The 60,948-nt window shown below is 33.3% G+C and overlaps 9 protein-coding genes across 14 annotated transcripts in view; 7 read left to right on the plus strand and 2 right to left on the minus strand.

Moving 5' to 3' along the window:
- Positions 1-3,410, plus strand: part of LOC11405764 (MND1-interacting protein 1) — a 4,085-nt gene extending 675 nt beyond the window's left edge. Inside the window, exons 1-2 of the mRNA XM_003608578.4 lie at positions 1-1,197; positions 2,697-3,410. The exon at positions 1-1,197 is cut by the window's left edge and continues 675 nt beyond it. Coding sequence (XP_003608626.1) covers positions 1-1,197; positions 2,697-3,203 — 1,704 coding nt within the window. The 3' untranslated portion in view covers positions 3,204-3,410. The remainder of the gene's footprint in view (positions 1,198-2,696) is intronic.
- Positions 3,411-10,218: 6,808 nt separating this feature from the next.
- Positions 10,219-15,816, plus strand: LOC11407297 (aluminum-activated malate transporter 12). The gene is made up of 7 exons (XM_003608579.3): positions 10,219-10,650; positions 10,833-10,973; positions 11,338-11,610; positions 11,699-11,820; positions 12,079-12,222; positions 12,751-13,654; positions 14,899-15,816. Exons 1-6 carry the CDS (start codon positions 10,341-10,343, stop codon positions 13,363-13,365), a joined length of 1,605 nt encoding a protein of 534 aa, XP_003608627.1. The 5' UTR covers positions 10,219-10,340; the 3' UTR covers positions 13,366-13,654; positions 14,899-15,816.
- On the plus strand, positions 15,472-25,465 carry LOC11406891 (aluminum-activated malate transporter 12). 5 transcript variants are annotated; one of them, XM_039833033.1, is made up of 8 exons: positions 15,482-15,610; positions 21,559-21,848; positions 21,999-22,264; positions 22,526-22,666; positions 22,945-23,217; positions 23,299-23,420; positions 23,912-24,055; positions 24,714-25,465. In XM_039833033.1, the coding sequence occupies exons 3-8, from the start codon at positions 22,039-22,041 to the stop codon at positions 25,326-25,328; spliced, it is 1,521 nt and encodes a 506-aa protein (XP_039688967.1). In that variant the 5' UTR covers positions 15,482-15,610; positions 21,559-21,848; positions 21,999-22,038; the 3' UTR covers positions 25,329-25,465. The 5 variants fall into 5 exon arrangements, with proteins under 5 accessions (XP_039688966.1, XP_039688967.1, XP_039688965.1 ...); XM_039833032.1 differs by lacking the exon at positions 21,559-21,848 and having other exon boundaries at positions 15,472-15,610; XM_039833031.1 differs by having other exon boundaries at positions 21,559-22,264.
- Positions 16,140-18,061, plus strand: LOC120580157 (F-box/LRR-repeat protein 13-like). Its single transcript, XM_039833455.1, has 2 exons — positions 16,140-16,201; positions 17,035-18,061. The coding sequence occupies exons 1-2, from the start codon at positions 16,140-16,142 to the stop codon at positions 17,855-17,857; spliced, it is 885 nt and encodes a 294-aa protein (XP_039689389.1). The 3' UTR covers positions 17,858-18,061.
- A 413-nt stretch (positions 25,466-25,878) lies between the features above and the next one.
- Positions 25,879-27,340, plus strand: LOC11410461 (uncharacterized). The gene is made up of 2 exons (XM_003608584.3): positions 25,879-26,128; positions 26,489-27,340. The coding sequence occupies exons 1-2, from the start codon at positions 25,957-25,959 to the stop codon at positions 27,004-27,006; spliced, it is 690 nt and encodes a 229-aa protein (XP_003608632.1). The 5' UTR covers positions 25,879-25,956; the 3' UTR covers positions 27,007-27,340.
- Positions 27,341-27,949: 609 nt separating this feature from the next.
- Positions 27,950-30,153, minus strand: LOC11415472 (NAC domain-containing protein 71). The gene is made up of 4 exons (XM_003608585.3): positions 29,638-30,153; positions 29,162-29,448; positions 28,665-28,904; positions 27,950-28,552 (listed from the first exon to the last, which is right to left on the minus strand). Exons 1-4 carry the CDS (start codon positions 29,792-29,794, stop codon positions 28,280-28,282), a joined length of 957 nt encoding a protein of 318 aa, XP_003608633.1. The 5' UTR covers positions 29,795-30,153; the 3' UTR covers positions 27,950-28,279.
- A 4,065-nt stretch (positions 30,154-34,218) lies between these two features.
- Positions 34,219-38,926, plus strand: LOC11426210 (uncharacterized). Of its 2 annotated transcripts, none has more exons than XM_003608586.3 (7): positions 34,219-34,380; positions 34,566-34,698; positions 34,790-34,866; positions 34,944-35,022; positions 35,304-35,413; positions 35,970-36,034; positions 38,384-38,926. In XM_003608586.3, exons 1-7 carry the CDS (start codon positions 34,273-34,275, stop codon positions 38,475-38,477), a joined length of 666 nt encoding a protein of 221 aa, XP_003608634.1. In that variant the 5' UTR covers positions 34,219-34,272; the 3' UTR covers positions 38,478-38,926. The 2 variants fall into 2 exon arrangements, with proteins under 2 accessions (XP_003608634.1, XP_003608635.1); XM_003608587.4 differs by having other exon boundaries at positions 35,304-35,409.
- Positions 38,927-45,459: 6,533 nt separating this feature from the next.
- On the plus strand, positions 45,460-51,667 carry LOC11415473 (protein phosphatase 2C 29). The gene is made up of 4 exons (XM_003608588.4): positions 45,460-47,494; positions 48,025-48,138; positions 49,779-50,043; positions 50,998-51,667. The coding sequence occupies exons 1-4, from the start codon at positions 45,659-45,661 to the stop codon at positions 51,120-51,122; spliced, it is 2,340 nt and encodes a 779-aa protein (XP_003608636.2). The 5' UTR covers positions 45,460-45,658; the 3' UTR covers positions 51,123-51,667.
- Positions 51,668-53,914: 2,247 nt separating this feature from the next.
- Positions 53,915-56,649, minus strand: LOC11409834 (pentatricopeptide repeat-containing protein At5g46580, chloroplastic). The gene has a single exon (XM_003608589.4). It carries the CDS (start codon positions 56,505-56,507, stop codon positions 54,360-54,362), a length of 2,148 nt encoding a protein of 715 aa, XP_003608637.1. The 5' UTR covers positions 56,508-56,649; the 3' UTR covers positions 53,915-54,359.
- Between the last annotated feature and the right edge of the window lie 4,299 nt (positions 56,650-60,948).

Here is a 60,948-nt window from a genome sequence, read left to right on the forward strand (position 1 = left end):
GAGCTTGAACCGGTTTTCGCTGATTTGAAGCATTTGGAGGAGTATTCTTTGGCTGGGATGGTGTGTTTGTTGCAACAGGTTAGGCCGAATTTGAGTAAAGGTGATGCAATGTGGTGTTTGCTAATGAGTGATCTTCATGTTGGGAAAGCTAGTACTATAGAGATTCCTGTGCCGGGGAGTGCGGGTGCGAGGGGAGCTGCTGCTGTTGAATCTGGTGGTGGTGGTGGTGGTGGTAAGGCTCGTACTAAACCGGTTGCTCATAGGTCTTTTCCACCCTGTAAGTTTCATGAGGGGTGGGGATTTGGAAATGGGGATTACCCCACGAATGCGAATGGGATATTGTCTTGTGCTCCGGTTTTGCAGAGGGAGATTGAATTCCCGAAGAGGTTTGATCTTTCTCCGCCAATGAAGTGCTTGTTGAAGAGAAATGTTGCCATGTTTGCTGCTGGTTTTAGAGCAAACACCAAGCAATTGCAGGCGAAGGGGAAGGCCAATGTTCCTGGTCGTAGTGCTGTGTCAAATTTGGATTCTCCGGTTGTATCTGGGGCTGAAACCACGGTTGATCCGTGTGGACACTCTCGGGTTGTTGATAACCAAGAGGCTGTGAACTCGGTGCTGAGTAAATTTCGTGACTTGAATCTTGATGAAAATTTGGAGTTTGTGGCTGAGGATCAGAAGGATGAAGTGATAGTGAGTATATTTCATCAGATAAAGGATTTGGAAAAACAGGCCAAGGAGCGGAAAGAATGGGCTTATCAGAAAGCATTGCAGGCCGCGAAGAAGCTAAGCAGTGATTTGACCGAGCTCAAAACATTACGGATGGATAGAGAGGAGACCCAGAAATTGAAGAAAGGGAAACAGGCACTTGAGGATACAACCATGAAGAGACTCTCGGAGATGGAGAATGCTTTGAGAAAAGCTAGTGGTCAAGTGGACCGTGCAAATGGAGCTGTGAGAAGATTAGAGACTGAGAATGCTGAAATCAGAGCAGAGATGGAGGCCTCCAAATTAAGTGCATCAGAGTCAGTGACAGCTTGCTTGGAAGTTGCAAAAAAGGAGAAAAAATACTTGAAGAAACTTCTAGCTTGGGAAAAACAGAAAGCTAAGCTGCAAAAGGAGATTTCTGATTTGAAAGAGAAGATATTAGAGGATCGAGAAGTGTCAGCTCAGAATAAGCAGCGCCAAAAAGAAGCTGAGGTTCTCTCTTCACCCCTTATTTTATTTATATATATCTATTGACAATGCCACACTTACCACCACAAAGGAAAAGAAAATATGGTTTTGCCTCTGTTTGTATAGAAGAGTTTATTGATCGGAATTGCACGTTTCATGTCAGAATAAAAGTAACATGTTTCAACCGTAATGTGTGTGACTCATTTTGCACATTGAATTCCATTTGGTTGAATTTACGTCTAGTTTATGGCTTGAAACAAGTGGGAGTTTGTGTCCTTGGCCAAGCCAATTCCCAAACAGGAATTAGTTCCACAGTCTCACCCAAAGAAAATTACATGTTTCAAAATCAGATATCAACATGGCCTAGACTAGTGTGACACAGTTTGCTATTGTCACATTGAAATTGATCTTTTTGTCCAGTCATTGAATGCATATCTAACTGGGAGATTAATATCTTATAGTTCAGTGTAGCAGAATGACCATTACACCATAGATAGATGCAATGTGAATTTTTTTATAATTTGTAATACACACATAATTGGTATTTGATACTAAAAGTCTCCAGTACTCAAGAGTCAAGACACATTTATCATTAATAATCAAAATTTCAAGTACTTCTTGATTCTCAGCTTCTTCTTGGCGCTGTGTATTCTGAGCCTCTTCCATGCAATTGTAATCTTATGGCCTATTTGTTTTTGTATCCAACAGGTAGAGGTTATAATTCTTATCTTATTTTATGTTATAACAATGTTGTTAAATAGCAGCAATAAAGCGATATAGCAAAACATATTTTTGATGACTCTGCTATGAGAACTTCGACACTGTCCTAGTTTCCCTATTAGGGAAATAGTGGCCGCTATTCCAGCTCCGGCTAGCACATGTAGAGGCAATAGCAGAAATAAGAGAGTTTAAAATAGAACTGAACAGTCTGCATGTGTGCTATTTTTAAAATAGAAAATTTGAATAGTTATTGAATATTGCTACTATGTTCACCGTAGGACTTAAACCTTTAAATACTTAAGTTTTGCCCTGCCTCCCTTCTATTTTTTTTTTTGATATTCTGTACTATATCACTTTTTAGTGTATTTGGTTGCTGCATATTCATGGGTATTTATTTTAGTAGCCATGTGAAAAAACTCGTTTGCTTGCTTCAATTCTTGATGATCCTAACTTATATTCTACAGTTATTTTCTTATTAATAAAGGCGTAAGTGACTTTAAGAAAGTGGTAATCAATACCCTAATGGTACTGATTAATAAATCAAAGTTATGAAGTTTATCATATAACAATTCTTTAACCAATGCCCCTGGGCATTGGTTAGCAAGACTCTTGATATTATCACACCTGAATTTTCTTTTTGTTGACGGTATTTAATTCCTGTGATTTTATAGCAATGATCTGTCACTTCAACCAATACGTATCTTACAAATAAATCTGTGCTGAAAACTGCATTTCGTCACCAAAAAGAAAAACAATAATTTGTTATTTTTAAACCATTTATTTTGCATAATACTTAATTACAGGCTAAATGGAAGGAGGAGTTGAAGGCTCAAGAAGATGCCTTGGCACTAGTTGATGAGGAGCGCCGTTCCAAGGAAGCAGCTGAATCAGATAATAAGAGGGGATTTGAGGCTTTGCGTCTCAAGATAGAATTAGATTTCCAGCGCCACAAGGATGATCTAAGCAGACTTGAGAATGATCTTTCGCGCCTTAAAGCATCTGTTCGATCTGCTGCATTGCATCACCAAAATACTTCACCTATCAAAGACTTTGAGGGTACAAAGCCTCAAAGAGAGACAATTGCTAAGCTGCTTCTGGATTTGGATGATTTATCAGAAAGTGAAGCTAATAACAACAGAGAATGCATTATATGTATGAAGGATGAAGTCTCCGTTGTTTTCTTGCCGTGTGCTCACCAAGTCATGTGTGCTAAATGCAGTGATGAGTATGGGAAGAATGGTAAGGCTGCTTGTCCTTGCTGCCGAGTTCAAATCCAACAGAGAATCCGTGTATTTGGGGCATGCTCGTAGCTTAATTTATAGATATATTTCAGTGACTTGGGTAAGATATACCCCGTGAATTTTACATAAATTTGCACTTACTTATTGGGACAATTTGTCTCCCTGTTCTCCAGATTGCATAGGAGTTTTGTTGATAGGCAAGAATTGTTCCTATTTATTATTTACATTTACATACAGCATAAAATAAAATAAAAACAAAGTTCTTGCATTAGCTTATCCGTTGCCTTGTTTGAAAATAAGAAATGGGCAACAGAGTCATTTTTATTTTGACAGGTGGTGGACCTTCCTATTCCATGGCAAGTTTGGTCCATTTTCCCTTCAATCTAAGTTTGGTCTAACTCTAAGCCTTTCCCTTTGGTGATTTATATACGTAGCTGCTGATTAATAAAAGGTTTGTTTAGGAATTAAATAATTGAGATTTGACTCGTTTAACAGGCTGTCCCTGATGTGTGAGACTCGTACATGTCTTGCAGGTGCATGACTATTTTCACTCTGTAGAATAAACGATTTGTCTGTGATAATATGGTGCACCTGACAGCGTTGATAATTCCTATCTCAACCAAACGAAATTCTTACCTCTGATTTCATATCTTTCCTCAATATGAAACTATGAAAACACAGGGTACAATAATCTGTAGCTGACCTACCAGATCACTTCTACAGTTCTTTGCAATGTCCCTCATTTTCTCTCTCTCTCTCTCTCTCTCTTCAACTTCAACATCAACAAAACCCTCTTTTTAATGTTCATTTGTTTGTTGGTTTCGTAATAGTGTAAACATGTTGGGTTTTGAACATTACCAGTTATCCCACAACAAAGTAGAAGAGAAAAGCTTCATGCTTTATTTCAGAATCATACTTGTTTTGTGGAATCTTCTTCAACTATGAAATTCAGTGAAGAAAAAAAAAACAGTCAAAATTCTTAGCAGATTTTAAGAAAATTAGCTTGTCTTTTTAACCGGATCCATATTTCTATAACGTTATCTCATTTTCCATCAACCAGAGTTTCTACTAGTAAATTTCTTAACGCACAAATATCTCATATCTGTCCAACATCTCATATTTTCCCCACTTTTACAATCTCAAATAAAAAAAAAACTGTAATGCAACTTCTTTAACTCTTTTTAAATCAAACTTTAAATTCTTTTTTAAAAAAACACACAACTCTTAAGTTTGTGAAATTTACAATCAAATGAAACACATTAAAATAACAATTACAATCAAATGAAGCACATTAAAATAACAATTTACTGCTGGTATCCTTAGAATTCATTTGGTTAAAAGTTTGTTCTTCAACCTGGTGGAATTGGGTTCAACCTACGCCTACTGAAAGGGTAGAGAAAACGTCCTTTAGCTTAAATTGCATGTGAGAGAATATAGCGTACAGAGGCCACCAGTATTCCAGTTTCCCGTGAACCAAAGGGTACCTTAATGTGATAATCAAACTTTTTAGGGTATTGCTTGCTTGCACACTAGTCCACTGACTTTCTAATTGCGACTCTATAATGTAAAACTTTTTTCTTTTTACATGTAATGTGAAAATCAAACCTTTTTTTGACACTAGTCCACTGCTTGCACAACAAAGGGTGCCTTAATGTGATAATCACTCTTTTTTTACATGTATATTATAAAGCAAGCTTCATGTTTATATGTGTAGCTTTATGTTATTTACCGAATTTTTCAACAAAAAAAAAAAAAAGTTTCCATTTATTGAACTTCACCGAACTGTAGTTTTGTTTTCTTCATTTTTGTAATAAAAAATGTAGTAGTTTTGCATCAATGTGCTATGAAATTCGGATCCCTTGTAGGTAGGGATCAACGCAGTCACCACATGGATGATTATTGGATTGAAATTAGACGATTCATATTTAAAGATGATTTCTTTTAAAAAAATTAACATTTAAATTTGCACTAAATATGAAGTGCTTGCATGGAATTTTGACCACAGAGAATACAAATTTACGTAGTCGATCCAATGTATATTTAGATATAAAAATGAACTTCAAAATCTACCGTGATCAAGAATTCGGACCAAACTCTCATCGCTTTAAAAATGAATGAAAATTTACTGTGTTTGGATTGACTGTGAATTTGTCAAAATTAAGCTGATGTAATTTTGTTAAACTTATAAAGATGATGCACAATGACCCCGAAGTTTGCCAGGGTGTAGCTAGGTGTTTGACTACGCAGACTTTTTAAAGTTATATTAAAGAGTAATGATATTTGTACATCCAATTGATATGATAACTTTGGTGACAATCTTGCTTTTCTCTTTTCTTATTGGTAAATACAATGGAGAGAGAATAAGAATGTCACGTGAGTATGAGAGAGAAAGTTGTCCAAAGGTTATTACAAAATAGTTGTACAAATATCATTTCTCTATATTAAAAGGCCAAGCATGTATGTAAACCTATTGTTGTGATATCTGCATTATGATTAAAATTCCATTGTAAAATTTTGCATTTCGAAAGCTAGTCACTGTGGTGGCTTAGTATTATCGTCAATCCAAATATGCATAGCTAGAGAGACGGGCACATTCACGGTAAGAATTCTAAAAGTTGTTACTATGGTAATTTTGATTTGATAAAATAATTTCATTAAATAAAAAAAATCCAATGCCTTATCATATCACAGATTGCATTTTTTAACATCATTCATAAGCACTTGCTGAGCATATCAAATACAAATTTGATTTATTTTTGTTTTCTAAATCTAGGACAAGTAAGTCATACATAACCATAAATTGAAAGATAATATTGATATTAAGGATACAATTTAGGTGATGTTTTATAGATGTTTGTGTTGTTCATCACTTATAACATATTACGTGGATTAAACTTTTTAATAAATTCAAGAGAAAATGAGATAGGCATTGTCGGTGTAAACTAGTTCTAAACAGACAGACATTCAATAAGAATTGAATATTTGACGATTGTTTGAAGAAAGAGTTTAATCTCATTGATATATTTAGTTCACTAATTCATTTACACTTTGATCACATTACTTCTTTAAAATGTTCATATGAAATAGGCTTTTAAAAAGGCTAGCAAGCCGTATCAAGCTTTCAAAAGGTCAGACTAAAACCTACAAAGTAAGCCTATGACAGACCGCATGCCAGACTTAGGTCTTAAAATTTTCGACGGGACAGGCTCAGGCCACGCAAAGATTAGCTCGGTCTAGCCTTTTTCCACCCCTAGTTGAATTGTGACCGAAAAACGATAAAATCACCACAAAAATAATTGATCCTCACTTTTCTTATAAGAGTCAAAAGAGAAGGAATATAAGTTAGAGTACAAGTTGTAGTGAAGCCTAATTGTTGAGATATGATTCAAAAATGGATTGTGTGAAAGTGCCAAAACGTGACACGATTTGGGTAACGTTTACGATTTTGGCATGCCGTGAGCATGTTTTGTGAGTGTCCAATCGTGTCACGATTTTGGGAAAACGTGACACGATTTTCAGCTTGCTAGGCACATTTTCAGAATAAGGTTGGTCGTACCTTGGGTCATATGCACCAAACGTGTCACGATTTGGGAAATCGTGACACGATTTTGTCCGGATCTGAACATAATATATGCATTCTTTGACCCATTTGTTGGGTAAGCTTGGTGAATCTCATGGAAACCAAAGGATGAAACTTTTAGGGTTTTAGATACTAAAGGTTGAGGGTCTTTGGGTGAGGTTCAAAGCTTCAAGATGTGAATCTTGGAGAACCAAAAGAGGGAGCTTTTGTGAAAAGGGTTGGTGCCTTTTGGGGAAGATTCATGGGGTTGGGAAACACATGAGTGGAGAGTCTTTTGTGAGCAACTTGGGTGAGTCTTGTGAAACCAAAAGAGAAGATCCTTAGGCTTTGTTTGCGAGTTGGGTTTTGGAGGGGAGGGGAAGGGAAGGAAAGGCTTATGGAGTGTAAACCCTTGTTTGTAAGTTTTAAAAAAAACAAGGGAAAGGTTTTGGGGGGTTTTGAAGGGCTTCATTTGTCCAATTTTAAAGTTCCCCCAAATTGGGGGGTTTTGGGGGGTTAAACATACAAATTGACAATTTTGCCCTCTTAATAATTCAAAATTTCAATTTTAGACATTACTAAAATTATTACAATCTTTTTTAAAAACAACTTATTCATAGAAAACAGCTTATTACGACCTCATTTTCAAAAACCGCTTATTCAAAACAACGTATTTATACAAAACAGCTTATTACGACCTCATTTTCAAAAATAGCTTATTCAAAACAACTTATTTGTACAAAACAGCTTATTACGACCTCATTTTCAAAAACCGCTTATTCAAAACAACTTATTTATACAAAACAGCTTATTACGACCTCATTTTAAAAATTACCTTATTCAAAACAACTTATTTATACAAAACAGCTTAATACGATCTCTTTTTCAAAAACAGCTTATTTATACAAAACAGCTTATTACGACCTCATTTTCAAAAACAGCTTATTCAAAACAACTTATTTATGCAAAACAGCTTAATACGATCTCTTTTTCAAAAACAGCTTATTCAAAACAGCTTATTTATACAAAACAGCTTAATACGACCTCATTTTCTAAAAGCGCTTATTCAAAACAGCTTATTTATACAAAACAGCTTATTACAACCTCTTTTTCAAAAACAGCTTATTCAAAAAAGCTTATTTATACAAAACAGCTTAATACGACCTCATTTTCTAAAAGCGCTTATTCAAAACAGCTTATTTATACAAAACAGCTTATTACAACCTCTTTTTCAAAAAGAGCATATTTATGCAAAACAGCTTAATCCAATCTCTTTTTCAAAAACAACTTATTCAAAACAACTTATTTATACAAAACAGCTTAATACGTCCTCATTTTCAAAAACAGCTTATTTATACGAAACAGCTTAATACGACCTCATTTTCTAAAACCGCTTTTTTAAACCAGCTTATTTTTACAAAACAGCTTATTACGACCTCTTTTTCAAAAACAGCTTATTCAAAACAGCTTATTTATATAAAACAGCTTATTATGACCTCATTTTCAGAAACCGTTTATTCAAAACAACTTATTTATACAAAACAGCTTATTACGACCTCATTTTCCAAAATCGTTAATTCAAAACAGCTTATTTATACAAAACAACATAATATGACCTCATTATCAAAAACAGCTTATTCAAAACAACTTATTTATGCAAAACAGCTTAATACGATCTCTTTTTAAAAAACAGCTTATTCAAAACAGATTATTTATACAAAACAGCTTATTACGACCTCTTTTTCAGAAATAGCTTATTTAAAACAGCTTATTTATGCAAAGCAGCTTAATACGATCTCTTTGAAAATACAAGGTTTGTATAAATAAGTTGTTTTGAATAAGTTGTTTTTGTAAAAGAGATCGTATCAAGCTGTTTTACATAAATAAGCTGTTTTGAATAAGCTGTTTTTGAAAAAGAGGTCGTAATAAGCTGTTTTGTAAAAATAAGCTGTTTTGAATAAGCGGTTTTAGAAAATGAGGTCGTATTAAGCTGTTTTGTATAAATAAGCTGTTTTTGATAATGAGGTCATATTAAACTGTTTTGTATAAATAAGTTGTTTTGAATAAACGATTTCTGAAAATGAGGTCATAATAAGCTGTTTTTTATGAATAAGCTGTTTTTGAAAAAGAGATTGGATTAAGCTGTTTTGCATAAATAAGCTGTTTTGAATAAGCTCTTTTTGAAAAAGAGGTTGTAATAAGCTGTTTTGTATAAATAAGTTGTTTTGAATAAGCGCTTTTAGAAAATGAGGTCGTATTAAGTTGTTTTGTATAAATAAGCTGTTTTGAAAAAGAGGTTGTAATAAGCTGTTTTGTATAAATAAGCTGTTTTGAATAAGCGCTTTTAGAAAATGAGGTTGTATTAAGCTGTTTTGTATAAATAAGTTGTTTTGAATAAGTTGTTTTTTAAAAAAAGATCGTAATAATTTGTTTTTCATAAGATAAGTTGTTTTTTAAAAAGAGGCCGTAATAAGTTGTTTTGTATAAATAAGTTGTTTTTAAAAAGTGATTGTAATAAGTTTTTTTTTATTTTTTTTTATTTTTTATAAATAAGTTATTTTGAATAAGTTGTTTTTTAAAAATAGATCGTAATAATTTATTTTTCATGAGATAAGTTGCTTTGAATAAATTAGTAGTTAAATTACAAAGTATAACAATTTAAGAGGAAAAATGGTAAAATAGTAAAATTATAACATAAGTCATCCATCTCCTTACCTTATTGGCTTTTTAACTCCCAAACAAGGGGAAAGTTTTCCCTCCTTTCTCCTTTCCCTCCCTTTCCTTCCCTTCCCCTCCTTAACCTTTCCTTTCCTTCCCCTCAAAACTCGCAAACAAAGCCTTAGTGAAATCAAATGTTAAGGGTTGGTTCTCTTTTGGGGGTTAGATTCTAGAGTTGAGAAACAATTGTAAACACCTTGGGAGAGTGAAAATCATGAGTGTCTTGTTCATTGGTGAGATTGGGAAAATGGGTAGAAATTAGAGTTGTTCTTTGTGAGCTTGTTGAAGCTAATTTCTTGTAACCTATTTGTATCTCTTTGTAAGAACTCATTGATAGTGGATTGGAGAGATCAATCTCTCCTCTAAAGTAAGTCAAGTTGGACCGAACTGGGTAAACATTTCTTGGTGTTGTTATCTTTTTTTTACTCTCTTTATCTTGTTTATCCTTTGGTTGAATTGTGGTTTTGCCATGCACTTGGTATATAGACTAGGTCTATATTGTTGTTATTGCTTGTGGTTTATTTACATTTGGTTATTGGTTGCCATTGATACTTGCTCTACACATCATATAGTTTGTATTGGTGTGTAATTTGAGTCCGGAATTCACAACACTAATAAAGAGTCTGATTCAAATATAAAATGATGAAAATAGCAGTAGCTAAAACCAGAAAATGAAAATGACATTGATTAATACTTGAGAAAGCTACTCTCTTTAAAGCTTTGAGCACTTTATAATGTAATACATGTGAACATGAAAATGACATCTCTAGTTTCTTTCTCCCTATACAACAACCATATAAAGTTCATGTCTCTTGTAGAAGGTTAGAGTTCTCAGCATCATACATCTAGAAATCACCATTTTTTTTTAAAAAAATTCTTTGCTACTTACACTATTATCAGTCTAATAAGACCTAGCCTTTTTATTAGAAATGATTCCTAAAGTTCATGATGGCCTTGAAATGGCTATGGCTAGGAATGAGAGTGGCGAAAACCTTGAGAAATGGAAGAAACGTATGCATGTTTTTGGTGAGAGGCTTAAAAGGTTTCCTTGTTTGGTTTGGAAGACTACTTGGAAGGTGGGATGTGATGATCCAAGAAGGGTGATCCATGCATTCAAAGTTGGTTTATCTCTTACTCTTGTATCATTGCTTTATATATTGGAGCCACTCTTTAAAGGGATTGGCCAAAATGCTATTTGGGCTGTCATGACTGTCGTGGTGGTTTTCGAGTTCACTGCAGGTATAAAATAGTCTTGTTTTGTACTTTTTCATCCCATGATTTTGGCGAGAAAATATAAATAAATGCGACCAATAAAGCAACAATTGTGGTTTTGGCTGCAATTTAAAACTATGATAGAAACAGTATAGTAACACAGACACATAGTTTATTGATGACTTTAATTTGTAATTTTTTTATGGCAGGGGCAACTTTATGCAAAGGGCTGAATAGAGGATTGGGGACATTATTAGCAGGATTATTGGCATTTCTTCTTGATTATGTTGCAGATGCATCTGGTCAGATCCTTCAAGCTGTTTTCATTGCAGTTGCAGTTTTTATAATAGGTATATATTTGAAAAAGAAAATGATTCTACTAAAGTTAATGCCTTGAAAAATTCCCTTTGTTTTGATAAATTGCTCAAATATTACTTATATATGTATAGTGTTATGATTTGAACGTCACAATTCTAACACCGCCGATGTGATTGAAAGAAAGAAAACAAATACATAAAACTCGAAATCTTATGTTTATATAGTATCCGACAATATTTGTTGTCAATATATTTTCTATTGTTTAATTTGTCATCACTCAAACTGTAACCTTCTTTTCACTATCCTGTAGCTAGTCTGGAGGCCTCAATTGTAATCAATTCAAAAACATTTATCGAAATTATTTGTGGTGTCCTGTTAACTTGTTGTGTATGCCAGGATCTACGGCCACTTATATGAGGTTCATTCCTTATATAAAGAAGAATTATGATTATGGTGTGGTTATATTCCTCTTAACCTTCAACTTGTTAACTGTTTCGAGTTACCGGGTTGATCATGTCTTGAAGATGGCACATGACCGCTTCTTCACCATAGCCATTGGCTGCGCCATTTGTCTTTTCATGAGTCTTTTAGTATTTCCAAATTGGTCAGGGGAAGACCTTCATCATTCCACAGCTTTCAAACTTGAAGGCCTTGCCAAATCTATAGAAGGTATGCCAAATTCATAACACATGCATAGTATCAAAGGTTTTATTACTTTGCATATTAACAATTTATTGTATGGTGTGAAATATTGCAGCTTGTGTCAATGAATATTTTTATGGAGAAATTGAAGTTTCTGGTGATATAAAATCATCTGAAGGTCCAATATACAAAGGTTATAAGGCTGTTTTGGATTCAAAATCCACAGATGAAACATTGGTAAGCTACCAATCTTGTTTTGATTCATTCAAAATCATGCTAAGTATAATATAGCTCACACTAAGAGCTGGCCTTCATGAGAAATTCTTGTATAAATGTCGGATACCACAAATTATGCGTACTAAGTCAAACAAAGCTAAATGATTCATAAGTCTTTTGTGCCTAAATATTTATTTATTCAAAATGATCATATATCAATTGTTAATTCGCTTAGAAGAATATCTTGATCTTCAAATGGCTGTGTTTTGAATTGTGTAGGCATTACATGCAAGTTGGGAGCCAAGGCATTCTAGGTACTGTCACAAATTTCCATCGCAACAGTATGTAAAAGTTGGAACTGTTCTTCGCCAATTCGGGTATACAGTGGTAGCTCTACATGGCTGTTTGAGAACAGAAATTCAGGTAGGGTAACATCTGAGTTCTTAACATAATTTTGACCATTTTGTGAATCTGTACCTGATCACAGTTTAGCATTTCATTTGATAAATGACAGTGATACCTTTATATTCTTTGATGGAATTACCACTTTGACTAGTCCAAATAGTAGTTATATTTATAAGTGGGACAATCACCACCCCATGAATTAGCTTTTGGAATCGAATGTTACCAGAATCCAAATTTAAAGGCGGTATCAAATTATGTTGTTATTGAGCCACTCAGAGATAAGTCTAAACTTCACCCTCCAAATGTCTCCCGCGTAAAGTGGGGGCAACCTTCACCCTACGATTTAGCAAATTCTAAGATACTTTTAACTGTAGAACAATTTGCAAGAAAAGAGAATTCTTCTCTAAAGAAAACAGATAAATAAACGCTTATAAGAACACAAAACGATTGATCACAGAAATCATTTAACTGTACCCACGTCTAGTAGAATTGCTACTGTAGCTTTTCTAGTATTTTTCTCTTAATTCGATTTATTATCTTTTTCAGACTCCACAATCTGTTCGAGTCCTATTCAAGGACCCTTGCATAAGGCTAGCAGCAGAGGTATCAAAAGCACTAATAGAACTAGCCAACAGCATAAGAAGTCGGCGTCATTGCTCACCAGAAATACTCTCTGATCATCTACATGAAGCATTGAAAGACCTCAACGCAGCAATAAAATCTCAACCACGACTCTTCTTAGGCTCCAATGACATCCAAGCAAACAACATGCTCGCTACCATAGCCGCCTCTCATGGAAAGAGCTCACTCTCAAGTGTTAAAACCGATTCTTCAGCTTTGTTAGATTGGAAAACCAAAAGTGTATCAGCTGAACAGACAAAGGAAGAAGGACAATTACCTGTACGTAAGGTGTTGAGAAGCCAGATGAGTAAAATTGCTATCACTAGTCTTGAGTTTTCTGAAGCATTGCCTTTTGCTGCTTTTGCTTCTTTGCTCGTGGAAACGGTGGCAAAACTGGATTTGATAATTGATGAAGTTGAAGAACTTGGGAGATTGGCGTGTTTCAAAGAGTATACACCTGGCGATGAGTTTTCTATTAGTTGTGAGAAACCAAGAGTTGATGTTTTGGAGAACCATTTACCTTCTCATGGAGGAGAGTGATTCTGAATGGGAGTAAGGAAATACATTAATTTCATAATATATAATACTGATTATTCACTAATATATAAATGATTGTGATGATGTATATGTTTCATTATTTTTTATCATCAGACTATGTACTCTGGTAATTTTAGATGAGATTTGATATTTTTATACTTCAAATCTATTCCTTTTTATTTTTTCTATTTTAGAATAAGTCCAACATTGTTTGGTACAAATTAAGAACCAAGTTCTACGAAAGTTCACAGGATCCCTCGTAAAGTTTAGCGCAATCCAAGTGGTAGATAAGGTAATTACTCACAATCACACACACAACAATCATCATATCCACGGCTACTCGCAATCTCAAGCTGTGTTGGAAGAAAACCTTCAACTGTATGCTTATTTATTATTAATTGAAAAAAATATTAAATATCACGATTTTGTAGGGTAGAAACTAGAAAGGCAGAGTTGCGGAAGATTAACTAGTTTAGTTAGAAATTAGAATAATGTGTAGGTCAAAGGAAAACGGAGGCCTTGGAATAAAAAATTTAGAAAGTTTTAAAATTTGTCTTCTTGGAAAGTGAATGTGGAGATGTCTCGTCTCCTTGAGACACAAACAATTTGTTATGAATTATTACTTTTAGATATGGGCCATTAGCCTCAAATATCTGTCAGAGCGATGTCCTAGAACCAGAAAATTTTGGTGAGTAATGGGACTGTGAGAGTTAACTTAAAATCAGAATTTTGGAGAATCGTGCCACGATGGAGAAGCATCGCGCCACGATTGTTGAAGCAAGATTCTGAGGAAGCTACTGGAAATTTCGTGCCACGATGAAGCCGCATCGTGCCACGATGGACGCGCTGAAGATATTTTTAAAACGTATTTTTCAGTCAGATTTGTTTCAGTTTTTTAAGGGATTACTTTCACTATAAATATAGACCTTGTATCAGAGCAAACTTGGAGATAGAGGGGGCTGAAACAAGGGTTTAGAAAGGCAACAACAAAACTAGGGTTTGTATAGAGTTTGTCTCTTTGGAACAAACACTAGGGTTTGAGGGTTGATTCACCTTGGGAAACACTATTAGGATCGAGTCTCTTGGTTACGGGAAGAGATTGAGACTTTGGGTAGAATTAGGCGGGAGACTTATTCTTGTAACCCATTGATTTCTCTTTTGTAACGTTACTCATCATATAGTGGAACGGATGGCTGCTCTCTCCCCCAGACTAGGTCAATTTGGACCGAACTGGGTCAACAAATTCTTTTGTGTTCTCTCTTCTTTTTCTCTCGCTGTTGTTTTCTACTTTTGGCTTGTGATTATAATTGTTCCATACACTTTGTTTTTTGGTTGCTTGATTATTCCTTGCTCCACACATCAAGTTGTTATTGGTGTGATATTCTCAACGAATTCGCAACAGGGACACATTGGTTCTCTGCCAAATGTTAACAATGAGTTGAGATAATCAACAAATATCATTTTTGAAAGAGAAATGTCTAGGTAGTAACACTCTGAACTCTGAAGTAATCATTCCTAGTCCTATTCTCTCTACAGGCAGAAGAATTATACAGTTGCAGAACATGGATTCTTTGTAAATGGGATCTGGAGGTGGCAATGGCAGTGGGCCAACAAATTTTCTCCACAGAAAACTGAACAAGTACATGAGTTGGAAGTAATTATGGAAATGGTTAATCTGGTCTACACAAAAAGGACTTTAGACTAGGACATTGGACATATGGAATGGCTTTGGTGTGAAATCCTACTATAAACTGTATCAGTTAGGAAAACTTGGTCTAAAATCTTTGACTTGCTTTAAATCTTATTCGAAAAAGTGAAGCTCCCTCAGAAATGTGTTTGGTTGGACACTATTGCAGGATAGACCACCCACAAGAGAAGCTTTGAACAAAAGAGGTGTCTTCAACGATCTCCACGGTCTCTCATGTGCCTTTTGTTTTGAAATTTTAGAATACGCGAACTGCCTATTGTTTTCTTTTTTGAAGAGCCAAAAATATGAGAGAATTATTAGGTGGGAAAATGATGTGGGAGTTCAACACTTTATTATTTTTGGAGGGTAAATTTTATGGTGCACAAGTGAGGTAAGTTCGGCATTATTGCTCAACTTATTTCTGAAGAATACGGGAATTTTACAAACCATGAAAGTATGGAGCCGAAGACGATGGAAAGGAGAAATAGAAGAAAACTGTGCTCGAGCATGAAGGCCTCTGCAACATGTCAACCTTTAGTGTATTGATAGCATATAGACCATGTAAGTACTAGTTTCTCTATTCTGCTTGTCGTTTAATTAGCTTCAACCATGCAACTTGCTGGTTTGAACTATCTTTGTCTTGTTGCACAAGTTCATGAAAAATGATCTTTAAATGGTTTAGTTAATACTTGTATGCTAAATTCATATCTGATGCATAACCACAATGTAGGAGGCGTGTTCATAGATTAACTAAGTAGTTGTTTTCTTAAAAGGGTTTTGTGTATGTCTTTTGATAGCATAGAATGTGTTGATTGTCTCACTAAAAACGAGTTGGATCTAAATGATCTGTTTGGAGATTTGGTTTTGTTGTCATAGGTTACTAGGCGGTTAAGCTGGACATTGAATAATAAGTTATTATAAAGGGTGATTTAGTAGTAGGTAGGAAAAGGTGTGTAAATCTACTGCTCCATAAATTGTGGCACTCTCATGATTTGTGATTAGAGAGAAGCTTGCAGAACTGGATTTTAAAGGTCTGTGACCACGAACATTGCAACAACATCAAGGTTTGTTATGTCTCCGTTACTGCAACATGCCCGTTATTGAGGCCATACCATTTGCATTAGATCGCGATTCTCTGCAATATCAAGGATTGTGACAAAATCGCGACGGTTATCACGGTGACAATTTAAAACCTTGTTAAGAACTAATGACTAGGGTCTTTCAACTTTTAAGCACTTTCAAATTAGATAAAAAAGGAAAGAGAACGATTAAGGTTAATAGAAGGTTCTTCAAGAGGAGAAGTGCTATTTTTAAAGCGCCTTCATTTTTATGTCGATTCTGGTACATATTTGGCTCTAATATTTTTTCGATTGTATTAAAATTGTGACTGCATGTTAATTTTTATACCAAGTCTGGTACATATTTGGCTCTAATATTTGCTTCCGAAGTTTTGATTGAAGACAGAATTGGAAAACGTGACAAATATGGCAATGTTAACTTACTTACTTGTCCCTTGTTATCAATGGCAATGGATGCTCTCTATGTGTGGTAAATGTAATGTTTAGTTTCTACTTTCTACCTAATTTTGTAGGTAAAGATTTGAAATATAACTTCATATATTGTTTATTTGTTAGAAGCAAAAACTGCATGCATTAGCTTGCCAAGTGGTCTATCTCCTGTCCTATGTGTGCCATAAACTCCTCTAACCCAGAGTACCTAGCATCTTTCAATCCGTAACAATGAAACCTGATTCCATCACTTATATATTTACTTCCCATAATACTCCTCCCTAATGTCTCATTTCCCAAGCAAATCAATCACCTTCCTTGTCCCTCATAATTACTTCCCCTACCTTCTTCTCTTTCCGCCACGCCAGCATTACGCTTCAGTCTTCACCCTCCTCAAGAAAAGAACTGTTCTTGCAAATTATTTGAAGAAGAAATGGCGCGACAGAGAATTTCAAGATCAGTATCGGTGTGAACGAGAATCAGTAATTTGCCTGACGAGATTCTGATTCACATTCTCTCATTTCTCACAACCAAAGAATCAGTTGCAACAAGCATTCTTTCAAAGAGATGGATTCATCTATGGCACCATGTTCCTAATCTCATTTTCCCCAACATTACAGTAAACGGCATTCAATCCAATTACACTTTCAACGAGTTTCTCTTTTCTGTTTTAATCGCTCTTGACACCAATTTCATCAACACTTTCCACCTACACATTCATTACAGTAACCCTAATCTTGCTTATCATCTCAGCTTTCCCAATGTCACTAAATGGATCAACCTCGTTGTTCAACGCAAACTCAACCATCTTCATCTCCATCTCGATAATGGTAACTTTTATAAGTTTCTTCCTAAATTGCCCACTAGCATCTTCACCTGCAGAACCCTTGTTAGTCTCAATCTCTGTTGGTTCCGTGTGAAGGGGTTTTCTTTTTCTGTAAATGGAATTCAACTTCCCTCGCTCACATTCCTTCGTTTGGTATCCATTAAGTTCTTACAAGTTAATGATTTTGTGTTGCTTCTAGCTGGATCACCAATTCTTGAGGATCTTGAAGCGTCTGATATACAGTTCTATGATGCGAAAGATTATCTTACCATTCAAGAGTATAAAAACTTAAGCTTTCCCAAATTGACTAGAGCACATACTAGTGTATTTTGGTGTGATTTTCCGGCAAGAGCATTTTCTAATTCAGAGTCTCTGAGCATCGATACAACATTGTACACAAATGAAGAGGTCCGTTTTAATGTGAATATGATGCATGATACTCAATATTTTTCATTGTTTCCGTTTTTCAAATAATTTACGCACATATAAGTGTTGTGTCCGGTGTTGGTGTCTAATTTACACACAAATAATTGAACACAATCTATTGATGGAGTGGGATGGAAAACACAGTAGAAATGTTATTCATATGCATTTTCTTTTGAGAACTTTTCCCTGATTTGATGGTGTGCCATTCTAAATAATTTAAGTGAATCGGCTGCAGCTTGATGACATTTATATCTTTCATAATTTGACCCACTTAGAGATTCACGATTGTTGGTATACGGTGTTACATGTGCTGCACGTATGCCCTAAGCTTCAAATTCTCAAACTTTGTCAGGTTTGTGAAGTTTTAAGAATCATATTTAGTTTATCTTTTCTTAACACATCTTTATGTTTTGTTTTAATGAACGTCTAATATTAATAGGCATTTAACGTGGCAATGTCGGATGGAGAAGATGATCAAGAATGTTGGGAGGAACCGGAATTTGTTCCTCAATGCCTTTTTTCATGCCTTACAACTTGCATTATTCAGGACTTCTTAGGCTGGAAAAATGAGCTTCGGTTGGTAGAATATATTTTGAGAAATGCACAAAATTTACAAACTATGACAATCAAGTGCGAAAGTGAGCCGCTGAAAATAGAAAGAAAGCTATCCTAATTCCCGAAGGCCTCTGCAACATGTCAACTTTCAGTTTTTGAAAACATATAGACTATGTAAGTAGTAGTTGCTCTACCCTGCTTGCTGTTGCTTGATTTAGTGGTTTGAACTTTGAACTATGAGCTATTGTTAAACTCATGACTTTGTCTTGCTGCACAAGTTAAGGAAAAACCATCTTTAAATGATTTAGTTAATACTTGTCTACCTGCTTATTTATATATATCTATTAAAGTTGTTTATGACTATCATTAGATCAATGCCTATCCATTTTATGGCCACTTGTATGGTAAACTCAGATTTGATGCATAACCATTGGGTAACAGGCGCATACCAAGGTTTTATAAGTAGTTGTTTTCTTAAAGGAATCCTTGTCTGTCTTTTACTTTTCTGCATTGTTCTCACCATCAATGATCAATGGTCGTTTACTTTTATCTAATATATATGTATTAAGTTATCAGGTCCCCATATAAGGTGTACCAAGAGAAAAAAGGTCCACCTTGTAAAGTTAGAGAAACAAGTATTATATTGTGTTTGTGTTGGATGTCTAGTTTATATGGGAAATTTAACATCAAAATTATTGAATTTCTGCAATTCAATTAACGTATAACATATTTTTTTTATTTTGCATGCAGATATGGGCCTCTGGAAACAGTTTAGTCGGTCTTTCTTGGTGGTTACTTGTTGAAAGGTGAAAGATAAGCTCTTGAGGATTTTTCACTGAAGCATGGTTTTATGGACGATTTTAGATATTTTTGTCAAAATCTTGTCAAATGGAATAGGATTTGCCTCTGCACTCTTGTCAAATTTTGACATGTTTAATTTCATGAGTGAGGCACATTGATTTGCCTAATATAGCTTTTACAGTACTTACCTTTAAGATCATAAGCTGCAAGATTGAATAATGCAGCAGCTTCTCCTTTACCAATCGATGTACATTCTTTTAATAGTCCAACTAGAGCAAGCATTGCTTTAGAACTTGCTCCAATTTACACTTTACAATAATCTATCATAGAGAATCTATATATTTCTGCTTCAACATTTTTTCTTGTTTATCTAGTCTTTCCTGATTCAAGTACTTCAAATATGTTATCAACTGCTCTTTCTGCCATGATCAAAATATTGTTATAGATAGATAGTTTGAAATATGCAGTCAAAACATGTTCCTGGATTCTTGAATATTTCGATTTTAAAATGGTTACTAGAAATAGAATAGCCCCTACCTCTGCTATTGATTCTTTTATTGTCCATTCCAGTTGTTGCGAGTAACCGAATCTCGTATGCACATTGTCATTGGATATCAGTTGAACCATTTGGCAACTTTCCAACGAGAAATAGCATTCTCATTCTTGTGCCTCTTGATGCTACTTTTTGTTGTTAGTGGTTTCCTCATTGACTGAGACATTATTTTCCTAGCACCATTGGTGAACAAGGCTCTTTAATATATAATTTAGTATGAAAGCATTGTGAATTAGTCTTTGTTCACTTTCAGGACAAGTGTGCTTCACAGAATAATCATCATATCCATCATTAAGTTAGTAATTAGAGGCATCATTGGCTGGTTGCTTAGGTGCTTCATCTCAAGTTGTGTTGGAAGTAAGCCTTCAATTGAGAGAATCTAAAACAAAACAAAAAAAGAGTTATAATATTTAAATAACCATTTCGTGACAATGTTTGAATAACTTTCTTCTTCCATCTTTTTTTAGGGCAAAAACAATAGAGAGAATAACAGTACAACGAGTTATTCTAAAAGTTGTCACATAATAATTATACAAATATCATTTATAAAAAAAGAAAAGGTATGGCTGACGACAATATGTATTTCAAGGGTGATTTTGTATCTCTAAATAAAGGGTGATACCGCAGAATTTATGGAGATAGATGAATTAATTTTTTTTAGCAGAAGGAGACAGATAAAATTTTTTTAGGAGAAGGAGATAGATGAAATTAAAATGTTGTTGTTGGTGTTTAGACAAAAATTGCAACTCTTTCCAATATAATTTTTCAAATTGATACGGTAATCTTGACATGTTTTGTTGCATTCTCCATTAATTTATTTGGTTACAACCCAGTATGCAGTCAATAATAGCAGCAATATAAAATTACAACCCAAATGCCAAACCAGTTGTAGTTACGAAATGCAAAAGCAGATATATTAAATCCCTGTGTAAGGAGAGTCGCAACAAAATTCACAGATAGGCGTAGCTAAAAAGTAATATAAGCAAAATGTGGAAGACTCCACAAATGTGTGTTTACCGTTATTTTGATACGATGGAACCCGTAAAATCAAGATAAAAAACTGTATTTTATTGAATGTTAAAGGTGAGCTAAAGGCTCTACAATAGTAGAATAGTAGAAAAGAAAAGATAAACTAGAGTGTGAACCCTCCTACCATAGCTAGGCTCCAAGACCATAGAGAACATCTCTACCAACAGACTCTCAACAATAACCTTGATAGATGTCAATCAGACACGGCAACCCAATGCACGAACCAAGAATACGGAATCTGTAAACTGTCGCTGGTCAGAGAAATATGTTGGTGTCTTTTAGGGTTTTTGTTTTGGTAGACGCGACAATGCAACTTCGAATGGCCAGTGTGTATGCTCTTCGATCTAAACTTTTCCGCTCATTGAAATTGGGACGTTTGTAGAATAAAATGATTACGAAATTTGAAAAGTTTAACATGTCGATTGTGACCTAGAAATTTCCGTTTATTTATAGTAGTGATATTAAACCTTGCATCTCAAGTATATAATTATCTTGCATGTTTTACATATACTTTTATTGTAAGGCGAGTTTACACACTCGTGGTAGCGTGTGGAAGCTATGTTTACGACTAAAACCTTCAATCCAAGGCTTTTGGGAGAGGCGTTAGTTTTACAAAAAAAATAACCGTGGAGTAGAGTTTCTAAGGTGACAGATCACTTGCTATGTCAATTAGCTAAATGACTGAAATCCAAGAAAACTCAAACTTTCCATTGAGTCTATATTAAAATAACTTTTATAGCTTACTGATATTTTGCTAATGTCAATATAGTACTTGAACCTATTTACTTACTACTACTGCAATTAAATGCAGAGTTCTCATTCTCTAAATTGTTGCTTCCATTCTGCCTAAAATAGAAACTCTTATACACAGTCTAATTGCCAAACATAGTAGCTTTATTGGCTTAAAGTCAATAATAGGGCGGCGCAATGGAGAAACTAGCATACTAGGGTGGTGGAGGCTGTGGAGAGGTTATGCAGCATAATTTTGATATGTATCATTTAGCTTGTCTCCCTATACAACAACCATATAAAGTTCACCTCTCTTCTAGAAAGTTTGTCTCCCTATACAACAACCATATAAATTCACCTTTCTTGTAGAAGGTTAGAGTTCTAAACATCATATATCTAGAAATCACTATTTGTTTAAAACATTTATTTGCTACTTACACTATTATCAGTATAATAAGATCTGGCCTTTTTATAAGAAATGATTCCGAAAGTTCATGATGGCCTTGAAATGGCTATGGCTAGGAATGAGAGTGGCGAAAACCTTGAGAAATGGAAGAAACGTATGCATGTTTTTGGTGAAAGGCTTAAAAGGTTTCCGTGTTTAGCTTGGAAGACTACATGGAAGGTGGGATATGATGACCCAAGAAGGGTGATCCATGCATTCAAAGTTGGTTTATCTCTCACTCTTGTATCATTATTATTTCTATTGGAGCCACTCTTTAAAGGAATTGGCGAGAATGCTATTTGGGCTGTCATGACCGTCGTCGTGGTGTTCGAATTCACCGCAGGTATATATTACTTTCTACCTAAACTCAAATGGTCTTGTTTTGTACTTTGTCATCCTTGATATTATAGAAAAATACAAATAAATGTGACTGATGCAGATGCAATTATGGTTGCTTATAATTGAAGTTTTCAAAGCCTTTGTTGCGGTCACAATTTTGGACAGAGACCGCAATTTAAAATTATGATAGATATTAAAAGTATAGTAACATAGATAGATAGATAGTATAAGGATGAGTTTAATTTGTAATTTCTTTTGATGGCAGGGGCAACTTTATGCAAAGGGATGAATAGAGGATTGGGGACATTATTAGCAGGGTTATTGTCATTTCTTCTTGATTATGTTGCAAATGAATCTGGTCAGATCCTTCAAGCTGTTTTCATTGCATTTGCAGTTTTTATAATAGGTATATCTATGCCTAATGTTATTTCAACATCACAAATGTAACATCAAACGCGGTATCCGATGTTGTCAAAATATTTATACGGTATCCGACGACATATGTTGTCAAAATATCATTCTGGTATTTTAAGAAGTAATTTATCTAAGGTTTAATATTCTGATCAAGTTCCATTTGTCATCACTCAAATTTCAATATTCTTTTCACTATATCTTGTAGCTAGTCTTGAAGCCTCAACTGTAACCAAAATAATTTTTTTTTATCTCAATTGTTGTGTATGGAAGGATCTGCAACCACATATATGAGGTTCATTCCCTATATAAAGAAGAGTTATGATTATGGTGTGGCTATCTTTCTCTTGACATTCAATTTGTTAACTGTTTCAAGTTACCGAGTTGATAATGTCGTGAAGATGGCACGTGACCGCTTCTATACCATAGCCATTGGCTGTGCCATTTGCCTTTTCATGAGTCTTTTAGTATTTCCAAATTGGTCCGGGGAAGATCTACGTCATTCCACAGCTTTCAAACTTGAAGGCCTAGCCAAATCTATAGAAGGTATGTAAAGTTTACAACACATAGTATCAAAGGTTTTGCTTTGTATGATAACATTTTATTGTACGGTGTGAATTCGTGCAGCTTGTGTCGGTGAATATTTTAATGGAGAAATTGAAGTTTCTGGTGATATAAAATCATGTGATGATTCAATATACAAAGGTTATAAAGCAGTTTTGGATTCAAAATCCACTGATGAAACATTGGTAAGCTATTCATCTTGTTTTGATTCATTCTAAAACATGCTGAGTATAATGAAGCTACCATTGAAAGTTGATCTTCATGGGAAATTCTTGTTACGATCAATACACATCCAATATGTACCCTAAGTCAAGCAATTCTAAATTATTCATAAATCTTTTTTGCTCACAATTTTTTTAATATTCACAATTATCATACATCAGTTGTTAATTAGCATAGGGCACCTAACTTTCTACACCAGGTATGTGTAGCATCAACACTTTGGATGAAAGAGGTGTCTGGTATCCGATACATGTCTGTGTCCGACACAATCACAAAACAGACATATGTGGCCATATTCAACCACTTTAAATTTTTTTTTAATTTTTTTTTTTTTGCACAAGAAAATATTTTTTAATTATTATCGGTGTTTACGTCAGAGTGTCGTGTCTGATATTTGCTCCAGTGCTTCAAATAATGTCTTACTCCTCAAATCGTTTTGTTTTGAACTGTGCAGGCATTACATGGAAGTTGGGAGCCAAGGCATTTTAGGTACTGTCACAAATTTCCATGTCAACAGTATGTAAAAGTTGGAACTGTTCTTCGTCAATTCGGGTATACAGTGGTAGCTCTACATGGTTGTTTGAGAACAGAAATTCAGGTACATAATATTTGAGTTCTTAACATAAATTTGATCACAACTTAGCATCTCACCATTTGATGAAGGATAATGTTACCTTTATATTCTCTGTTGGAGATACCCTTTTTCTAGCCAAAATAGTGGTTATATCGTAGGTTGGACAATCCTCCCCCCATAAATTAGCTTTTGAAATTCATTGACCTCAAAATTCAAATTTTAAGATGGTATCAAAATCTATTTTAAATATGTTATTGTGATATCTGACATTGAGCCTAAGACTAATCTAAACTTCACTCTCCAAATACCTCCTTGCATAAAGTGGAGGCCACCTTCACCTTGGAAGCACTAACACTAACGAGAATAATCGTCTTGACTCTGAACTGACAAGTCGACACCAATAATGATTTCAAAAAATTAAATGAAAGAGTATAACTCCATGCGTCGGTATTGGAAACAAACACGTCTCAGACACCAAACATGCATTTATTCTGATTTTTTTGAAGTATCGTGCTACATAGACATTCACCCTATGAATTAGCTTAGGGGTTGATTTTTTTGAAGTATCAGATACTTTTAACCGTAAAAATTTGAAAGATATGCATCATACAATATCTCCCTAATTGACTGATTCTCGTTCTAGATTTTCTTCTCCTTTTAATTTGATAAATTTTATTTTCAGACACCAAGATCTGTTCGAGTCCTGTTCAAGGACCCTTGCATAAGACTAGCAGCAGAGGTATCAAAAGTACTAATAGAACTTGCCAACAGCATAAAAAGTAGGCGCCATTGCTCACCAGAAATTCTCTCCGATAATCTTCGTGAAGCATTGCAAGACCTCAACACTGCCATAAAATCACAGCCACGACTCTTCTTAGGCTCCAATGACATCCAAGCTAACAACATGCTCGCCACCATAGCTTCTTCTCATGGAAAGAGCTCACTCTCAAGTGTTAAAACCGATTCTTCAGCTTTGTTAGATTGGAAAACCAAAAGTGTATCAGCTGAACAGACAATGGAAGCCGAACAATTACAAGAACGTAAGGCATTGAGAAGCCAGATGAGTAAAATTGTTATTACTAGTCTTGAGTTTTCTGAAGCATTGCCTTTTGCTGCTTTTGTTTCATTGCTTGTGGAAACCGTGGCGAAACTGGACTTAATAATTGATGAAGTTGAAGAACTTGGTCGGTTGGCATGTTTCAAAGAGTATAGACATGGTGATGAATTTTCTGTTAGATGTGAGAAACCAAGAGTTGATGTGATGGACAACCATTTCCCTTCTCATGGAGGAGATTGAGTTTGATAAAGAGCAAGGAAATACATTATTTTCATGATATATAATATCGATTATTTGCTATTCTATATTTGATTGTGATGATTCATATTTTAGACTATGTTTTATCATCAGATATTTTTATACTTCATTTTTTCTTATTTCTATTTGAGAGCAAGTCCAACATTGTTTGGAATAAAGAAAATCAAATTCTAGGTTTTGAATAGTTGGACCTTATATATACAAATTGCTAACATGGTATCACATTCAATTCAAATGCCTTATAGAAAATATGACGAGCGTTGCTCTTTTGGTTTAGCCCTTCTGCACTCCTCCTGTTGTGCCCTCTTTGCATTGACAACATTAGTACATATGATGAGCGTTGCTCTTTTGGGTCCTAAAACTGCGCAAACTGTTCAGAAGATAACTTCTGAAGGGCATTTTTTGTGTTTTTAAAGGCCTCAGCTTATCTTTTAAAGGTTGTTTTTCAAGATAAAGAGCAAATATGATTTGTATTTATAATAATTAATAATAATAAATGTGGTCCAAGTTTTCCAAAACATATAAGGATAAGATGATGGATGAATTGTGTTTTAGTGGTGGAAATGCATTAGAAGGATGAATAGTCCTAATTAGTTTTGGTCATCTGTGGATGGCATCTTGTATCTCAAATTCTCTATCATTTCAATGGAGGAAGACAAGTCCATATTGTTTATTTGGTTGGAACATAGGCCGAAAGAGAGTTGATGACAAACCTCAGATTAAATATCATGATATTGATCTCACTTTCTCAACTTCTCTAGTTAACAAAACATTTTTGAAAGGTATTGCTTCTCTCTTCATGTTTTAAACTACTATGAAAATGTTGAATATGTTACTACTATTTAGGTGACCGTTTATCTGATTATTTTAGTGTGTGTCTATGTATATATATTCATGTTTATATGTATCCGACTAAATTAGTTTTGGAATTCCTCTTAATTATAGTGTAGATTTAAATTTAAATTTGAAAAAGAATTTGGTTGTTAAGAGTAAATTTGTTTAGAAAATCTTGGAACAAAAAGTAAATAGTTAATGGTAAACTATTTTTCTTTTTACCAAAATGATAAACTGATGTAACTATTATATAATGTTATCATCCTTAGGCTTTACATGTATTTGTGGTTTGACATAATTTTGATCAGGTAAGGAACTGAAATGCTGCTACAGGGCAACAATTGATGGATTTAGTGCAACAAATTTCCACCAATGTTGTGATTTTAAAGGGCCATGTGTAATAATAGGTTACACAGACAACTCTTTCAAGTTTGGTGCATTTAACCCTGAAGGATATAGAAGCACAGATGATTACTATGAAACATTTGATGCATTTCTGTTTTATTGGATAGAAAATAAAACTGAACCGATCATTTTGCCTAAGGTTGGTGGAAGTGGTGCAGCTCTGTTTGATTATGCTCGTGGTGGGCCGCAATTTGGGGCAGATGGGCTTCTCATTGGGCCCCCATTAGCCCCAGTTATGGGTGGTTTTGCTGGGCCTGATACTAATTCTGGTGTTGGTGACTTAAGACAAGCCAAGTCTAGATTGGGACTATCTTATGCTAAAAGGGAAGATGGCAAGGAGTCTATCTTTGGGGATGAGTCTAGGGCAACTATTCAAGAAGTAGAAGTGTTTTGTAGCCCCAAAATTGCAAGCTTATACTAGCAATTCATTATGGGGTAAGGAATACTATCTTATACTAATGAATTTGAATTCTCATAATTCATGTAATCATGTAGTCACCGATTTAGACATTTGGATCAAAATCAGAGGATTCATGACGTTTTTATTTTGTACTTTATTAAAGTTCAAGAGTGAGCAGTCAAATCTTAATGTGATTGTACACATTGTAAGGATACGTCAAATGTGTGATGTTCTACATATGTTTATAGTGAAACTATGTCACTAGATTGACCATGAAATAGTATGTGATTTGTACATTTGTACTATAAGTAGTTGTATCCTTCAAGTAAGGTATGTAAATGTGTGTAATGGTCTATCACTTGGATTTGGATTTACTAGAGACACAAATTCCACACATTCACGCAGTTGGCATATTGGTGGTCGTTAGATTGAGATCGGACCGTACGTACAATATATTAGTAGATTTTGATGCTTTTTTTAACTCTAAAATGCCGAGCTTGAAATATGGGTCATCTGATCTTGATTCAACAACCACAAATGGATGACTTAGTGAATGCATGGAAATTGTGACTACAATACATCTAAATCCTAACATTTCTCAGTCATCACTTAAGCAGTAAGAAATGACGACTTAAACCTTTCTTCCTTTGTTTATTTAGAGAGAATCTATTAAAAGGTCATTAAAACTTTAACTATCACCAACTAGTGTGCAATAACAATGAGCCAACAAAAAGTTTATTGGATGCATCAATGTCATATCAATTCCAACATCAAATTCATTCTCAGCTTTTTTTTAAAATGAAGTGAGAAATATATATTTAAATTTAAAACTAAACAAAGAGTCACGTTGTTCAGATGCATATAATGCAACTTTCAGCTCTTCAAAATTTAGAATTTGAACATTTTGAACCTGTAATTTTACTGCATATTTAATTTGCTATAAAGCACTATGACCAGTAGAATCTATCCTTCAGAATCCATTCAGTGCCATCAAATTGGCCAAGTATTTGAGAAAGTCCATCTTGCTATATATGTATAGCAATGTAGAGTACTCATTATTTATCATTCTTAAGTCATACATTAAAAGGTAGTACTACTACTCTAAGACATACATTAAAAGGTGTTATCCCAGAGATCCCTAGTAATGCCACACCAAGTAAAATTTCAGCTAACTAGTCCCCACAATTATTAATCCATAACTCAAATCTCCACTTGTTTGCCTTCAAATGGATCTTGATCCTAATTTGGCATAGTAAAAAAAGAGTGAGAATGATCTTCCTTTTGTTTTCAGATTTTAGAAAGGCTCGGGATATGAGACTGAGTTAATTTGATTATAAACCTCATAAGGAACATCCCAATTTCCATTATAGTTCATGAAATTCCCTAGAGCACTTGAGTAAGGTGACATGCATCCATTTTGACTTACATTATCCGAAAATTCATTTTCACCATTAAGATTTGAGTAGGATAAAGTAGGTGAAGTTGTTATATGTTCCAATGATTGCCTTGGTGATTCACAACTAGGAGGAAAATATTCAAACAGTGCATCTTGTACTTTAGTATACTCCTGCAGTTGGTGTCGAAAAAATGTCGGTAACGTCTCCAAATTATAGCCATTCAATCACATATTTCCTAATTTGTTCATATGATAATAATGAATAAAATTAAAAAATATATACCTTTGAAGAATCAAGAATCATATCAGGGGAGATCCAGAAGGTTGAAGGATTTGTTTCTATGGAAACATGGTTAAACTCAGCAATTGTAGCCACATTTTGTGATCCATTATTCAGGTGACTTGCTTGAGAAGAAACATCACTTGAGAATCTCATTGAGGTCTCACTTCCATTGATGGAACTTGTTGCAACCCTCTTGCTCTTCTCATTCTTTTTTATAACTCGACACAAAGCTAAGCCACCCTACAGCAACCACATATATGCATGTGCGCGCGTGCACGCACACACACCTACTTTAGTCTTTCAACGTTCCGTTAAAGCTAAGGTCAAAACAAAGCTAACACATTACTAAGGTGTTTTTTTTCACTGTGGGCATTGAACCACCGCACGCTAAAGTAAAAGCTCCAGATCATAGCCTTGCAATTGACGTGCGTTCAACATTGAGAGACCGTGAAAATACACAGACGCTACATAAAACTTAATTAATGTATTATATGTACCTTAAAATATGGTGAGTCTTGGCTAAGATCATCGGTGAGGCGATACTCATGCATGATCCAGTTAGTTCTATCGCCTAAAGGAGCCCTTCCAAGATAGAAAACGAGTGTTTTGCAGTTGCCTGTGATAGTGGATGAACTACACCGGCACACAATCTTTCTCTCTTTTCCAGTGGCTTTCCAGTAGCCAGCTTTGGTAGCTCTATTTGTTCTTGATCCATTTGGGTACTTTAGATCTCGTGTACAATAAAAAAACCATTCTAAATCTCGTTTCGGTAGAAATGATTTCTCTGCATTTCACACCTCATGAATTAGGCTTCTCAAATTTCCTTAGCAGAAATAACGCAGTAAAATTTACATAAAAGATTCTGTTTAACATTAGTTGATATAAATTATAAATGATGTAGTACGTTAAACCTTACATTTGAAATATATTGTTTTTTACATGCAAGTGATTAAAATGTGATATTGAAGATTACCAGGCAACTCCCATGGATCAAATTTGTAAAAATCAATCGTTGGAATAACATCAAGCTCAATTTCAAGTCCTTCCACTTTTCTTTTAAGATAGTATCCAACTAGTTCTTCATCGGTTGGATGGAAACGAAAACCTGGTGGCAACGATGCTCCTTCCATAATATGTTTCAGAGTTTCTTACTAGAAATAACCAAAAATAGAAGTAACCAAAGTTTCTTGCTGAAAATTGTGAAACAAGTAGCCAAAGCTATAGGCAAGAGAACAAAAACAATAGATTAATGATAATTATTACTAAGTTGCAAGACAATATCTATTAAAGAAATGGAAGATCCAAAAATAGAAGCTTTTCTCTACAATAGATTTTTGTTCAAGAGTCAAGTGACACTTCCACAAAGTGCATCCATTGAATGCAAGGATCATGGTCTTGAAAAAAAAAAATAGATGTGTTTTGTGGCAACAATTTCACCCCTAACCCCACCTTATTCCCTTAATATTAAGTTCCTAGAATGAAATTAATTTATCAACTATACTCCAAAGTTACAAAACTACCAACTTTTGTAACTTCAAATTATGTTTAAAATAAAAAATGATAACAACTTAAAATTTTATCACAAGGTTTCAAAAAAGGGACTATAGAGTAAAAGTATAAGTCATTGATAGTGTGCTATTTATAGCATTTGGAAGTGAATCAAAACTATAGTCCAAAATTGTGTACACCGAAAGTTTGAAGGTTAATTGTCATGAGTGCACCAAAAATTCCAAAGCAGAATGGCCCACCATTTCAACAAGTTCACACTTATACAAACTATAAAGTTTACTTCCCACCAATTCCAATAAGCTGTGACCGTTATTTTAACAATAGCTTTTTCCTTTGCATCTAAGTTTGAAGAGTTGATTACAACATCACAATAATGATTTAACTTGTCTTCATTCATTAACAAAAGTAGACGGGTGTGCCTCTATTTTCATCAAAGTGCATTTCAATTTTTAATGGTTTTTTATAAGTATATTATTTCATATTGGCCCGTTAAAGTTCGAATGATCTTTTTAGATTTATTTATTTGAGTTTTTCAATTTGGCATAAACACTTGTCAGACAAGTTAGAAGAGTTTATGGAAACAATTTATGACATGGACATAAGTTGTTTTCAAAGTATTTTCATAAACTCTCTTTGTAACAGCTTATAGTAGAAAACAAAGACACAATTTAAATTAGTTAAATTCACATCTAATAGCTCTGGTTGTACCAATTATACCTCTCAAGTCCTCTAGCCATGTTGAAAAAAGTACAAGAGTGTTAAAGCAACCCTTACAATAATTTCTTTCTCTTTTTGAACTGATTGCATTCTCTATGTATCTCCCCCGAGCTTAGAAAGACATGCTTTATTTTATTTTATTTTTAATAAAGAAAGACATGCTTAATTAGATGGTGACATATGAATACTTTGCATATAATTGGTACTCATATGCCTTAAAAAGGATATCAAAAGATAAAATAAATAAAGAGAAAGTAATAAGATCCTAGTATTTAAATATAAATTGTACACTTTAAACCCTAATTTTCCATCGATAATAAAAGATAAGTGCAGCTGCTCTATAGTTGAAGACTTAGTTATTAGCTGAACTTCATTAATAAACATCGTGTCTTCATTGTTTTGTTGATCTTTTCTAACAAGTTGTTGTCATAACAATACAACAATCAAGTTTTATCTCATTAAATAGAGTCGATTATATAAATCAAATGACACTATAATATTATATCAAATATCATATTTATATCTAACTCATTAATCTTTACATCTTTCTTGATAGTTTCTTTTATAATTTTTCTGTCTTCTTTTTGCCTCTATTGATTTGAATATCCTCCATATAATTTATTAGTCTTACAATAAAATCTACAAATTTTACTCTACATGCTCAAATCCTATAAGTCAGTTTCACTCACTTCTCTACTTTCTACCATAGGTGTTTACCTATCTCTCTAAATTATACTAATAGAGTTGATACTATAACAACAAGTATATAAAATAATTTACCCTTTATACAAATTAAACCAAAAAAGAAATGGGTGAATGGAAGCAATATCGTTATCAAGAGATAATGACTTTTCATGGCGCTACATCTACCGTCAAGTAATCGGACAAAACACTTTTCTCTATTTTTTCAATCGAAGTGAAAGTGATTGTGTCATCATTCATCAAGCGGGACCCAACACTTCCAAAAGGAAATTCTTGAAAAGTACTTGGTCAGTTTACAAGCTCGTTTCTCCCTTCGCAATCCATTCACATTCACATGTATATGGTAAAGCAACCACATAGCTCAATATAAACTCCTGGGTTATTAGTGCGTTATCTTGCATGCTTAACATCAAAAGTGCAATCTTAATCCTTGGAGTTTGCTTTACCAATTACCACCTATTAATTCTAAATATAATCTAACCAGTGACCACTATTGGATGGAATTTTAGAATATATTGACAGTTACTAGTTAGGGGCATTACTCCCAGCTTCTTATGCTCAATGTGTGAGGGGAGGTAAAAAAAAATAGCTTTTATACAAAGAAGAGTCACTTAATGAAGTGACAGTAGTATATAGGGAATATTGTACCCAAAAAATATAATAAGAGGGCAGGGCATGGAAGTAGTTTGCCGTACTTTTTCGGCATTTGACATGTTTGAAATTACGTTGAGTTTGAGGAAATTACAATGAACTAATTTTGTTTAAGTTTAAAAGTGTAGTTTTTGTCAAAAATACAATAATACATCATAAATTTGTCAAATTTATCATAAGTTCAAACATGCAAGAAAAAGCAAAAAAGAAAATAATCCCGCAACCAATTCCTTTGCATATATTTGATATCCTATTTAAGCACCATATAAAGTACACTCAATAGTGTTGATTTGTTTGAAAGAGACCGAAAAAAGTAGCAAAAGTATAGAATTCATGTAATTATTGATATATCATCTTTTGTGTCAATTTAACACTTCTTTATAAGAAGTAGTAGTGACATTGTCCAGATGCGTGGGTGTGGATGAGTACACATTTTTATTTTGGAGTAGAGGTGGATTTTTATTTTTTTTGACACAAGAGGTGGATTTTTTTTAGGAAGTAGGGAAAACCTAATTCTCTTTTTTGGTATAAGGCTAAATTCTTTGATGGTTTCTCCACAAACTCTTCAAATTGCTCAACAAATGTGAGCAGCTTTGAAGGACATATTGATCAACTTTTTGTGTATAAACCTCAATCGTATCGTAACTCTTGATCGATTTTTCATAAATGTGAACAACTTTAAATGATATATTGAGCAGCCCTCAAGATACATAACTAAATTTTATCCCAGATCTAATCTTCTCACCTCCTCAAAGATTCTAATAGACTAAAATAATCCTAAATTTTGTACTTCTTATATACAATTTACTTTTTAGTTAATGCACTTAACATTATGTCAACTAAATTTTTTTTCGAAAAAATGTAAAACCCAACGGAACATATCATTATGCCTCTTTGTTCAGTTTATATAAGACCTTTCTCAAACTTTTTCCCATTAATAAATACATTTTATAAAATTCAACGTGTTACAATGTAATGAAGCAAAAAAAAAAAAAAAAGGAGAGTCAAAATTAAGTTCCAAACTTATCTATCAGGATGAAAGATTTCATACCAGATGGAGGGCAATTCTAGTGAGCATAGCACCTCGCATATGATTCTTCCTTAGTCATAAAATCTGCACACATATTTTGTTCTCTTAGAACATGCACCAATGTCGTATTTCCATTTCCATGTAAAACATCTCTGATATGAAATATGTTAGTAGTATAAGTGTGCAAGGTATGATCACGACCAGCAATAATCAGGTCAACTGCTTTCAAACAATCACTCTCACAAATAATGTTTGACGTAACATTTTCTACTACAAAAATCAAGACATATATGGATAACACGTTACTCAGCTAATAACGCATCACTTCTAACTTCACAGTGGAAAAACCAGTTATTCAATCTCTATTGTGGTTGCGAACAACACCACGAGCACCTAAACAACCAAAATCTTCTAGAAAGTTACCATCAATATTGAGTTTGAGTGTACCTTCCGAAAGGGATCCAATGAACTAAGAGGTGCGATGAGTGTTCATACGAACCAAGATTGGGATTTATATTTTTCTCTTTGACTAGATCAATAATTATAAAAATAACTTCTTCAAAAAAAATTATAAAAATATTTATGTTAAAATAACACAATTTTTAGCACATTTATTACAACTACTTATTTTTGTGTAATAATAATAATAATAATAATATATTATATATACTAATATCTTCCACAAGAATTAAATCAATTGGTAGATGTTTGCAAGTGATAATTTTGTATATTTTATAAAAATGGAAGTGATATTATAAAAAAAATGTCAATAAATTTTAATTCAACTAACAAAAATATTAAAATTGTTAAGTCAAACATAATTAATGAGTTTATATCACGCATCTCCATTTATATGTATGAATTTATTTATAATAATGACGGTTATTTCATCTATCTAATAAAAAAATGATATTATTAATAATAAAATAAAAAGGAGTAAAAATGGTGTGAGAAAAATCTTATTGCAGTGGTTGTGTTGACGTTGGGCGGGGATCAGCAATGGTAGACATTGTCTCTGAACATGAATCGGAGAAGACGGTTGAAATCGTCCTCAAAACCATCGGTCCAGCTCCACCTTCTCGTCTTCGAGTTCCCTCTTCCATCAAGGTTTCTTTCAATTTCCCCAATTTTTATTTTAGGGTTTTATGTTTTTGTACTCTGTGTCATTTGAAACAATTTTATTTAACTCATAAATTATGCTTTTTTCTTGAATCAATTTCAATGGGTTTCATTTAATTAGTTAGTTAGTTAGTTATTTAATTTGGTTATCCTTCATGTTAAATTACATATAGGTGCGTGATTTGAGAAGATTAATTGCAAGTAATGGTCATTTACCTATTGACAACTTGAGTCTAATTCTACGCGGAACTGCGCTTTGTGACTTGAAAAATGGAGATGATGTGCGCATGCAACTCAATGATGGAGGTATAGTCTGATCTTAATTTTGTTATTTGACATTGATAATGATGTGACAGTTAGTTTTTCTTACGAACGTGGTTTATTGCATTTATTTTAGATAGCTTGATTGTTGCTGTCAAACCAAAGCCACCAGTGAAGGATGGGCATGACAACGATGATGACGATGAAGATTTGGTATAATTAGTTGAATAACATGTAATGAAGTGATCAAAATGTCAATTTGGCCCTGATGTCATTTTCTATTTCTGCAGAAGTTTCAGCTTCCCCAATCATCAAGTCGTTGGAAAAAGAAACTATACTCTTTTCTACATGATAAGTTGAAGCTTCCAGGTATAAGTTGCATTCTATTTTATTGTTTGGATATCTGAAAAATGTGATTAGTCACCGAGTTATTTCAATTTGGCTCGGCATATGAGAGATAATTCTTTGAAAGGTGTTGTTTGCATGAGGCGTTGAGGACAAAATTGATGTAAATTTTAGAACTAGAGCTATGTGGAAAATGTATGTAGTATTCAAGAAATCATTACATATGTATGGAACTCTTATTAAAAGTAATAATATTACCCTTTTAAACGAACAATCTTCTAAATATGTTCATCTTCCATTGACAGATATCATTTTGATGGTAATTTTCACTCTGAGTCTGAAGGCATGGGTTCTGATAATCATGTGGTTTATCTTGGCCCCTGTTGCCCATAGATGGGATCTCGGACCTTTGTATGTATGTCTCCTTTCATCCTTTCTTTTGTTTGTATTTTTATTTTATTTTATTTTATTTTTTTGGGGGGGCAAGGGTAGTCTGCTGTTCACCTTCTCGAATGATTCAAGGCATTGTATTTTTGCATAATTATTGTTACATTTGTTAGTCTATTTAAGTCAGCCCAGCTAACAATCAGACCAAGCCTTTTGAACTTGTCTAGATTCTGATATTTTCCCCCTTTTGGAAGACATATTAAAGAAATTAGTCCTGATTCCTTAAAATCAATAAATGAGTGTATATTGTGTGAAAATTGTTAAGAAATTAGTCCTGTTTCCTTAAAATCAATAAATGAGTGTATATTGTGTGAAAATTGTTGGCTTAACTTTCTTCTGATATGCCATAATGCTAAGAATAGTTATATGCACCATGGTGGCCCGCAAACTTGATCACAATTTGAGGTTGTAGAATTAGATTAAGATGTCTTAATGAGAAATCATGTTGTACTTTATTATTAATTATTGTGCTTGTATGCAATGAAATGTCTTGTCTTTGATTGTTTTTTGCAACTTTCATGTAGATACTTGCAACTGGCTTTTGTCTCATTCTCTTCAATCTTGGAAAGCGCAAAGCTGGTGACTCCAGGTATAGCCTGAGATTAATTGCTGTGTACTATTTTGTCCTGAAGTGTTAGTGCAAGTTTAAAATTAACTCTGAATATTCAGTTGAGAGTTAAGATTGTTGCGTTAGGGACCTTCATTGACTTCAAGAAGAAGCAAAAGGATATTAAGAAAAAATTGTTAGGAGGGAAGAGTAAATACACTAAATCCTATATTTAAAAAATTGGACATATGTAAGTCATATTGTAAAATAGCTGGAGTTTTGCTTGAGTTTCTCTTTATTTTTTCCCCAGTTGAGATTTATATTCTTATGTGATAAATCTCTACCAACTTTCATCTCTTATGTGCTACAGATTTTGTAGTTGCATCTCCTGTGTTGTTTGCAAACTCAAACTTGATCACAACCAAAAATACAATTCAGCGTGATTTTCTAGGTTCTTTGGTTTTGATTGTGGGATTATTGGGAATGGACTGGAAACATAGCCATCATGCTGGCCTAGTCACCCATTTCTGAAAAGTAAACCCAAACTCTTCCGAAATCATTAGACCCCAAGTCCTACAAACTTTGGTTATATTGTTCCTCCTATGGTTCTACCCTTCCCCATTGCATGTTTGTAGTCTTTGAGATTTGATTAACGTGTTGTGTTAGTAAACATGGTATCCATGGAAGAGAAGAGAGAAATAATTTAATTTGTGCTAGTAAACATCCATCCTTTATATAGGTTAACCAATTAGTAAACTAACTCCTAATCTATAATTCCTATATCTCTAATCCCACAAGATGGAAGGTGTTAATAACACTTTCAGCTTGGGATGAAAAATAGATATTTTTACAATAAACTCGAGTTTTAATATTATTTTAACATGAGGTAAAACATGTTGACCTAAAAACTCGAGTTTATGAGTCGATTCCACCTAGGCAAAACGTGTTGACGTAAACACTCGAGTTTGACAATCTTGACCATATGGCTGACATCAACAAAACCATAAGACAAAAGACTTAACCACCAAGCAGAAACTATAACTCAAAGTTTAACCACTTGGCAGAAACACATCAGTAGAACCAATTAAGGCACCAGGCTTAACCGTCAAGAGTACTCAACCACTCAAGATAGAAGCAAACAACAAGCCAATGAGGAAGAACATCAACAAACAACAAAGAAGCACATCATGGAACATTTGGCTTGCACACTACTATCAAGCTGATACCCAATTCCTACATGCCCTGTAAACCATAGGCTCCAAACAGGACAACAACCAAGTTCAACCTTCACAAAGCATGACAAAAACAAACCAAAACTTAACAGAAAAAAATCTGCACCACTAGCCACACACCACCTTTTAAATCCTGCAGCAGTGATGTACTTGGAGTAGGGTCCATATAATCTTATGATTTTAGTATCCTCCATAGAATCCCATTTATTAAACCAAAAAGTAACCAATTAGTATCAAACACAATTTGATTGATCATTGGCATAAGCCAATTGTCATGCTCCGGAGATCAAACAACACACAATTGCAAGCGTCAAAGCTAGATTAGAAACTTATCATAATGGAGGGTCGAAGAAGCTGGAGAACGATGAAACCATAGCTCCATCCATGTTAGAACTAGTTGCAGTGCGGTACACCATAAACCTTAAAAAAAAAAAAAAAAAACTGTGCCAAGGTGCTGTTTCCACTTAGACAGCACCAAACCAAACCAAATATTGAGCTAAATCCAGAATAATCTGCACTTCTATTTCCCCTTGAGTAACTTGCTCGAAATCAAATAACAAAGACAACCACAATCAAGTGGACAAAAAGTAGCAGACTGGCCTCATTAACATGTGCTTCATGCTTAATTGCAATCATAACAAATGTACATGATGTCTATTGTATAAAAAACCGGAGGTAGTAGTAAAAAACTAGCGCGTAATCTATAACTCCTATATCTCTAAGATGTTGATCTTGGTTATGGCTGCTGCCTTTTCTATTGCTTCCTATTTCTTCTGTGATGTGCTTCTACTTCTGGTTAGTGTGGTGCTTCCCTGCTTGGCTTGTTGCTAGTTTGGGCACTGTTGTGTTCTGATTGGTCGCATCATGACATACTTGTTACCGCCTTATGCATTTGTAATCAGAGTTTGATTAAATGTCAGTTGCAATTTTAAGGTGGTGGTTGTTTTTGCTGTTCAGTGTTTAAATATAATTTTATATATTTTAAGTAGGATCTTATTATTCATTCTACCTGTTACACGTGTTCCCAATCTTGACTACCTTGCATTTTTATTCTACCCATACATGTATTTTACAGATGATTGATAGTAGTGGATAGAAAATTTACTTCATGGACATTGTTGGTAGTTCTTAAATATTGTCATCTTTACTATGCATGCAGTGCATACTCTATCTTCAATGAAGACTTCAGAGAGCTTCCAGGGACGCTAAATGCAGATCGGTTTGATAGAGATATAAGAGCGGGACAGTTTTGAGCCTTGTCCTCGTCATCATCCAAACATTGATGTCTTCTCACAAGATGTATATCTTCCCAATCACACGGAGCTAGTGACTATCCAAAGAAAGAGTTCAAAAGTACAGTAACTTTTCAGCAATGTTGTATTTTAGCCCAGCCCAGAAATCAATGAAGTGACTAGTTTTCTGTTTAGTTTTGACCTTCCTTCAATTAAACATGCATGTGTTGTATGTAAATTATACCAGTACCGATGTAATGATATGTTTTGGACTAATATGTTCCCTTGTGAATATCTCCGTTTCTTGTCCCTTGGTTTCTGTTTGAGTTTGAGAGTTCTTGTGAACTCTTCTGCAGTGCGATGCTTTGGGACATATACAGAGGCTTGTGTTAGGATTCCATAGCTAATAGTCGTATTTAAACATGGGATTATATTCTATAGTATCATAGTACCTATATTATTTTATTTTATTTTTGAGGGGAGTACTCTATATTATTTTTTATAAGTTCGTTTCTCTTAACAAGAAAGTTGATATATTTTTCACGAGTGTAGTACTTAAAAGAACATTTGTAGCTGCAATTATTCCTGATTTTTTTTTTCTTCTAATTCATGTACATGGTCAAAATGGTCAGGAAAAAGCGCTTAAAGGGTTGCAAATGTAATTGTTTGAAGAGAAGTGTGAGCATCACTTTCTTTTTAATATTCACTTCTTTATTGGTTTAAATTAGGGTGGGTTTTACACTTTGGAAATGGGTTCCACTTGAAGTGGTAGGATACACATTAATTTTATCCAATAAGAGAGTGAATGTTAGAGAGTGTTGAAAAAAGAGTGTCTCTAGCATTCCTCATTGCCTGAATTTTGAATGAGTTTTTAATATAACAGAAATTGTAAGAAAGCATAATAAAATTTGGTCATTGTGAAAATGAGAATGTCAGCGTTTTTCATGTGATAAAAATAAAATTGCTATTTTTATATCAAATAATATATTAAAGAATTTTTTAAAAAGGTATAGAAGGTAGTTTCTTTTATTGGTTCATTTTTTAGTTGTATCAAATTTATATGAGATTCATATAATTTAATGAAACTCTTAAATTTTAATCAATAAAAATTATGTTGAAATCTCTCGAGCTAATTGAAATTTATTTAAAGGATTGATTTCTTCTTTCACATTTGATTTTTTTTTTTTTCCATATAAGAGAGCAAACTTCAAACCAAATTATGAAAAGACTCAAATATTTACACCAGGGGCACACTAGGTTGACATTGTGTTCCAACTATGGCTAAACGACTACAGTAGAAATTTTATACTTTATGTTTTCAAATGTTTTTTCCTTCTTTAATGACTGTCCTTGGATCTGGTGAAATGAAAGTCTAGTTTTCAAAACCGTATGACAAAGCACGAATCATGTGTGGTTTGACTGCTTTCTAACCCTTTTTTTCTCTGCCGTCTTTGTCTCTCATTAGTCATTTTCTCTTCTCTACTCTCACGACAATCTTCATTCTTGTTCTTGACATTGTTCAAACTTCAAACAACATAACAAACTATTTATAGAGTTTGACATTTTCAGTCAACTAAACTTTATTCCATTCAGCCGATAGTATTATGTGGGAAAAGAAAAAGGAAAATGCTAAGAAATGATGATACAATTTTCGTTGTTTTAAAATTTAATTAATTTAAAACCATAATAAGTAAATTGCTATGACTATTTAAAAGAATAATGTTCCTTTTGGTAAAATGTCCCCTTTTTCTAATAATTTTTTTGAAAAAGATAATATTATTAGCAATAATTAAAGTGACATTAACGACTGGTATATAACATCGCACTTTTTAATACACTCATTTTTATTGATTAAAATTCATATGAACCTCGTTAAATTGTGTGGCTCCGATATAAATTTGATGGAACTCATAAATTTTGACTAATACCCTATAGAGTCTTGTGTATTCTTCAACTTATAATATCAAAATTTGACCATTGTTGAACTCACATCCTATGGTAAAATTTCTCTATTTATTTAACTTGTCCCAAGACAAATATGTTGGATCATAAGAGGAGCATGAGAATCATCACATTGGATTAATAATGACCACATAAATGAAATTCAACACTAAAATTCACCAGTAACATCAAGGTATTAAGTATGTGAGTCCGAAAAATTATATGATGTTCGACGTTGATTTTTTCTCTCTAATATGAGATTTGTTGGGTGTATTTAATCTGCTACAAGGTAGATAGTTCATCCGGTCTCAATCATAAGCAATTTTTCACTTTTAGATTTAGTGAATAAATAATATATGCGGTCTATAATATAGTTATTTTGGTATTTTAAACAATTTATACTTATAAAAAAGTTGTGATTTTGTTAGTAACAAAAATTTCAATTTTTATCATATCTCTAACCTTCCAATTTATCCGGCTGTAAAAAAGTTTTACGATCAAAGTAGGAATGTAATTGTTCTCTAGCATCCTTTATTTTTTAATGTAACACTTTTATCCACACTTGATATATTAACAAAAGATATCAAATAAAATCCTACAAAATGGAAAATTGGAAACCCAATCCTGCACGGCACGTAACTTGACATGGGGCAGTGAAGTCAACCATATGAAAGTGATGTTTTTAAAGAACAATCTTTACTTCTCAATAAATAAATGAATGAAATGCACCACACACACACCATGGTCATGGAGGGACCAAACCAAAACACTCACCAACTCATTTCCCCAAACGTAAATGTGCAGCATTTTGTTTTGTTTTGTTCATCTGAAAGACCTTTGCTTCCCATACTCCAACAGTGACAAACTATTACTAGTAATACTTTTCAATTAAATTGAATTGAATTGGATTTGGCCACATCCTCTTCTCTCTTTATTGGTTGGAGCTGCTTCAAAAATCGTTCAACTCCGTAATTGCCGCGTTACAAGGGACTAGTACTATCAAATTGTTATTGTTAATTGTTAATATATGAGCTTTAACCAAAAGTTGTTGAATACTACTTCAAAAAACTATTTCTCCTCAATTTATTTTACAAGCATCTATCAACAACTCACGCAAGCAACCTTTTCTTTTATTTTTTTCAATATGTTTTTTTCTTCCATTTTATTTTATTTTTTGAACCGATCCATTTAATTTTTTTTTATGACGGTCCATTTAAGTTTATTATCTATTTTTTAAGGAATTTTTTTATTTTTTTATCACTTATATATTAATTTCAATATCTTTTGATTATCACAACCTCGCAAATATTTTTATTCACGTTGTCAATGAATGACACCGAATATTTTTATTCCCTTTCTTCAACCTCGGAAATATACACACACATTAGTGTTTAGAGTAATATTTTATGTTCGTCTGTCTGTTTTTTTGGTTACGCTAATGCGTATAATTTTTTTTAGTATTGCGTAATGCATATAATTATTTTTATAAAATTTTGATTTTAATTAAAAGTACAAGTGTAGTTGCCTAAAAAAATTATACTTATATATATTTTACACATTTGTATTGTAACAAACTATGCATGTCTTTTTCTTATTAAAAAACTAAACATATATTTTCCAATAATACCAGCAATGTAACAAATATAATATTATATAATATAAATTCTTATCTTTTTGACTGACACTAAAAATATGGTATTCTTATAACAAAAAAATTTATAACAAAATTTGTTATAGAGTATAATTGGGAAAGAAAAATCAATTATTCTCATTATATACACACACATATACATATTATAGATGTTATATTTGAATATATGATTGAGCGCGACGAAGAAAGCAATATAAATGAAGAAATCAGTTCATATAATCCAGGAAGAGTACAAGATGGAGGCTACATGAATAAAGTTAGAAATTAAATAGGAGTTGCGTTGATGGAGAATAGAAATGTTTGAGTTTGTGATGATTTATGTTTTTTTTTTTAAAAAGATGGTTATTGTTTTTAATTTTCCAAACTACTTTGATATTATTTATGTTATTATTTGAGCCTCCTTAAATTATTTCTCCTATTCAAATATTTAACAAGTCCTTTATATGATGATACAAATTTGTATTCATGTTACACAAAATAAACGTCATTGAGTAAATATAGTATTTTTAAAAATATATCTTTTATATTTTAAACATTTTTTCCCTTCAAAAAATATTTTAGACATTTTTCTATTTATTATGTTAATTCATAATGAATTTAAAGTTTTTTTTATTTATAGACAATGCATAAATATATGCAAGGTTCCGGGTTCGAACCCCATACACCACCAAAAAAATAATAAATTCAAAGTTTTGTACAATATTTTGTCAAACAGCTTTAACTTAAAAATAACTTTAGAACTAAAAAAAAATAAAGAAATCAAACAGCTTTAGCCTTTTTTTTAAGGACTTTATTTTAACTTTGTTTTAAAATAATTTTTAGACTGAAAAAAAATTTGACCAAAGGGTACTAACTATTGTTGATAAACCATCAATGCAAGACTTCGTCAATGGCAACTGCAATCGTGTTTTGCTTGTAGAAGAAGTCACATGAAAGATTGGAATTATATTTAATTTAATATAAATAACACAATATAAGACTAACCAATTTTGAAGAATCAACAAGGTCCAAAACAAAGGTCACATAAACTACTTAAATAAGAAAATAGTCAAAAAAATTATTATTTAAAATTAAACACGTCAAATAGCGACAAATATAAAAAAAAATGTTAGTCTATACTAAATATATTTTATAAATTATTCGTCTATAATATTGAGAAGGGAAAATAGTCAAGATAATATTCATACCTTTCACATATTTAAAAATTTCAACAGGTGACCACAACATTTCTTTTTACCGAAACTAAATGATATTTATTCATTAATTTAAATTGATAATATATTAATACAATACATATTTATTAAAAACAAAAAAGAATGAATATGCGATAACTCATAATATCAAATTTTCTTTTTGTTATAAAAGAGGGCCTAAGTCCGCTCATATGTCAATGTTAATAGCGTAAAACAATAATACAGCTTACACATATGAATATGTTCAAGTGTTTGGAATACTCAGCCCTCCAAATTTGCAACGTTCATAATACCAAAATCATTGATCGAATATGTACTCGATCGAAACTAATTTGTCAATCTGAATCAAAAAAATATTATAACAAAACCGAAAAACAAAACAACATTATATAAAGACGACGAAAAAACAATCTCGCATGAATATCACAACTTATCTCTATAACTTCTTGATTTTCATAAGATTATTCAGAAATCATTGTCACGGTATACATATATTTTGTAATCCAGTGATAGGGATAGAGGTACATATTAAAATTCAATTTTAAATTAATATTTATTACAATCATTTTTGTTCGATCTAGATATTTTCCATAAAAAACTATATCTCATAAAAATATCTAAACACGAACAGCAGGAAGATATATTACACGTGGTCACGTATAATTAGTTTGAAATAAACTTTTTTTAATAGATGGTTTTAAATAATCCTTGTCAGTTCTAAGCTGTATTGCAAAATTGTCTACAAAGTTTTTCCAACAAACAATTATTAAAACTTTTTTTTTAAAATGTAGAAAAGTAGGGTGTCTGGGGTTCGAACTCCGACCCCTGCATATAATATGCATTTGTCTTTGTCAACTGAGTTAAGCTCACGGGGACAACATATTATTTTTATGAGTCTTGTTAACGAGTGCTCCAAAGATACTCTTTAAGCATTCTAAAAGAAGAAATTATTCCATAACAAAAGTAAATAATTTCAATTTCCAATGCATTGATTACATTAATTTAAAAAAAAATATTACCTTTTAAAGGTTTTATAGAGTGCCTCTGATTAACATTTCCCTATTTTTATATATGTATCATTAACTAATGTCCAAATGATACTCTCTTGATATATTCCATTTTAAATCTAGGTAAAATGTCAAATGCATCTAATTCAAATTTAGACTACATATATTTTACTTTTTATTTATAACTAATATCAGAATTTTTATTGAAAAATGTTATTGAGTGCTTATGTGATACTCTTTAAAAATATTTAATAGTAAGTTTTAAAAAAATCTGTGCATTCAATGCATTGTAATTTGTAATATTTGATTTTTTGAATGAATAGTTTTTAAATCTGAGATCCTTGAAGAGTTTCATGGAGATACTCGCAAACATGAAGACTCATTAATCATTTGAACTCGCCTATTTGGTTGCAAGAAGAGAGAACAATAAATAATTAAAATTATAATAGAAAAAGTAACATTAATTTTCTTATAAAATCAACATTAATACTTTATTGATATTATAAAATAATCAACGTCAAAATAAAATATTACTTCCTTCGTCCCATAATAGATGATTTGTTTAACAATGTGCATTTTTGACCCAATATTCTTTGACCATATTTTTCTACTAAAATTCAAAGATACTCGTAAAAAAATATTGTCCCAAAAAAATTGACCAATTTCACTTTTTAATATAATATTAATTATATTTTTTTTCAATTATAACACTAATTAATATTTACCGATAATTTCTTGGTATTGCAATTCATAATTGAAAGGGAGGGAGAAAATTGTAAAGAAAACCACATCTGGTATTGAAAACCAGGTGTATGATTATTGATTTAAGTAGTATATGAATCAATCAATAATTAATTACAGCAAAGATTAATGACATTAAAAAGTGTAATAAAAAAAGTCAAAAGAAACACAGGCAAGGATGAGGTGGAATCCTACGTGTCAATACAGCTTATATATAAACAACCACCGCATTTCCAGACATAACCGTCAACTCATTTCATCACACACCCAACCCAACCCAACCCAACCCAACAACTTCAATTTCAATACAGACAAACACACCAACAATTTTTCAACTCTCTCTCACACATCACATCTCATCTCAAAACTCACAAGTCAAAAAACAAACAAAAATTAATAAAGTTAAAGAAAAAAACAAACAAACACACTCTCCCTTTGCTTTTTCTTCTCTCTTCTCCTCACTTTCCTCTCACTCACTCACTCTCTCTCTCTCTCTACATCTCTTTTCCTTTTTTTACTTTTTTTTTTCTTTCTTCTTTTTAAATTTCTTTTGTTGACCCTTTACTTCACTCTTCTTCCCTCCTTCCCTCCCCTTAGTCCCTTTCGGATTGGACTTAGGCGGTTGGGTTCATCTGAACCGGAAAACAAAATTACTACATCCCTAATGTGATGGGAGCTGGAGTTTCCAGGTTGTGTTCTTGTTTCGAACCGGTTCAACACCGGAACAAAAAAACCGAGAACCAAGACGTTACTATTTTCACTGATGAACCGTTAGATGAAACCCTAGGTCATTCTTTCTGTTACGTTAGATCTTCGGCCAGGTTTCTTTCTCCGACTCACTCCGATCGCTTTCTCTCACCGGAATCTACTTCTCTTCGGTTTTCACCAACTCATGAATCGGTTCTTAGAACCCGACCCGATTTTCGTGAAACTGCTTTTAAAGCTATTTCTGGTGCTTCTGTTAGTGCTAATAGTTCTGTTCCGAAAGCGGTTATTCAGTTGGAAGAAGAATCTTCCGCCACCGTCGGAGGAGGTTGTGGTGGCGATTTTGTCACCGGTAAGGGTAATATTGTAAATGGCTTTGAAAGTACGTCGTCGTTTAGTGCACTTCCGCTTCAACCTGTTCCGAGAGGTGGTGAGGTTTATGAAGGGAGTGGTTATTTTCTCTCTGGTCCGATTGAGAGTGCGCACTCCGGGCCGATTAACGCCGGCGCCGGTGGGGATTCCGGTGGTGTAGGCGGCGGGAGAGATGTTCCATTCTCGGCGCCGTTAGGGGGGATGTATGGAAGGAAGAAAGGTGTGTCGGGGTTTAGGAAGGCATTTCAACGGAAGGTGTCGTCGGAGAAGAAGCGGCCTTGGGTGGTGCCGGTGTTGAATTTTGTTGGGAGGAAGGAGGTTCCGGCAAAAGAGAAGGCAGTGGAGGTGAAAAATGAGACTAATGTGCAGTGGGCGTTAGGGAAGGCTGGGGAGGATCGGGTTCATGTGGTGGTTTCGGAGGAGCAGGGGTGGTTGTTTGTTGGGATTTATGACGGTTTTAATGGACCGGATGCGCCGGAGTTTTTGATGGGGCATATGTACCGTAATGTTCATAATGAGCTTCAGGGTTTGTTTTGGGAACTTGATGAACCAATGGAGAGTCATAACCCTGTTGAGGTGGAAAAGGAGGGAGAAAATTCAGGTTCTGGTTTGGTGAATATGGTACAACAGACTGAAATTGGACCGGCTGTGGGAACGGAGAGTAAACGGCGTAGGTTGTGGGAATTTTTGGCGGAAGATCCTGAAGATGGACTTGATCTTTCTGGGTCGGATAGGTTTGCGTTTTCAGTTGACGATGCACTCAGTGTTACCAATGCCAATGCAGGTTCGGCAGGTAGTAGACGGTGGCTGTTGCTGTCCAGACTGAAGAACGGTTTGTCAAAGCATAAGGAGGGTGATGGTTTGCCAAAACATAAGGAGGGCAATGGTAGGAAGTTGTTACCGTGGAATTTGGGGAATCAGGAAGAGAAAGAAGAAAAGTCTGAGGTGGAAAACAAACCCTCTGCTTCTGACACTGGTAGTGGTGGTGGGAGGAGGCAGAAATTGGGTCCGGTGGATCATGATTTGGTTTTGAATGCAATGTCGCGGGCGCTTGAAGCGACAGAACTTGCGTATTTGGATATGACGGAAAAGCTTCTGGATACAAATCCTGAACTTGCTTTGATGGGTTCATGTCTGTTGGTTGTTTTGATGAGGGATGAGGATGTGTATGTTATGAATGTTGGGGATAGTCGTGCAATTGTAGCACATTATGAGCCCAAGGAGGATCAGGGTACTTCCAATGTGGAATCTGCAAGCAAGGGAGATGTTCGTGTTGGTTCCAGCAGTGAGAGCATAGTTGAAGAGTCCTTTGCTTTAGATGGAACTCAAACTGAAACCACAATCAAGGTCGGCAATGAGGGTTCTGCTCAAGAAATGAGGTTGGCGGCATTGCAGCTGTCTACTGACCACAGCACCAGCATTAAAGAAGTAAGCTTAATTTTGAATTTGTAGCCCTTTTTGTGAACTGAAATGCTTTCTTACTTCACTTTTGTCAATTTTAGTTTTTAGATACATGACAAAGTTTCCTCATCATTTCAATTGTAGCCTGGTTTAACTTCTTGAGTTTGTGTGTGCATGTCATTCTATGTGTGTCCATAATTGAGTTGGTATATGCATGCCATTGTATACTTTTTGCTAAGTGCATTGTATTCCTAGGAGGGAAGCTATCGTTACTTTCATTTAATTTATCCAGCATACTACTTTATACTAAGCTACAGATGAAATTTATGATTTTGGAATATACAGTATTGAGATGGAGTAATTTGTAGCGATACATTCAACAGGTTAGTAATTAGCTTCAATGATTTTGTTCTCAAACAAACGAGTCTCAGAAGTTGCACTTTTAAGTTTCTGTAGTTATGGTTATCAATCATATTTTATTTTTCTCCTGTCATGTTGTGAACTGCTTATTTCAGATGTCTAAAAAATGCAGCTTATTTATTCTTATTTTTTTGCAGGAAATCATTAGAATTAAAAATGAGCATCCTGATGATCCCCGTTGCATAGTCAACGATAGAGTTAAAGGTCGTCTTAAGGTCACCAGAGCATTTGGGGCAGGATCTTTGAAACGGGTATATTTGAAAATAGATTATTTATTGATGCTATGCTCTTTCTTTTACTAAATTTATAAATTTTAAACAACATGCTTCCGAACCTTTCTCTCCTTCCTTCAGATAGAAATAACATACCGATTTCTATAGTAGTGTTGTTCATGACTTCATGCACTGCGGGATAATAATTCCGAGTTTGTGTTGATTATCTGTTTGATGGAAATAAGGTTTATTACTCATCTTGCTTAGTGCCACTGAAACATTTTGTTTTAATTTGAATAAAACTTGCACCTGGTCTAATAGCGGCGCCACTGCTATCACGACAGAGCGACACAGAGCGGGTGGTGACTGCAGCAAAGCTCCCTACATCGCAATATAGTGCTGCAGCTGGAGCGGCAGGTGTCACCACGCTAAACAGATTGCGTGTGCTGCAACGCTTCTGTGCCAAACCAGAGAAAAGGAATGTAAAATCAAAATAGAAAGGACTCTGTCATGATGTCCGACCAAATTTGAGTTTTCTGGCCACAAAGAGAGACCACAAAATCTGCGTTTTCAGGCTTGAAGCTTCTGTCTTAATCTCAGAACAGAAACCCACACCCACTGCCTCTCTATTCCTGCAATCTTTGCAGCTGTGCAAGTACTAGTTGTGTGCGGCCCAATGTCTTACATACCACTTCTGTTAGGTCTACTAGGTTAAGGAAAAAGAGTTCATCTGGACTGCTAAGGCCCAACCTACAGAAAAATACAACTTTAAAAGGAATCATAAAAAAAGTTGAGCCTTTGAGTACCTTAGGCTTTTACGAAAATGAATAGTAGTTAATAATAAACAAATAGTAAAATGTTAAAGTAACCTAATCAAATAAATATAATATATTATTATTTAGTATCCCCACAGAAATGAATAGTAGTTAATAATAAACAAATAATAAAATAACAGAGTAACCTAATCAAATAAATATAATATAGTATTATTTAGTATTCCCACTTAGTGTGTTAAGGCTTGGTTGTTGTTGTATAGTAGTATTATTTAGTATAATTGAATAGCAAAATAAAAATTGTAATATAAATCAACACTAAATTAATAGTAAAATAATTACTTGTATATTTATTATATATATTAGAAGAGTGGTCATCCCGCAATGTGCTATACCTCTGTCGGTTTTGGGGTTGGCCACTACATGCAGCCGTCCGGGATTGACAGCTGCATTGTACACACACTAAGTGCCTATATGCAAATAAACGGTTATTTAAGAAAATGTGATAAGCGGTGAACAAATAGATACATTGATGTTATTTATTTAACTATTTATGTTCACAGCTCTGTAAATCTTATTGTTCATGAACATTTTGTGTTTTCTAATATTGAGTTTCATACGGAAGATATTCATGTTAAAAATATTAGTTAGTACTTATTATAACAAATAGAAATATCTGTCACAATGTCTAAACCTCTTTTGCATTCTCTGTCAGAATTGAAAGAGGGAAATTGAAAAACCTGTCATATGACTTCATAATCATATGAAATTATTCTTTAGATGTTGTAACAAGTAATAATATACGATGAACTGAATAGATATAAGCTACACACTGTCAATTTATTACATATTTTAATTTTACACAAATCTTGTCTAACATGTTGGAATATATTAATTTTTCTGTAGCCGAAGTTGAATGATGCCGTACTGGAAATGTTTCGTAATGAATTTATTGGAACTGCCCCATACATATCCTGCTTCCCTTCAGTACGTCACCATAGATTATGCCCAAGGGATCAGTTCCTGATCCTCTCATCTGATGGTTTGTATCAATATCTAAACAATGAAGAAGTTGTTTCTCAAGTTGAGAGCTTCATGGAAAAGTTTCCAGACGGAGATCCTGCCCAACATTTAATTGAAGAGCTGCTCCTCCGTGCAGCCAAGAAAGCTGGTAAATTGGATCTTCTCACCTTTTGTATCTTTTGTTTTACAGTTTTGTTAGACATACACAATTTGTTGAATGGTACAGGTGGATGGAATATTAATTAGATTTTTCTTTATAAATGAATTAAAAGCATTTTTCCTGCTCTGTATTATTGTGCCAAATTTTGGATTGTTAAATTTTGGATGTGTTTGTTTATACGAAGATCGCAAGGTGAAAGAATAAACTGCTGGCGAAGCTCTTGTCCCTGTGGCCTTTTTTTCTATTAAAATGTGTACCTCAGAGCTTCAAAGAATTATGTTGTCTTTTTTAGAATTAGATAGTATTTTACAAGTCTGTGTTTTCCATTCCCTTGAGCTTCTGGTCCAGCGCTTTGATTATTTGTAGCATCTGAGTATTAGCTACTATATCAGTTCGTTTCTTTAAAAGACAGTTCTCACATATTTGTATATTTAACTCTTTCTTAAAATTTCTATCACTTCATAGGATTTCTAGATTATTTTTTAAATCTGGGTTGTATAAAGTCGATTTCTTGATTATTGCAAAACCCACCCTTGTTTTCTTTTTTGTATGTGTTGTCCTTTGATTCTAGAGTTTTGCTGAGGTGACAGTGTTAATTTGGAATGGTTGTTGTGTTTGTCTGCATTTGTATCCATTGGTTTGTTTGGTTATTTTAATTGGTGAAAAAATATTTTATAATGTTTTTCACTTTTCATTTTGCCTGAGTTCGTCTGCATTTATATTCATGGGTTTGTTTGGTTTTTGTAAATTTTGGAGAACATGTTTTATAATGTTTCTAACTTTTCATTGTCTTAGGATGGGGATAGTGAAGAAAATCGTTCAAGCAAAACGTTGTTCTCATTTCATTTATAGATAATGTTTTAGGCTGTCAATTACTGTGTCTATAGAATTCAATTAGAGAATTAAGTAAGAGTGGTGATATAACAGACTCAATTGTTGCAGGAATGGATTTTCATGAATTGCTGGATATCCCACAAGGAGATCGGAGGAAGTATCATGATGATGTTACTGTTATGGTGATATCCCTTGAAGGAAGAATCTGGAAATCGTCAGGGAAATATCTGTGAGGCGTTCAACTTTCTGTTGGCTTTATACATGTGACAACAATTTTTCCACCTGGGATTGCCCTAAAGATGATGTCATAGCTTCACAGCTGATCCATTTTTCATGGATCTGGATATTTTCCTGGTGTTGCAACAAAAAAGTTAACTCCTAGGAATCTCAGATTTTAATGGCAAGAGGCAACTGTTACAACTCTTCCTTGGACATCGCAGACAGGCTTATGGAAATTTTCTTTAGGCGTGGAAAAGGAAGTGCAGTCTTTTAAACTGTTTCTTTTTCCGTTCACCATTTCCGCACCCGTCCATCTTTTTTGCAGTTATTATAGAGATGAAAAATGATAGAAATTTTGCACAGCGAAGGTCCTTTCTATTTTTTAATTTTTTTTCTTCCTTTGGCTCCTTTGGCTGAGCCAAGTAAAATGTTGGTGTATATTGGTGGGGATACAAGTGTACCGATTTAACTGGAGCTGTTCTTAGTCAGAAATATGACAATCTGTAGCCGGGGGTGGATTTCCACCATATCAAATTAGACTTGGGAGATTCAAAATGGAGTGGATATTGACTCAGCAAATTAACATGATTCTAAACTTGAAAGATGAAAAATCGAATCAAACTAAAATTTGCACAATGAAATGGACCCTTTTTACACTAAAACATAACTGAACCACACATTGATTGTTAGTAGTAGTACCTGTCTTGCCATTGTCCTTTTTAAATGGCAAGACAAACAAGTACTTCTTACTAAATTAATACATACACAGGAAAGCAGATGCCCCATCTTGGTATGGGAATTGAGATCATTTTTGTCTTAACAATTTGCTTAAGGTTGTGTTTGGTAACACAAAAAAGTTAGCTTATAAGCTTGTTGGACTAGCTTATAAGCTTATTGGATGAAAACATGATGTGTTTGGTAATAAGCTTTTTTCACGATCTTATAACTTTTCTTGAGAAGCTATTTCAAGTAGCTTTTTAGCTTGTAGCTTGTAACTTTTTATACATTTTACCATTTTTAACCTTTAGTTTTATTTTATTATTTTTTATTTATAAAAGAAAAAACCTATCCACTAGCAAGAAAAAACCGCCCACGTTTTCCCAATGTCTCTTCTTATATCTTTTCTTTTACGTAGGGTTCATCTCATCTCTCCGTTCAATCTATAAACCAGTTTTTTATTTTTATTTTTACAAATTGGGAGTATAAAGTATGTTGTTCTTTATATTGCACACATATATCATATTTATTAGTGCTAGTTTAAAGAAAAATATATAATTTTCCATAAAAATTGTAAACTAAAAAGATACGATTATCTCCTAAAAAAAATACGATAATGAAGTTAATTAAACAAATATATAATTTGAAATCATATATCACATATAGCATTGTAAGGGGAAAAAAATTATAAACATAATTTATACGAAGAGCAAAAACATACATGTATTTTTATGTCATTTTATACTTATCAGCCACTTCAATAGTTAATTTTACCAAACACATTATTTTTAATAAGCAAGTTTTTCAACTACAAACTATCAGCTATCAGTCATCAGCTATAAGCTAGTTTTTCAACTATCAGCTAACTTATAACTTTTTTTTACTAAACAGAGCCTGAATAGGTTTGGAGCTTAAATAGGAGTTTGGAGCTTATTATCATCTAGATGTAAGACCTTATTATCATCTAATTCTGTGTATTATGTTACGAGGCAAATAAATACTGCTTGTCTTTGTTAAATACAACTAGATTTTATAGTAATATATACATGTCAAATTTGTCGCTATTTATTTAAATACAACATAATTATAACCATTAGTCGATATTTCAACTATATATTCTTATCATTCCTTCAAAAAAGAAACTATATTTATCAATTCTATTAGAAAAGAAACTATATATTGTTATAATTTTAAACACACTTTAGAGTACAAATCTATTTTGATATACAGTAATCATCCAAGTCAAACCCCTTCTATAAATAAACATGTTGAAATAATAACACAGAGAAACATATGGTTACAAGAGGACAACTTTTTTAAAGTGATCAATTCACTTTAGATCACATTTAGAGAGCAAGTAATAACTATTGATAAATAAATCATTGGTTGATGTTATACGAACATGAATGACAAATTATGGAAATTTACATAGAAAACATGAACATGAAAACAAATCATCCAATTTAGATCCCTTCTCTAAACATAAAACAACATGTGGTTATAAGCAGACAAAACTTTTCTAAAAGTGATCAATTCACTTAAAGAGTAAGGCAGCAATATCAACTATTGATAAATAAATCACTAATTAATATTATATGAACATGAATAATAAAGCATGGACCGTCACAACATCAACTTTTTTATTTCCTCACTTTACTAACTAGTATACAGAGCCAAGTCTGTTCTAAGCATTGCGGACATTAAATTGAGTGAGACTAAAGTTATGAGTTATTCATTGAAATTCGTAAACATAATTTCAGTTTGCTGCACACCTCTAGAAAAATAAATCACATTGCATAATGTCAGTAGGCAAAACCTCTGGTTCACAATGTCAAAGTACATCACTTGTTTTACCTGAGAGAATCTCCTAAATGAATCAAAATTTAAAGCTATCGTCAGCTTTTCTCTAAACAAGGAGACTTTGACTCCAGTTCAAACATTCATGTTTATAACCAACCATTTGATATACAGTTAGCTACAGAAAGTGCAAAAGTGCATCATATACAACACTTCATACAATATATTAACTGGAAAACTACTCTTTTATCTATCTAAATAAGAACCTGCAATGCAACAACAAAAGGTAATGTGGAGGCAAATATGAAATACAATTCTATTGAAGATTTCACCTTTTGTAATGTCAACAACAACTTAAACTGTACTAATATACAACATTGAGACAGTGAGATTGACTAATGGCGCAAAATAAGCACAGCAGTTTGTTACTGTTACATCATTAAACACCCAACTATTTTCATGTTGAAATCTTTCAAGCATCCAGACCTCTACCAAAACTTGAAAGATGCAATCTACCAAAAAATCCTTGAAACATGCGAGACAAAATAAAGAGAGAACAAAAAGCAATGCAAAATTTTAGGGTATGTTACATTCTAATAAATGAAGAAAATAGTATATCCCATCTTCTATGTCTTCAACTACCCAGATCTTGACATTTCAAGTGATAAAATAGACTATCAAATATCACTGATATGTATTAATCATAACAAAAAAGGTGATTGAACTTTTCCACAATCTTATGTTGCAATAGATGCCGATGGAGAGTTTGACTGCACCCAAGAGATTAAATCCTCTTTTGTTGCAATAAAACAACCAACTTTATCTTCACTTTGTCTAAATGGAGCAGCCAACTTTCTCAAATGAGATGCAAAAGAAATATTGAGTCCTTGTGCAAACTTATGAGCACCGGTACCTGTTTGTGCTAGAAATAAGTCTGGTAATGCCTCCTCCCGCTTAACAATTTTGGTGAGTGTAGTCATCCACTCTTCAAGTGCAGTTAGAGCTGCCCCAACTGACAATGTTCGAACATCTAAACACCATTCATATTGTGTTTTGTTGTGCAAACTTGGGTAGAATCCATATAAAGTCCCTAGGTAGAGCAACTCGTGGGCTCTCTCTACGAGATCTTTGTTTCTACATATGTCAATCAGGCAGTTACAGAAGGGTCTTCTCACCTCAACCACTGCATTACTCATGATAGCCTTAAACTCTTCTTTGACAGTCTCAAAACTAGTTTCCTCGTCTACAATTAGTTGAATGAAGGCAACCAATTTTGGGTTAGCTCGTTGCAAACAAGCAAGGACTTTTTCTTGATCCTTGCTACCTTGAGAAAGAGACACGACAGATAGCAAACAACCACAAAGCCTATCATCTGGCTTAACTCCTCTCTCAACTGAAATGTCAAAAACTTTGACCAGATCATCAATTTCCATGGCCTTTCCCAAGCACTGAATCAAACAAGTGCACCCCATCACATTGAGTTCAATACCAAACTTAGACATCTCTTCAAACAATTTCATTGCCTTATCCACAGCTCCTTCACTCCCATATATGTTTAGCATAGCAGTGTAACTCCAACTATCTGGCTTGCAATGCTCAGATTGTTTCATATCCCTAAACAAAGTTTCAGCTTCTTCAATTAATCCAACATCTGCACACATATTCAACAATGTATTATACAATATAAAATCCATAGGCCAACCATTCTCCTTCATCCTTTTCCACAATTCCAAAGCATCTTTAGACCACCTTGCCTTTCCATATATCTTAATAACCGCCGTTAGAGTCTTCTCATTTGGGGCAATCCCTGAGTCAATCATTTCCTCAAACAAACTCCTCGCAAACCCCGGCTTCCCCGCCTTTCCCATTGCTTCCAACAAGGTATTATACACAACTAAATTAGGTTGCACCCCTAAAGATTTCATCTCCTGCAAAACATATCTAATCCCATCATAATCCCCAGCCTCCCCAAACATCTTCCCCAACACGGAAAACGTGATTGGATCAGGCTTCCACCCGGTTGCTCTCCCTCTCTCAAACAAATTGACAACTTCTTCAACCTTACCTAACCTAGCATAAACATCTAAAATAGCTGAGAAAGTTACCTCATCCGGCATCAATCCAGTCTTGTACATCCTCTCAAACCAATACACAGCTTTATCAAAAAGATTACATTTCTTAGCACAAGATATGATTGTAGAATATGTAATGTTATCCAATTCAACCCCACCATCAATCATCTGGTGTGCAAGCTCTTCTATAATCCCAAACTGTCTCCCAAACCTCAAAGACTTCATTGTAACATTATAGAATATAGTTTCCATAGGAAGCAAATTCTGGGTCTTAATCCAATTGAAAAACATATGTGTCTTCTGCCATGGCCTCAAACTATTGAGCACCAATAGAGCATTTCCCCTCGTAAGCGAACTCGGAATTTCTTCCAAACAAACCATAAATTCTTCATCAGAAGAAGAGACATCACAGTTGTTCAATCTCTGAGCAAACCGTTGAAACTCTCTTAACTGTGGATTATACGAAACAGAAGAACGTTTATGTCTCTGGTGAGACAAAACAGGACGCTTAGTCTTAGTGGGATTGACCCATGTGGGTTTTGGCTTTGACAAAACTTTTGGTTGGTTTTCTGGGACAGTGGATAACGTTGTATTTGCAAGAGAAGCAAGTTGGTCGGATAAAGATGAGTTTTTTTTGTTGTTGTTGTTGTTTGGTGGGGTGGTTTCAGAATCTGGAATGGATTTGGAAGAAGAGATGAGAAACCTTCTGTGAGATTTTAGGGTAGTAGTAGTAGGAGGGAATTTGAACCTTGTTCGTGTTGTTTTGGTGTCAAGGAATGAGATGTGGATGGAAGAAGAAAGAGATGTGGCCATTGAAGAAGGAGAAGGAGAGTGGAGTGTGAACTATGAATGAAAGTGTAATCAAGCAAGAAGAAGTTGGTATGTGTTTTGTAACCTTATCCCATTAGACTAGAGTGATGGAATGTGGAAGAGGGGATTGATTATGTTAGGGATTTGGAGTAATTTGGTTTTGGACTGGGGGTTTATTCACAACTTAGTACTCCCTCCTGTTAATTCACAACTTGGTCCGTTTGGATAACCAGTTTATATAAATGCTTATAATATTAGAGCTTATAACATTAGAGCTTATATCATAAGCTTTTATACTTAATAAGTTATTTATGTTTGGATATGTACACTAAAAAGTATTTACATAAATTAAAGTGTTTGGATATGACATTACATAAGCAATTATTGAAATTTTAAATATTTTTAATTTAACAAAAAAATCAAACGATTGAACCACAATTATCAATTTTTTTTTTTTTTTTATAAAATTAATCAAGATGTAAAAAACAATATTATAGATATTAGTGTACAATTAATTACCAAAAAAAGACAGGTTAAATTTATTTTTTTATTCAATTTTAATTTGTTACGTAACAAAAAAATAATAAAATTTTTCCTTAAAAAAATAAAAATAAAAATTTCAGTTACATGTTATACTTTAGTAAGGTAAGAATAGAAATTTTGTTACTCATGCAAAGATAATTAACAAAAAGAAATATATATTTTGAAAAAGTGGATCCAGAGAGAATCGAATGAGGTTACATAAATTCATAAGCTTCTTGTTAAGCCGAAGGGTAAGCTAAAAATTTAGGCTTATGAAAATATGGCATAAGCAGCTTATGAAACTATGATAAGCTATTTTTATTTATTTATCCAAATACCTTTAAAAAGACTTATGGAAGTAGATAAGCTCACATAAATTCAAAATAAGTCAATCCAAAGCGGGCCTAGTAAATCAATTGCTAAATTAATTGCACTTAAAAAAGCACTAAATTGAAGTAATTTGGTTTTGGATTGGGTTTATTCACAGCTTTTTACGGCCTGTCGGAAGAAAGAAAAAAAAAATTACAAAATAATTTAGGAGTAAGCCATCGAATTATTCACTCTATTAATAATTTAAAATAGTTTCTATCTTTGTCAAACGTTATTCAGATTGATCTCTGACTTTATTAATTATTTGGCTTAGATGCGTTTTTGCTCCCTTAACTATTTATTTGGTATCACTTTGGTCCCTTAACTAAAAAAAGATTGTTTGAGTACTTTATCTTCATCTTCGTTACCTGTTTTGGTCCCTTCCGTTAAAAAAATTCAAAAAAACGTTAGGCTTTGTATTATTCATCTTCTTCCTTCTCTTTCCATCCTCTTCTTCATGATCTTCATCATCAACAACACACCAACCCAGATTTTTTTTTTTCCATTTCATCATCTTCAACAAATATATAAACATAATCAATAATCAATTTTTTCATTCATAAACATCTCTTTCAATCTAAACAACACAATTTCTCAATCTCCCTAAAGCAAATCAACCAAAATCTTCATATCTATTTCTTATTTTTTTTTTTTTTTCAGATTCAATAACAATGGAAAAATCAACCAAAATCTTCAAAACATCCACAACAACTACAACTAGCAGTTGAAATAATCCAGCAATAAAAATCCAAAAAATTAATTATCAAGAAAAGTGACTTTGGTGCTAAATCCAATTTGGTTAACTAGCACAACACCCAATTGAATCCAAGGTTGAAGAACAACACCAATTTCCAATTTTTTTTCTGAGGTAGATTAAGTGTTGTTGGTGTTTTTGAGATGATGAATTTGAGTTTTTAAATGTTTTATATTTTAGGTTTGAATATGAATGAAGGTGTTGAAGATGATTTGATTTTGTTTGGAGATTTGTCTTTTTTTTTCTTTGTTGTCGTTGCTGCTTAGTGGGTTGTTGTTATTGTTTGTTCTTGTTGTTGATGTTGTTCTTTTTTTCTTTTTCTTTTTCTTTTTCATAAAAGTGTTGTTGGTGGTGTTCTTATTTTCCAGAAAATGGAGGACGAAGATGAAGAATTTAAGTGGAGAAGATGAAGAAAATAAATTAAGTTTTTCAGCCAATGCCAAAATGACACGTGGATAGCAGTTAACGTTTTTTTATTAAAACTAACGGAAGGGACCAAAACATGTAACAGAGATAAAGATAAAGTACCAAAACAATCTTTTTTTTACTTAAGGGACCAAAGCGATACCAAATAATAACTTAAGGGACGAAAAGAGCAATTAAGCCTAATTATTTTGTATTTTGAGTGTTAATAGCTCAATGTCTTATGGATATTATTTAATGGTCAGTGACATAATGTCTTTTGAATCTTAATTGATACATTAATGACTTAAAATACAAAATAACTAATACAGTCGGGGACCAATTTAAAAAACGTTCGACAAAGGACCATTTTAAGTTATTAATAGAATCAGGGACCAATTTGAGAATTCGGTACAAAGACATGAACCAATTTGATTGGTAAATTAAAAACAAATTTGATGAACATTTTTATCGGAAAAATACCAACAAAAAAAGCTAAATAAATTTTTAGCGAACATTTATGTAGGAATAATGGCTAAACATCATATAAATTTTTTTTATCTAATCTAATATACTACTATATTTCTTATGAGTATCATGTGCAATGTGCAATATTGCATATGTTAAGTCAACTAAAAATAGTAATTTTTTATTGAAAATAATTATTATTTTTTTTTAAAGATGAAAACAACTATTTGTTAAAAAGCTGCATATTTTTATCTCTATGCTAAGCTCACGAGGACAAAAAAAAACTACATTTTTAATATAAAACTAGATCATTGACCCATGCTAACGCACGGGACATATCGAAGGTAATATTTAACGGCAATAGGTAACAAAATAGTTTAGATGAATGCTATGATTGTTATATAGTATTTCATAATATTAAGAAGCATAGATGTTGGTACTGTACCACAACATAATATTTCCATGACATCGTCCTTGGTACCGTAACATAACATAATAGGTTAAGTATAGCGAGACGGATTAACATTTATAAGTAAGAGATTAGGTTAAGTATAGCGAGACGGGTTAACAATTATTCCTTTCCAAAAAATAGCATCTAATTAGGAACATAATTTTATTTTAATTCAGATAAATATTAAATGCAAAAGTGTGAGGGAAAAATTAGGTTAAAATTAGGTTAAGTATAGCGAGACGGATTAACATTTATAAGTAAGAGATGAACAAGTTCAAGACAAAGTTACTATTTTAAATTTCTTAACATGTGCAAATTGCACATGATAGAAAAACTCATTTCTTATTTCTTTCGTTTCAAAATATATGCCGCATTTTTACAATGTGCAGTGTTTACAAGATTTATTTTAACCATACTTTTTAATCGATATATAAATAGAAATGTTAAAATGTAAGATGTGTCTCGATAAATATTTTTGAAATATTAAATTTTATAATTTTTTGCTTTAGGTAATAAATGATATTAATGGTCAAAATTGTACAGTGATATGTATGAAGTGGTTGACTGCGACATGTATTTCGAAACATATAATATTATTTCTCAGCTTTTCTCTCTTTACACCTTTTCTTCACAACCAAACACACCATTGGTGCTCCTTGCCATAATTGTCACTTTGCTTTTAAAAAGATGTTTTAATTGTGTTTTTAGTCTCCTATCTTTTTCAATGCTGTGATTCTGACTACAAAGATGACAAATATAGTTCCTTATATCTTGCCCCCTTTATAATTACACTTCATTTTCTTAATTTTGACTCAGTCAATACTGATGTGGCAGTTCATTTGAGTGAGTGGCATGTCATGCATATAATTAACTTTTAAAAAAATCATGCGTATTTTCACCTGAATGAAAAAAATGAAAAAGAAATTAAATGTTGTAGTGGCAGGTGATGTTTGTATAATTGGTGGGGAATAAATAATGGATAAATGATTAAATTAAATTATTTATATGAGAGAATGATTGATTAAGAGAGAGATATGAATAATAATGTCACTAAAGCTATGTCACCCAATTGATATCCCTCCTTTTCATAAATCTCTTTCCATATCAAAATAAACCCAAAAATCAAAACTTGAAAGGAAGATATACCATCTCTTCCATATCAAGCCAGATCTGCATTTATTCTACCACTTCTTTGCCCCAGCAAACGAGTAAACCACCAATTGATCTATATATTTGTAAGCCACTATCAAATTAGTCCCTAAATCTATTAATATTTTTAAATGGATGAACGAAAACGAATGAAGATTGTTGTTAATTTTACACTTCCATTTTTGAAATGAATGAATGAACGAAAAAAATGAAGATTGTTGCAGATCTGAAATGGGTGAACTAAAATGAGTGAATGAAAAAAATGGCTGATTGTTGTTGCAGTGATTGTTCTAAAATGGAATAGTAAAATGGGGTGATTTTTTTAATTC

This window comes from Medicago truncatula, chromosome 4, assembly GCF_003473485.1.
Source record: "Medicago truncatula cultivar Jemalong A17 chromosome 4, MtrunA17r5.0-ANR, whole genome shotgun sequence".
Classification (NCBI taxonomy): Eukaryota; Viridiplantae; Streptophyta; class Magnoliopsida; order Fabales; family Fabaceae; genus Medicago; species Medicago truncatula.

Bases quoted from the DNA above. Each gene is read 5' to 3' on its own strand.
- LOC11407297 (XM_003608579.3), top strand. From the start codon at position 10,341: ATGATTCCTAAAGTTCATGATGGCCTTGAAATGGCTATGGCTAGGAAT. The intron at 11,611-11,698 runs GTATGCCAAATT...GAAATATTGCAG, and splicing joins CCTTGCCAAATCTATAGAAG to CTTGTGTCAATGAATATTTT. The intron at 12,223-12,750 runs GTAGGGTAACAT...TATCTTTTTCAG, and splicing joins GTTTGAGAACAGAAATTCAG to ACTCCACAATCTGTTCGAGT.
- LOC120580157 (XM_039833455.1), top strand. From the start codon at position 16,140: ATGCCCGTTATTGAGGCCATACCATTTGCATTAGATCGCGATTCTCTG. The intron at 16,202-17,034 runs GTGACAAAATCG...GGTGTGAACGAG, and splicing joins TCTCTGCAATATCAAGGATT to AATCAGTAATTTGCCTGACG.
- LOC11406891 (XM_039833031.1), top strand. From the start codon at position 21,955: ATGATTCCGAAAGTTCATGATGGCCTTGAAATGGCTATGGCTAGGAAT. The intron at 22,265-22,525 runs GTATATATTACT...TTTTGATGGCAG, and splicing joins GGTGTTCGAATTCACCGCAG to GGGCAACTTTATGCAAAGGG. The intron at 22,667-22,944 runs GTATATCTATGC...TGTGTATGGAAG, and splicing joins ATTTGCAGTTTTTATAATAG to GATCTGCAACCACATATATG.
- LOC11410461 (XM_003608584.3), top strand. From the start codon at position 25,957: ATGGCATCTTGTATCTCAAATTCTCTATCATTTCAATGGAGGAAGACA. The intron at 26,129-26,488 runs GTATTGCTTCTC...AATTTTGATCAG, and splicing joins TAACAAAACATTTTTGAAAG to GTAAGGAACTGAAATGCTGC.
- LOC11415472 (XM_003608585.3), bottom strand. From the start codon at position 29,794: ATGGAAGGAGCATCGTTGCCACCAGGTTTTCGTTTCCATCCAACCGAT. The intron at 29,449-29,637 runs GTAATCTTCAAT...TGTGAAATGCAG, and splicing joins TGATCCATGGGAGTTGCCTG to AGAAATCATTTCTACCGAAA. The intron at 28,553-28,664 runs GTATATATTTTT...CACCAACTGCAG, and splicing joins TGATTCTTGATTCTTCAAAG to GAGTATACTAAAGTACAAGA.
- LOC11426210 (XM_003608586.3), top strand. From the start codon at position 34,273: ATGGTAGACATTGTCTCTGAACATGAATCGGAGAAGACGGTTGAAATC. The intron at 34,699-34,789 runs GTATAGTCTGAT...CATTTATTTTAG, and splicing joins CATGCAACTCAATGATGGAG to ATAGCTTGATTGTTGCTGTC. The intron at 36,035-38,383 runs GTATAGCCTGAG...CTATGCATGCAG, and splicing joins CGCAAAGCTGGTGACTCCAG to TGCATACTCTATCTTCAATG.
- LOC11415473 (XM_003608588.4), top strand. From the start codon at position 45,659: ATGGGAGCTGGAGTTTCCAGGTTGTGTTCTTGTTTCGAACCGGTTCAA. The intron at 47,495-48,024 runs GTAAGCTTAATT...ATTTTTTTGCAG, and splicing joins ACAGCACCAGCATTAAAGAA to GAAATCATTAGAATTAAAAA. The intron at 48,139-49,778 runs GTATATTTGAAA...ATTTTTCTGTAG, and splicing joins GGGCAGGATCTTTGAAACGG to CCGAAGTTGAATGATGCCGT.
- LOC11409834 (XM_003608589.4), bottom strand. From the start codon at position 56,507: ATGGCCACATCTCTTTCTTCTTCCATCCACATCTCATTCCTTGACACC.